Source organism: Lepisma saccharinum, chromosome 7, assembly GCF_977018435.1.
Source record: "Lepisma saccharinum chromosome 7, izLepSacc3.1, whole genome shotgun sequence".
In the NCBI taxonomy this organism is placed as follows: Eukaryota; Metazoa; Arthropoda; class Insecta; order Zygentoma; family Lepismatidae; genus Lepisma; species Lepisma saccharinum.
The window spans coordinates 10,821,248-10,882,228 of NC_139235.1; the positions used below are offsets into that span (position 1 = coordinate 10,821,248).

The 60,981-nt window shown below is 37.4% G+C and overlaps 1 protein-coding gene across 1 annotated transcript; it reads left to right on the forward strand.

Moving 5' to 3' along the window:
- Positions 1-18,400: 18,400 nt before the first annotated feature.
- LOC145990135 (ATP-binding cassette sub-family G member 4-like) lies at positions 18,401-57,060 on the forward strand. The gene is made up of 11 exons (XM_083125798.1): positions 18,401-18,604; positions 28,314-28,431; positions 30,316-30,505; positions 31,474-31,619; positions 35,009-35,247; positions 44,661-44,810; positions 46,862-47,001; positions 47,408-47,576; positions 51,839-51,939; positions 54,575-54,730; positions 56,609-57,060. Exons 1-11 carry the CDS (start codon positions 18,430-18,432, stop codon positions 56,984-56,986), a joined length of 1,962 nt encoding a protein of 653 aa, XP_082981924.1. The 5' UTR covers positions 18,401-18,429; the 3' UTR covers positions 56,987-57,060.
- Positions 57,061-60,981: the final 3,921 nt, after the last annotated feature.

Genomic DNA, 60,981 nt, shown 5'->3' on the forward strand with positions numbered 1-60,981 from the left:
CTGACATTCGCTACGAGACTCGACGGCAAGCGGCCCGGCGTCAGGGCTTGTCTATCCCGGTGAACGGGTCCGCGACAGTCGCACGCTACAGTCCGTTTTTTTCGCTCTCCCTGCCTTTGCTCTGTTTCCCATTCTGTTGACGTTGCAGAATGACACCAGTATAATCCTCCCTCGGAAGTTGTGTTGTGTAGTGTCCGTGTGTTGAAGATTGTGTCTTAATAAAGCACCACAAACGTTTACATTACAACAAAGGATTTATCTTGTCGAGTGTTACTTCGGAAAGAGGAATTCTGGATAAGTGTGACGACGTTTTGCAACGAAATTTCCTGGTGTCCTCGTTCCACATAAACCTCGTAAAAAAAAGTTTAGAGTAACAGGGTCAGTTCTGAATAAAAGGGGAAAGAAAAACTCACGTGTACTTACTGAGGAAAAACTCGACGAGATAGAACAAAGGTTAGAACAGTCTTCTCGGAAATCTATCCGCCGCCTCTCACAAGAAACGGGTGTTTCAAAAACCCTCTAGGTTCTCCGATTTGTCGGCCTGCGATTTTTATTTATGGGGAAATCTAAAAAATAAAGTATACAAAGACAATCCGCACACCATCCGTGAGTTAAAAGAGAGTATTGTACGAGAAATCGGGAGAATTACAGCAGACGAACTTGCACGTGTAAATGCCAATTTTCTTCGGAGATGTCAGGAATGTGTTGCAGCAGAGGGACATCATTTTCAACACCTTCTGTAGTCAAGGTTAGAACACAATAGGAAAACTGTAATTTTAAAAGCCGTCTCTAGCGACTGTCGCGGACCCCGGAAAATACAAGCGCTGACGCCGGGCCGCCTGCCGCCGAGTCTCGTAGCGAATGTCAGGGAATGCTCTATATAAGGAAGTATACATATTTACATATTCATAGAGTGTCGTTAAGTACTATATGATACTAAGTAATATAAAAAACCACTCCTTTTAATTTTTTGAAAAAAAAAAGTTTTAAAGACATAAACTGACTATCTGTGTGCCAAATTATATAATAGGTTTAAATTGTATTACAATGTACGTGAAAGTGACTAAATTTATCTGACTTCCATGTCAAAACCGTAACCATAAGATAAGTAGCTGATGTTGGAAACTTCATATTAATCTATTTCATAATTTACACGCTGTGAAAGTTGGTGTTGTACATTGGGATCCATGAGAATTGCCGTGCAAATTGCCCATCGCCATGTTCGTGCACATTATTTTGACCCAAAAAGAGCTTCATGAATTAAAAGAAAACTCAAAAAACAAGCTGTTACAACTTCTGCACCAGCATACATAAAAATCCATCACTTAAAAACACATAGGATGTAAGATAAAAATTAATGTAAATAGTCATGGACAAATTGCACGGTAATATTCTTGGATCCCACTGTACGGGGAAACCTTATATTCATGATGAGTTAAATGTAAAAAATTATTTTGATATTTGTTACATTTTCTAGTATATTTTTTAATGTAGAATTGCACAAATTTGCTGTTTGTCAACATACAATCCTTGCACATACGTATATGGTAATGTTCGGAAAGTTACTTTTTAAAGTAAGCGAGTTACAATTATTTGGTTCAAGAAGTAACTGAGTTACAGTTAAAAGTAACTATAATTTACTTTTACAGTTAGTTTCTGCTGGGAATTTTCTTACAAAAAAATTACGTATAATTAAAAAGCATTAACTGTAATAAAATAAATACATGCAGACTTATGTGTTCTGTTTATGTCTCTGGCACAAAATATGTCGTAATATATTAATATTATTACAACAAAATAAAGATGGAACAAAACACAGAAGTTCTCAAGTGAAATTAGAAATGGCGAATTGCTATAAAGCGTGTATGTTCTAAATTTAGCAAACAACTAAGCCTATCCCCTTGACTTCCTTTCACCTTAGCATCCAGAGAAGACACGTATTTCGGAACAGGGTTGCTAACTTTAGTTCCTCTCTCACGTTACAAATTTTCAAGTTAACAATTTTAAGTATAGTAAGTAACTGTAAAAGTAACTGTTGATAGCGTTACATCTGTTACTTTTAAAAGTAACTAGTTACAGTTAGAATACCTCACAAAAGGTTAACTGTTACTTCCAAACACTGATATATATATCAAACTCTCTAGCCTTCTTAAACCCGAAGGTTCATGGCTGCAGCAACACAAGCCTTCCATCTGTCCCTATCCTGAGCAAGATCTATATACTCTTTTCCATCCCTACCGATTTCCTTTAGGTCCATCTCAACGTTATCCCTCCATCTTCGTCTTGGCCTTCCTACAGGTCTCTTACCATCAGGTTTCCCAACAAGAATCCTGTAAACTCCTCTTTCCTCCCCCATTCGTGCCACATGGCCTGCCCACCTAAGTCTTCTTGATTTAATTATTCTAATAATATCTGGACATTAATACAAATTATGTAGTTCTAAATTATGTAACTTTCTCCACTCACCTGTCTCCTCACCCCTTTTAGGTCCAAAGATTTTCCTAAGGATCTTATTTTTAAATACCCTCAATTTATGTTCCTCTTTCAATGTAAGGGACCAAGTTTCACATCCATATAATACTACAGGCAAAATTACGGTTTTGTATATTTTAACTTTTAGTTTCTTAGATATTAAACGAGAAGACAAAAGTTTATGAAGAGAGAAGTAACATGCATTTCCTGAATTAAGCCTACTTTATATTTCCTCTTTAATATAATTTTCATTTGTTAATATTACTCCTAAGTATTTGAATTTGGAAACTGGTTCAAACGAGTTGTTATCAATAATTAGATTTTGATTATTACCTAACACTTGGTTTCGGCCTGTAAGCATATATTTAGTTTTATCTTTGTTAACTTCCAAACCTCCTATCTCTTTAGCAGTATATATATATATGCATATTTTTCAGTGCTTGGAAACCTATAGGAGTTGTGGGTGCAGTCACTTATGTAACTTATGCACCTCTTGCACTGCGAAAGCATTTGTCCTCAACTTCCCGCGCATTGGCGTCGTTGTCAAACTCTCTTTTCATCCGACAGCTACTTTACTTAAATTGTTAACCGGTAAAATAAAATGTAATGTGGGAGAAGAGCTAAATTTGGCAACCCTGTTTCTAAGTGTGTGTCTTCTCGGGATGCTAAGGGGAAAGGATTTTCGTGGTATCGTCTAAGCCGTGGAAGTTAGGCTTCGTTGCAACACGCGACACTGAATATTCATTCGCCGAAACAGACTAACAATTGCATCCTTTCGAAAGAATGCATCTTCGCAGGTTGTGTTTTCTTTTTTAGAATCTTCATGCTGCATGTCGTCAGGGGAACTTATTCTCAGGATTCAGAAGCAACAATACGCAAAAACAAATTTAACAACTTCAAATCCAATGCCAACTGCGCAATTATTGATATTTTTCTCTTAAGTGGCCTATTTTTCTTACTCACCGGCCAGTTAGTTCGACAGTTACATAAGACATGGATGCTTTCCCTTAAGGTAAATAATGTAGTGTAATTATAGTGTAAGGAAACGCCATGTGTCGTGATGCTGTAGAAGTTACTTTTTTGTAATATTTCCGTACGAGAAACTTGTATTTTTTGTAGTTATATATAGGCAAACACTTAACAATACGTTGGAGCTGTAATTACGCCAGCAGGCATAATTGCTTCGTTCTAAAAAGTTACTGGAGAAATTACGGAGTAAAAACATCATTTCCAACTACCATCAGACTAGCATAAAAAATGACCATGACATTTTTAAGTATTACCATTACATCATTATATATGTACATGCAAGATAAAATATTAAAATTAACATAAATAAAAAATAAAGTAAAAACTGCATATCCCGGAACCTCTATAAGAAGGAAACCTGTAAGTATGGAAAAAAAAAAGTCCCAGAACGGACTGATTTTATACCTGAAAATTACCTGCTTTAGGCGGAACCCTCCTTAACGCGGAAACGGAACACCATTTAAAGACCAACAAGATGTTTTTATTCTCAGTAACACGGAAATTTCTTCCTTTATTTTTTTCGCTCGCAAGAAAACAATGTAATACTGTAAGTGGAACACGCCTCTGTTGCCACTCGCTTATCGGTAACATTGTCGATATCACTAGAATACTCATAGCTGTTACGATTCCGTTTCTTTCTTTCATCTCTTACCCTCTTTCTCCACCTTTCTTTGTCTATTTCTCCTCTGTTCTTTCGTCACCTTTCTATTTTTCTTGTTATCTCTCTTTGTTTCTTTTTTCTTCACTTTTATCTCAATCTTTCTTCACCTCTCTTATTCCATCTTTCAGTCTTTCTCTTTCCCTCTATGCACATCGCGCTACGACGCCAGGGGTCCCGGGTTCGAAAAGATACATAAGTACAACTGTACGTTCTTACAATACTGCAAAAAGTGTACCAACATGTTGTGTAGTTACATAATTGTAATCTCTGCTATGCTTATTGCGACTGTCTCGCATTTTTATTCATGTACGTACATGCATTAGTACTCTACATTATAAGTAATGCGAAATGTAAATCTATCTTTCCATTATTTCCTGCAGCGCTCTATGCTGTATTTAAAGTCAACCCTGTATAAGAAGGAAAACTGTTAAGACGGAACATTTTGCTCGGAACCATCATGTTCCGGAATAGACAGGTTTTACTGTATTATTAATAGTAATGATCTGAATCGCGCTGTATAAAGTTAAGTAAGCACACATAGGCGTGCGCACGGGGCGCAAAGAGGCAGTTGCCCACTAAATACTTTCACTTAGAAATTTATTGTAGAGGTATCTTATCGCCACTATTAAACAATATTATATTCTTAAAGAAACTGAAATATTCTGAAGTCGATGAAAGTTCCAAGTAACTGCGGAGGCGGGGGTGTTGCAATATCCCATATGAAATTGGACTATCAGCCTAAGTTCTCTTGCAAATTTCTTGTTATTAATACTCCAAAATACTTTATTCGTTACTTACATTGCTTCTATTTGCGGGAGCAGAAAAAATTGCTTAAAATATCCGGGGACAATGGTATATAACGATAATGATATGAGTAAAGTAATAATGGAAAGAATACAGGCAGGCAATCGTGCATATTTTCCAAATAAACAGCTGTTCAGAAATAGACTGATCACAAGAAATACAAAGCTTAAAATTTATAAGACACCGGTACGACCAGTTGTCACTTATGGATCAGAGAATTGTTCCTTGAAATTGTCAGATGAAAATGCCCTCAGAATATTTCAGAGACGGATATTAAGAAAGACTTGTGAGGAAAGATGACAACTGGAGAATAAGATATAATGCAGAGCTAGATGATTTAATAAAAGGCCAGGATATAGTGAGATTTGTCAAAGCTCAGGTGGATGGGGCATGTGGAGAGAATGATGGAAGACCGGATGCCAAGAAGAATGTTGAGAGAAAAGATTCACCATGCAAAAAGATAGGACAGACCACGACTTCGATGGATAGACGACGTCGCTGCAAACTTGCGGACGATGAAAATTAAAGGATGGAGGAGAAGAATTGATGACAGATTGGAACGGAGGCTGATTGTGGAGGAGGCCAAGGCCCACCAAGGGCTGTAGAGCGAGAAAGAAGAACTTTGTTCGTTAGTTTCATTGCTTTGTATATGCGGCATCAGAAGAAATTGCTCAGGCATTGGAAATTGTTTCGAACGTAAGAAATCTTTTTTACAGGTTAATTCGCCTCTGAATCTCAGAAACTAATTTAAACAGTTTTAAATTTGACGTTTTAAATAATAACTAATATTGCGATCAGCATCTGATACTAGTTTAAATTGTCTGATGTTTCCCTCACGTTGAGCAAAATCGTGCCTCTCAGGTGTGTTTCATCTGGTTACTTAGCGTTGCTTTTCTGCTACTTTTGGCTAATCGCGAAGATGAGGATGAGTGATGATGTGATGAAATTTATTAAGTAACACTTGCAAATAACACCTATGCTCAGGTCTGGATTCGAACCCGCACTGTGAAAACGACTTAGTCAAAATCGAATAAAATTTAGTCACTTTTGACTAAATCCAGTACTGAAACTAGCACCGACTCAATTTGCGTCAAAAGTGAATACTAGCATTTAGTCAATTGATTTGACTGTATTTCTTAGTCAAAACTTGAAGAACATTTAGTCATTTTTCGAGAAGAACTACTACTCAAGTTCAAGGATAATTTACTCATGTTTTGAATAACATTTAGTCAAAATTGAAGAAGCACTACTTCTCAAGTTCAAAGATAATTTACTCAAGTGAGAAATCAAGTTATTCATTTTTTGACTAAAATTTCGTCAAAACTGAATAATTACTGCTTCTCAAGGCTGAAGTGGATTTATTCATTTTTTGACTAAAATTTAGTCAAAATGGAATAATTACTGTTTCTCAAGACTGAGGTAAATTTATTCATTTTTTGACCAAAATTTAGTCAAAATGGAATAATTACTGCTTCTCAAGGTTGAAGTGGATTTATTCATTTTTTGACTAAAATTTAGTTAAAAATTGAATAATTACTGCTTCTCAAGGCTGAAGTGGATTTATTCATTTTTTGACTAAAATTTAGTCAAAATTGAATAATTACTGCTTCTCAAGGCTGAGGTCAGTTTATTCATTTTTTATTTAAATTTGGTCAAAATTGAATAAGTATTGCTTCTCTAGCTTGAGGTAGAACTTAGTCAAAATTAAAGAGAAACTACTTTCCAAGATAAAAATAAATTTGTCATTTATCAAGTTACCTGTATTTGTGACCATTTGCTTGAAAAAAGACAAGTTTATTTCAAGATTGAGACTAAACAATGGAACATGAAAAAAGTATGGATCCCTGAGCATGACACTAAAATTCTGAAGTAATAATATTTGTTCACGCTGAAAAAAAGGGTTCCTGGACAACTTTGCAGTAATTGAAAAAAATTATCTTACCTCAGATAGATAGACATACTACATCTAGAAGAAGCATGTGCAGAGAATATATAGTAGTTTCCTCAATTTAACACAGAATTAACAAAAACTCAATATGCTGACCAAGGCAGTAATTTATTTTATTATAAAACATAAACTAAACGTAACGTTTCAACCTTCTAGCAAGGTTTCCTTCAGACTCTGCACCAAGTACAAATGTTGTTAGAATTAACAAGCATTACACCATCAATTGGAAATATATGCATTTGTAAAAAAAAAAAAGTCAAGTGTCTCAATTTTCTTATACGAACTACATTCTATGACAGTAAAAATTCTGCATAAATATTCTGGAAATTTAATTCAGAAAAGAAGATAGGTTGGCTTCAAATTGGCTAACTGGTCAGTGATATGTGCCAAAAGAGCTATGAGGTCTCAAGTTTATTTGGACCCTGTATAAGACAGGGATGCATGGTACATGCCTCATACGTCAATCCGACATTCATTCTCATCCAGCTCAACCCAAGAGGCATTTGTTAGGTAGGTTAGGTAGAACAAATACATGTTCTTGAAGCACATACCTTAGAAAAATGACCAAAATCATTCTCAATAAGGGCAAATAAATTATCCACCACACACACAAAGAAGAGAATCACTGCTTATGACTTAAAAATAACAAACTAGGTGTATTTTGGAATTATTCTTGGAATTAAAAATTATATTAAAATCATTACGTAAATAACTGAAGCATTGGAAGAAAAAACTGTGAATCAAAACAAATGGACAATTCATTTTGAAATGTATTTATTGGAACTCTCACATAACAAACTGCTCAATAAGTAACAATAGCAGACCACAAATTCTCAATTCAAACATGAGACTGACCAAAAAATATATGTTATTGTTAATATGCTCTATACCCAACCACAATATGTTTCATTTTATAGTTGCAAAATGGTTCAAACATTAAAAACAACACTGTGACATGAAGGAAGTTGAAAATGACCTTATGGATAAAAAGTATGTTTTCTTACTAATACGTAGGCTACATTTAAATAACTCAAGAAGTTGCTTGTGTTAAAATGTCTATGTAGGCTAAAGTATAAAGATAAATAAAAATAAAATCAAATCATTAAAATGGAAAAACCACACTAAAATAGCATTGTAAAAGTAGGCCAAGAAAATCAATATTTTTTTATACTATGAAAGAAAATGAAAAAAATATTGGCCTGCAACTAGTTCAAACAAGCAAATATTTTGAATATATTATTTTATGAAAATGTTAACATTTTTTTGTGACTTTCACTGGTCCTGCTGTAGTGCTGACCTGGACTTATAAGCCTACTCCCTGCTGTGAACATCATTATGATACTTCCTTATACTCAATTTGATTTGTACCCTTTAGCAGGTCAGGTTATATTAGGTGTTTACTGTATTTAGATTTTTTAAATTCTTATCAGATTTTCTTTCCGTACACCCCAGCGGTAGACTCAGAGGCCTACACTTTTCTTAGCTCTAAACTCCAAGCCATTATATTATTGAATCACTGAGTTCATTGTTGTTTACATAGATGCTGTTATACTATAACAATTAAAGAATTACTATCATTAATAAAAAAACAAGAACCAATCATTTAATGAATGTACACATATTTTATCATTCACTAAACTTCAAAAAATCATATTAGCCTAATGTCTATATAGTAACTATAATAATTACAAAAATTACCAACCACTTGTACACTGTCACTGCCATGTGCAAGAGGGTGGGGGCATTCACAGGTCCACCCATTGAATTTTTCCTCCAATGCGAGTTACTTTATGACATTATGAACAAAAATAATACATAAACATTGGGAACACCCTAGGGAACAGTATGATTTATTTTCAACTTTTACTAAAAATATTCGCATCATAAAAATAGAAAAACAAGAAATGGTGGGTCTAGGCACGCACCCACAGGGAGAGCGATTGTGGCATTCACCCCTCCCAATTGCCAGTTCTTGTATATTATTATTCCTAATATTTTTTGAAGACCAAAATGTTCTGTGCTTCATCACAAAGTTTAAACCTACTGTATGCTCATGACAGACTAATCGAAACTGGATCCACAGTTTAAATTTGGATCCAAACCATTGTGGAATGTGCCTTAAAAGGTGACCCCTTGAGAAAATAAGTTTTTGTTTTCAATGGTTATTCACATTACTTCTCATGTCTGATCATTCAGTTTACAATGGCAATGGAAATAATTATAAAAGGGTCCTAGGTTCGATACCTGGTGGAGGAATATTTTGATTTGGATTCTACAATAGTTTCAACTTCAACTCCAGTCCCTATAAGCATATTTGTGCATAAAGTGGACTTAAAGCAAATAGCAATCTCAATAATAATTTTTCCCCGCCCTGGACTCTTATTTTTGCAAAACAATATGCTAATCACTAGACCATGGAAGTCTGCTTGGTTCCTGTCCACAGTAGTCTATATTATTTATGTAAAACAGTGCAAGTGTTGTTAGAACTTATTCTCGGTCAGATGAGGTACTCGACTGAAATTTGCCCCTCAAACTGTAACTTCTCCGCCACTGGGTGGGCCTGGCAGACTTCCCCCCACCCTCAGGTAAGCTAGATGCAAGCTGTGTGGAAGGAATTTTATGACTATGAATAACCATTTATTCATGCTACACACTGGTTTCTATAACAAAATGAATGCCTATCCAAAGTATATTATTACCTTACCATGCTACATTTTTCAGAGGTTAAAAACTGAAGTAAATACATGTAAGGTGGTGATCCACATACACTACCACACCCTAATAAATGTTCCATAGCAAAAGAAAATCTAAGCCACACCTGTAATCACTTGTTCAAACATTCACCTCCACAAAAGATGCAGCAAAGTCTAGCCACTTACGTCATGTCAATATTTCAAACAAAAAAGCAGCTGGCAATCACCTTAAGTTCATTCTTATTATTAATTCAGTTTCATCCCAACACATGTCCTCTTCAGGTGACTGGATAAGGCAATTTTATCCTGAAAAAGAAAAACATACCACATGAAGAAACATTTAGTGAATATTAAAATGGAAAAACATGTCTATACAAATATATTGCTGTAAATGAGACATTTTCTCAACTTTGCTGCTATTTACCACAGAAAGAGCAAAACATGATATACAGTGTACCACATGAAGCTGATTTCTATTGCTTATAAAAATAATACTTTCATTAACATCTAACATGTATAATAATTGACACAAAACAAAAATGTGTTTATCCCTAATTTTGAAGAATACAGTACCCTAAATAAGAAACCCACAATTCTTGAATATAAGACAGTGTACAATTTTTATTTTATAATCCCCGGTTATGCACTGCAGTAGATATTATACTGTATATGGTACTTCAATTCAGCAAAACAAGTTTTTCAAACCCTTTTTACTCACAATATATAAATATAATGATTTTTGACACTGTCAGTTTTAAAAGGTGCAAGACTGTTTGGCAGACTTTTGAAAACATGAAACACATTTGTATTTGAACTATTCTTCACTAGTAAAGTGAAACGTTTCAACATGCTTCCGATGCAATTCAATTTGCAACACAATAATCAACATAACTTGCATTGCTGTCTCATTTTGAAGGACATAAATACTCAGTTTTATTTGACCCTATAAAAGCATAATTCACAACTAAGTGATTCACAAATCAATCATATTGAGTATTATTCAATTCACCTATTGTAACTCCCCCATGGAGCCACATAATTGTTCTGATTCCCGTTATCTCTGGATTTGATTCCCAGCAGGACACAGTGCTGTAAATTGAATTGTAATTTAAACGGCTTGATCAGTCCCAATTAGCCTCTCTCTGCATAAGGTGTGCTTAAAATCATTGTTCATTGAACGTTTGTCAACATAGAAAAAGACAAAAATAATGGCATTTGTAGTTTGATACTGAAAGTAAAACTGTTATTGCACACTTCTGATCCATCTGATAAAGATGAAAAAGAAACATATATTAACAGAAAACGAAGAAATACAAAACTAAATAATCTTAGAGATTCACAAACATGCACGACATGGTATGTTGGAGCTATGAAAGAGCCTGTCAGTGGACTTGCATTGCGCGACATGTAGTGTGCACGTATATTTCCAGTGACATTGTTATGTAGCTTCCAATTGGATTCAGCTATTTCTTTTCACAATGCTGGCACTCACAAACTATCTGGGGGGCTCTAATGGAAATTGAACTTCTGTTTGTACTAAAATCATTTATGAGCCATAACGATTTGGCTATGCATGAACCCAAACTGAACCATTACTTGGATGATAACAAAAAAAAATCCTAATTACATGTATTTCTTATTCAAAACTGATGTAGAATTAAAAAAAATGTCAATATTCCATCCCACTAGTTATATTTCAAAGAGTGTCTTCCCAATGGTGCAGTGGTAGCGTCGTCACCTTGTAATCAAGGGGTCCAGAGTCCTATACCTGGTGGAGGCACATAGTGGTTCGGATCCCACTTTAAATTGTAGGTCCAGTCCCGATTAGCCTTACTGTGCATAAAGTGGACTTAAAACACCAAATCAAATCAAAATGTTCCAAAGAGATTGTGTTAAAATGTAGGAACCAAACTGAAGGTATAAATTGAATGTTTCTACAAGAATGTTTCTTCATCATACAATTAAATAATTTTCGTAAGAATATTTATTGCATCTCTTTCTTCATCAATCCATTCAGGGTCATTCCAAAGTGACTAAGGTAGTGAACTGAGGTACCCGACCAGTATATTATGGCATATGCACAGCATGGATATGAAAAGTACAGACACCTAGATAGCTCATAGTAAGTATTGGACATAGTGCTTGGTGTGAGATGTTTAAGTAAAATATAATGCTCACTCCTTTGTAAATGTAACATATTTGCCACACATAGTGAAACAAAAAACGTCAATGTGAGAAAAACAATGGTGCCTATTTTATAAATCTAATAAATATTTTTTTTGTTGTGCACTGAACAACTGAAGACTGAAATGACAAAATATCAGATTCTACAAATTCAGCAAATTATTGTAGTTAATTTACAAACACACAAATTATGTGACTTTTGTAACATGGAAACACATATTACAAATCTGAATAAGCAAACTTGCACCACACGTCAACTGTTTAAATATCTTCATTCAATGTAAAATGTCCTCTGCTATTGACCATTACACAAGATAAGCCTCCCAACCCCCCCCCCCCCCCCCCCCACCCACCAAAGAAAAATCTGGTCCTTTGGCAGAGGCCACTGAAAGTATAAGCCAGCTCTATTCATAATGGAGACTTCTATTTTGTTCTGGACTATATCAAAGGTCACCAGCCCTGGATAGCTCTTATAATCATATGACACAACATACCAGTCACTGGGATTTAAAATATGCATCATATTCCTGACAACAAGACACTTACTACTAGCAATGCAAACTTCAAATTGTTCTGTGGCAAGTGATATGATCCCACTGATTGGTAGGTATTTGGCCCCCTCTGATACGAGGATACCTTCATGCCATTACACAGTTGGCATGTTGAATGGTGCTAAGAGGTAGGATATTTTCAAAAGATATCATGTAAAGGCATGCAAATGTTACAACTGTGAGTTACATCATTAGTGTTGAGTTTACTATGTATTTATGACAGCAGTTAGCTCACTTTTTTAAACATAGTGCCAGCAAATATATCCAACATAACTATGTTGTGGGGCCTGTCTAGATATTATGCAAAATTAGAAGTTTCTCTTTAGTTTTCAGCAGCTTTGTGTGAAAAACTTAATTTTTTTTATGACATAACATCTAAAATCAATATTCTAATATAATTTTTGTGTATTTTAAGGCAAATATATTTATCAATTGATGTATATAATTAGAGTGGAATACTTATACACTATTGTTAATGAAATTTCGAAGTAACTTTTAATTATTACAATTTTCAAGTATCGGTGGGAATCGGTGAGAGTATCGGCATCGGTTCAAAGTGGTATCGGCTCAGCCTTAGTTAAGATGCATACTTTTTTATACTTACCATAAACCTACTTTGTTCCCAGTTGAGTTCTATTGTGAGTTAAAAGTGTAAATATATATTATTTACATTATACATAACTACCATTACATGAGTGTTTGTAATAATGATTTTACTTCTGAGCTTGTTATAGTACAGGAAAGAAGAAAATTATACCTGATTATATCTGTGAAATTAGCCTGTTTGTGGGAGTGGTTAGCATAATGTGGTGGGAAGCCATGAATCCCAGGTTTGAACACTGGTTAAGACATATATATACCAACTTTCCATAGCATTTTGAACATGATTCTGATTCTAAGTATATCTGTTACAAAGTTTCCATCAGTGCAGTTTTTCCCCTGAGTGTCTTGCTATGCAAGTGGAAGAAGGGAGATATTATATTCTAAACATGAGCAACATTCCTTTTAAATTAAATTTAAAGTCAACTTCATGCATCAAAGCATGAAATAAAATGAAGGGAAAAATGTAGAACATTTTCTTCACAAATAGACAAACTATCCATACAGATCAACACCTTGTTTAGAACTAACAATATGTTGTGAAATAAAGAATGTATGAATTGTACAGTACATGTAAAAAAATTGCCCCTTGTTCAGAAAAATTAAAATTGTGAAACATAATATTTCTTGTACTGTGAACAAAGTGCTCTCTCTTTATTGCAATGGTGTCAAATTTCAAAACTAAATCAATAAAACTGAAGTAAACCCATATTTCAGTATGGAGATTCAAATGCAGTTGTGTCAACCAGCGTTGTTTAAATTTGTACTGTGCGGATGGATGTCACATAACATACATGCATGCATGCAGCTCCTCATACTATAAACATGCATATTCCAGGTTAGATATATCTCCCTCCTTTTGCATAGCAAAACATTCAGTGGAAAAACTATACTGATGGAAGCTCTTTGTAATAGGTATAGCATGAAAAGTTGGTATATACATGTCTAACACAGTGTTCGAACCTGGGATTCTAGCTTCATAGAATGTTATGCTAAACATGCATATTCTCCATACACCCTCATACTTCTCAACCCATAATCCTGTTAAAATGGAGAGCTCCAATAATGTTCCAAGTGGTAATAAAATCAGTATTTTACAGAGAAAATTGTTCAAAATACATAGAAAAATGTGTATGATACATGCCCATCAAAGTGATCAGGTTAAAGTCTCTGTGTTAAATATTTTTTTACAAGTTTGTGCTGGTTTGCTACACGATTACAAGGAATCAAATGCTTTTGGTGACACTTTTCTCACTAAAACACATTTTATGAATAATGTTATGTAGTATCTGTGTGGGAAAATTATGTAGTGCTTAAAGGTAGTGAAATGTTATGAATACACAAACAGTTCACACACAAAACATTCTTAACACTTTTACCACTACACACACACACAAATTATATAGAATGTATACCGGTAGTACCTGTGTGGAAACATTATGTAGTGCTTAAATGTAGTGAAAAATTATTAATACACAAACATTCGTAAAATACTTTGTTCTAGGATATCATTACTTTACAGCTGAACTTATTGAAAACGAAATATATATATGCAATCTGCTTAAACACGGCAATCTTCGTGATAAAAACTAGAGGTAAGTCGGAGAATATTTTCGAACATGATGGTAATGCACCTTGTTGCTACGTTTGAACAAGTTCATTTTTCTTCTGCAACCAACCAGCAAAAAATGTACAAATGTACTTTCTAAAAAAAATGGAGTTTGATTTCTGTCGAGTTTTACAAGGCAGTGATTAAAATACGCTTCACTGGCCGAGAAATGTGGTCGCCATATTCGAGTACACAACAAACCAAGATTTCAAAATCGAAAAGTACTTACGTTCTAAATTCAGAGACGATCCTGAAAAAATTTCCACAGAAGGCAATCTCATCTTCTTCAATGGAATTTCTCTCGAAGTTCCTTGTATACGGTTTGGTTGTAAAATTGTAAGAAAGGCATGACGCGACAAACATTTTCCGTCAACTTTAGCTTGCACCAAGGAAGCCTGCACAACATCACGTTCATGGTGGTTGTATCCTTCCGCGCAATGAAGAGCGCACAGAAACAAAGCTACAGCGAGAGAAAAAATAGTTCTCTCTTTCTATTGACAGTACGCACAAAAAATATCGGCTTCAACTGAAGAATGGATGAAAACATTTTCTCTGGGTGATTTCGAATTCAATCAAATTGCAAACCCTAAAATAAAATATTCTACACAAATGACTAAATCGACGTGATAATGACTGAGTATGCTATATTACTCACTTCAGAAAACGGCATCTTCAATTTTGACTAAAATCCCCGCGAATATATCGATTTAGTCACTATTGACTAAACCATTTTTAACAGTGCGGGACCCTTGGTGCCGCTGTGATATGCACTCCGCCACGGAGGTCGGCCATTTTTAAAAAATTACACTTTATCTACCTTGGTAAGGGTAATCCTTATGTATGCAACCACGAGGTACGGATACCACTGCCAAGTATATTTCCGTCCCTTTTAAATTTTGTAGTTCGTTGAATTGGAGTCAAGTAGTGTATTTGGTGTCTGCACTACGTTCTGGGTCTGTGTATGGTTGGTGTATGGTCACGTGGTGAGTACTAACTAATCAAATGACTGTTTAAAGCAGCAAACAGGCATTTGTTGAATCTTCTGAATTTGAACGCCGCTTTCCGTCTGGTTGGTTGAACGTCATCTTTTTGCACCACCCTTACACCATCCTGACACTGGATACACCTGCACTGCACCGAGTGTCAAAAAGTGCAGCCAACTACAGAAGGTCGTTTCATGTCCATGGTAACAAAGTTAGAACCCGCCTCACCTTAAGAAAAACCATGACGACACGAGCGGTGGTGCTCCACGTGATACCCCTGTCTTGCAGCAATGGCCCTGCAGCGGAGTTTCCATTGGAGGAGACTGTGTTGAAGAACACATTGGTCCAAACGATCATATTCCTCCTGACAAGCTTTCCAAAGACCCTTAATTGTGCGGGGCATTCTGCTTCCCAAGGCTCGTTTCAACAACGGAAACCCACAAAAATCCATGGAAGAGGCATCGGGGGATTTCACAGGGATGTCTGTACAGGGGTTTGCATGAATGCCCGTTTCACGTGCCATCCGATCCATGTATGCCTGCGTGGACTTTGCCATATGACTTGAAGCCTTGTCCTGGTGGATGACAACACGAGATGTGTCACTGCCATAGAGAGAAGGAATATCATGTATGTAAAGTGGCTCTAAAATATTCGTCTGGTAATAGGCTGCATTTATTTTAGCCTTTTTTTCCCACTCTGCGCAGTGGAAGTTTGCCGTTATGGCAGTAACCACCAACAACCATGAACCCGCGTGAAAAACTTTCAGCACATTCACGTACCCACTCAGATCGACCTCTTGCACCACGTGGATGATAGTAGATGGCCCTTTTTTTTACCACATCCCGACAGATACACCCATGCTTCATCCAGGGACACCACATACTTCCAGCGGTCCCCTGCCAGATGGAGTTCGTAGAGCTTCCGACTGTTGGTCTTCCTCTCCTGGACATGTGAGGCACGCAACTTATGAACTTGAGCCTTGTGCTTCCGCACAAGTTGTAAAGCTTGGGCTATGATGCGATTTACAGTTGCAGGGAAACATTGCACTGCCTGTGCAATCACTCTTTGCGTTGCAGGGTTTTCACATCGCACCTAGGATCTCACTTTCCGCACAACTTCGGAGGAACGCTTGGGCTTCCGATATGTCCGAGACCCACTTTGACTGGTTCCAGCAACAGGTACAGTGCAAGCTTTATGGCGATTCAACACTGCATTGATGCCCTTCTTTGACACATGGAATGCTTTCACGTGGCACTGTTTCATTATCTGGCTATAACTATAACCAACGTCGGAAAGGGCACAGATGTACCCCTCCCAAAAGACTGGAATTTTTGGTGCCATATAAACACTCACTCACATCCAACCATCGTTTTTGCAAGTCAACACACAGTACTATCGTCCTAGTGGCTCTGGCTGCTCTGTGCTATGCCTACGTGCTGCTCCTTGGTGATCGAAATCGTTACCATCAACGTGAAACAACCTTCTGTAGACGGGGTATTGATTAGTTACAAAATCTGCCTGGAACTAGTAACAAAATTGTCGCTGTCCGACAGGAAATGTAACTGCCAGTGGCAACCCTGCATCTGTGAAAGGTGGTTGCATATATACACAGGCTAGAAAATGTCTTTCTTCGAGGGCTCGTAGCATCGAAACGTGGCATCAACGAGCAAAACGTCACTGAGAAGAGTTTCTCGTCTTGATGTTCTCTACCAGTGGCGTGCCCAAGGGGGGGGTGGTTGGGGTATAACGCCCTCTTTGGTGCAATACTCCTAAAAAAAAAAGAATACGAAAGGCAGAAAAAGATGGCGATATAAGGGCTGACTGCCAGGAAAAGTGTACATAACCCCTCCCTTTCAAAAATATTGAGCAACCCACTGTTCTCTACGTACTGTAAAACTTTGTCAGTGTTCTATAGAATCCTGTACATGAATGAATGCGCTCTTTGTCCAGGCCGACCTACGTAGCAGAGTGATTAGCATAGCACGCTACGACGCCAGGGGTCCCGGATTCGACTTTCGGCCTGTGCAAGGGTGTTCCTTGCAAGTGTCGCTTAATCTATTTCATCCTCATCTTCGCGATTAGCCAAAAGTGGCAGAAAAATGAACCAAATCAATCAATCTTCGTCTAGTGACGACTTCAGAATAATTGAGTCGAAGTTCGAGATGGGGTAGGAGTGATTTGATAATCCACACACACACACACACATACACACTACCAAGCCTACCAAATATCCTGAACACCACCTAAAATGTTTCCCAAAGACCCAATTTATGTCCAATTTGGCTTTACATTTACTCTGGCAACTGCCACATATAATTTTAATTTATGTTTTTAAATGTCATTTTATTTTTGTTATTTAGCGTTGCTTTCTTCCACTTTGGCTAATCGTGACGACGACACTCACAAAGAAAATAACAGGTATGTCCAGGTCGGGATTCGAACCAGGGACCCCCTAAATACGAACTTTACACTCCCTGGGCGGTTTTAATTTCTCGGGGGGAAGCAGTCTCCTTTCGTCCACCACACACAAAAACGCATTTAAGCTAAAAAGGGGGTTTATTAGTGTAGTTCTCCTTGTTTGATGGGGGCGTGGGCCTCCTTTATCCCCTCCGCCACAGTCACTGCCTTCTTGCCCAAGTATGATTCAGTGTCTCCAGTTGCGGACCTACGTCAAAGCCTCATTCTGCAGGAACAAGTCAACGAACTCTTTAGCAAAGAGTAACAGCACACAACAGCTGATGCACATGTTCTCCGCATCTGCTGGGTGCGTCCACACGTCACTCCCCCCCGCGGCGAAGGTCAGGTCACGTGACGTTCGATGCACGGCGCTCGGAGCACGTCGATCTTTCCTCAGTGCGTTCCCAAGTCCCGCGAAAGCCGGAAGAGTCCGTCGCCATGGGAACCGACGAGATGAAGGAGGCGTGCGTGGCCTCCACCGCGGGTACCTCCGAGACGAGCAGCGAGTGCGGCGGCAGCGAGATGAAGACGCTGACGAGCCTTCAGAGACGTTCGGCGGTGGACCTTGAGTTCAGGGATGTCTCGTACACCGTGAGATGTGGCTGGAAGATGGGTGAGTTCATATACAGGGTGTCCAAAAGTCAGGAACCATAGTGAATGGATTGATCGATTGAGTTGCATTATTTTACTTCGCTTCTCATGCCACTTTTGGCTAATTTGCGAAGATGAGGATGAGTGATGATATGATGAAATTGATGAATGGACACTCACAAACATCCATGCCCAGGCCAGGATTCGAACCCGGGACCCCTGGCGCCGTAGCGCGATGTGCTAACCACTCTGCCACGGGGGCCGGCCCATAGTGTATTTCACTTCGCTTTTGTGTTACTTTGGGCTAATCGCGAAGATGAAGTTGTGACAAGATGAAGTTAACGATGGGGCCAAAAAAATGGACAGAACAAAACACAAGCCCTGCCGAGTATTATCCTGTCTGTGGATTCAGGCGCCAGAGCCTACTTAGCCTCCAGAAATGCAACCCATAGTGTACTATGTGGAAGAGATCTTGACATTTGAGTGTCGTCGACGAAATTCACCCCTTGCGCCCCGGATGATGGGTGAGAAGATATGTGCATTGTTGTTGGGCTACTTAGGTGGCCTTGGAGACCTCCGTGGCCGAGTGGTTAGCATAGCGCGCTACGACGCAAGGTGTCCTGGGTTCGAATCTCGGCTTAGGTGTTCTTTGTGAGCGTTCCTTCATCAATTCCATCATATCATCACTCATCCTAATCTTCGCGATTAGCCAAAAGTAGCAGAGAAGAGACGCTAAGTAACAAAAAAATCAAATCAAATCAGCTTCTGGGTCCTAGCGGGTTGAGTGGCAAATTCACGATCTCCACACCGTAGATTCAGAGATTGAATCCTGACACAGATCTGAGTGTTCCCAGCGTAGTACTTCAGAAATCCCCACCCCCACGAGGAGGGAGGGAAACGAAGTTCCAGAAACTACAGTTGAATATTGGTATTTGACACAAAACGGAATGTGCAGTAAGTAACCTAATAGCACGAATATGGAATATATGTAGAAAAATGTTTAGAAATATGGAAATTATATGTAAAAATAAAATACGTGCTAAAAACCAGGGTTGTTCAAGGTCCAGGAAACCATAAATTCTAATGGGTTCTATTGGGTTTCGCTGCAGGACCGGAACCTTTTTTCTCGCACAATTTAAATTCGGTCCAAGTTGCGTATTGTTTCATTGATACAAGGTTCCTGGACCGAATTTAAATTGATCCGGCAAAAAGGTTCCTGAACCGTATTTAAATTTATCCAGAAAAAAATTGTTCGTGGACCGTATTTAAATTTAGCCGGGGAAAAAAGGTTCCTGGACCGGATTTAAATTGAGTCCGAAAAAAGGTTTCTGGACAGTATTTAACTTCATGCGGGGAAAAAAGTTCCTGGACCGGATTTAAATTGAGCCCGAAAAAAGGTTCCTGGACAGTATTTAACTTCATCCAGGGGAAAAAAGCTTCCTGGACCGGATTTAAATTGAGCCGGAAAAAAGGTTCCTGGACCGGATTTAAATTGATCTCGTAAAAAAAGGTTCCTGGACCGAATTGAAATACTTTACAGATAAAAAGGTTCTTTACGGTCCACATACCATTTACGCTTACTGATTTTCTCTCCTGGACCGGAATTAAATTTATTTTAAAATTCTTGGACCTTTAACAACCCTGCTAAAATACACAACACATGCAAAATATGGCAAATAAAAATGGCATTTTTTTGAGCGTGCATATCACAATTCAGAAATAGAGTACAAGTGATATTGATTTTAGCATCATATAAAAATTCGCATTTACATTATAAATTCGTTCCCTGGATATAAATAATTGTAATTTTAATAATATATTTTACACACTACAACATTTGTATTATACTTGTGACACACTCGCTACTCCTCGCACATTTTATCTTTTCTATCCTAATTGAATTTGAGTACTCTTTGCTAGATTTATATAGGTGGGAATTTCGCTATTGACGACTGAAGTTGGCAACGCTGCATACTTTTAACTATTTGCATGTTAAAGTCGGGTAGGTTACCACTAGGCCTCGGATTTTAGATTTTTAACCTATTTTTATCCTTTGCAGGTAAATAGGAAATAACAAATTATATCAGTGTTCCATTAAAAAACGCAACAACTGATGAAGGTTTATAGTGACTAAAATATCCTATTTTGCTTGTTAGAATCTATTTTAGGTTTATGTGCCTAAAGTAAACTTTCTTTTTAGGTTTTATACGATTTTTATATCTCGCAGAGGTATTTACTCGGTTTGGTGACGAAACAATTCAATGACAGTCTTCTTTGAAACATGTTCTCTGATGATCCCTCGCCCCTTCAAAGTTTATAATGTTTTTCAAAGCTAAATAAAACAAATGTCTGACGTCACTATTACCTACAGACAGTGGCGGCGATTAGAGGGGACAGTTCTCCTCTACTTTTTGCCCACACTATGGATTCTTAATGCTAGGCCTTGTCATCTAAGAGAAAGCAAACTGTCCTTACCCCTCCACCTTTCCAAGTTTTGGCACCCAATCACCTACTGTCTGCACAGTCGAAATAGCAAACTTCTGACCCCTGTGGTCTTACTCACTTTCGCGACAGTTCGTTCTTTTGTGGCATTCAAGCCTTGCGAATTAACGTTTCAGCATTCAATTTTGCAATTTTGCGTATACTGAGTCCAAGATCTGGGTTATCTCACTATATCACGTGGTCCTATGCCATGAATAGAAATAAATATACCAACTCCTAAGAAATTAGGTTGCAAACTCATAGGAAATCAGGTTGCCAACTCATAGGAAATCGGGTTGCCAACTCATAGGAAATCGGGTTGCCAACTCATAAGAAATCGGGTTGCCAACTCATAAGAAATCGGGTTGCCAACTCAAAGGAAATCGGGTTGCCAACTCAAAAGAAATCAGGTTGCCAACTCAAAGGAAATCAGGTTGCCAACTCAAAATAAATCAGGTTGCCAACTCAAAGGAAATCAGGTTGCCAACTCAAAGGAAATCAGGTTGCCAATTCATAAGAAATCAGGTTGTCAACTATAGAATCAGCATCATCATCTCACTGTTATGAATAATATTATTTACAATTGCTGATCGATTTCTCTCCTGTATTTTATTCTCTAGACTTCAGGCTTCGCAGATAGCCTTGCTAGCCTAGAATATACCCTACGCTCCTGCTGACTATGTGTCTGTTCAAAGATAATATTCAGCATATAAAATGATCACAGCCAAAAGGTAGAGTTTGACTGTGGAGAACACGAAAAAAGATTCAGGGTGGTTACTAGGATCATGAAAAAATTAAAGGGTACAAACAGATTTTTTTTTAACGATTGTATCTAATCGACATTTTTCAGGAATTTTGTACCATTTTAAGTTTTTCTGGAAACTTCAGGATTTTTCGAGCCTAATTTAATATTTTTAGAACCTATTTCAGGATTTTTGGAACCTATTTTAAGATTTTTAGATTCTATTTTAGGAACATAAAAGCACACTTTTTAGAACCTAAAAATGGTCTAGTTATCACCACTGTATCCTTCCGCCAACAAAGATTTGATTTGATTACGTTCACACAATCTAAACAGCTTTGAATGTCTTTAATATCACGAACGTATAACAAAAATGACGTAACAGGTTTCAAACACAGCGTTTTGTTATGTAATGTTCCCCATGTTTTTTTGGGTTAAAACTATAGAAGGTTTGCTGCCTTGATTGATAGTGGAAGGTCGTTGGGATTATCAAACCATTTGCTTTAGTAATGTCAATGTTTACTATATAAACAAGTGACTCATTCATGTATCTTCCGCCTCTTAAGTTCTAAAGGGGACAAAGGACGCTAGCATGTGCGCACGCAGAGGGGGGTGAGGTTGGGGGGCATCGGATTTTTTTTATATATTTTTTTATTTTATGTCGCTTTTCTGCCACATTTGGCAAATCTCGAAGATGAAGATGAGTGATGGATGAATAGGGCTCGGATAATTATGCATTTTGCATATGCAAATGCATAATTAAGGATTTTTAACTAAAACTGCATATTTCATATGCAGGTGCATATTTGTATGAAAATAACTTGATGTTGTGCATAATTTTCTACCCACAACCAACACCGAGCATATACTGTATTTATTTTTCTTCTCTTCGCTTCTCTTCTCTCTATCTTTTCTCTGTCTTTCTTCTTTCAACAACTTCAAACAAGCATCAAAATTATAGACGACATTAAAGAGGCCCTCACTCAGGTTGAAGATCCTGTGTATGTACAGAAATTGGATGCAGTATTGAAAAAGAACAGTCGGTATGCAACAATGGTGAAAGTTTGCAATATTCTGCATACAAATGGACAACGTGTGGATGATCTGGAACTTAATGTGTCCGACTTTGTTGCCCTAAAATACAGTTCACTTGTATCTTGCGAAGTGGAACGTGTGTTTTCTGAATGTAAGACTATTCTAGGTGAAAACAGAAGGAGTTTAAATTTCGAAAATTTGAGACATCATGTTGTTATCAAATGCAATCATGATCTTGATCTGTAATTTATTGTGTTTCATTTAACGCAGAACCATATTACTTGAAAAAAAAATCTGTGTAGCGAATGAGCATTCAGAATAATGCATATTCATTGCCTGGCATGTAATATTTTATAGTGTGTAATATACGGCATTTATAAATTAAATGCGTTTTTAAAGTGCATGTTTAAGTGCATATTTTACACTTTTTAGTGCATATTTGCATGCATATTTTTCGTTCTTTAGTGCATAACTATCCGAGCCCTAATGATGAATTTGTTGAAAGGACTCTTACAGAGAACACCCATGGGCAGACTGGGAATCGAACACGCGACCACTTCGTAGCGAGATGTGCTAACCATCCGCCACAGAGATTGGCAGAGATAGAGAGTGGGGGTTGCTTTAAGTCCACTTTATGCGCAGTAAGGCTAATCGGGACTGGACCTACAGTTTAAAGCGGGATCCGAACCGCATGTGCTTCCACCGGGTATCGAACCCGGGACACATTGATTACAATAAAATAAAAATAAGTGACGCATACGCACTGAATTAACTTGATTGAAAATGACACCTTTTCTCCAAAAGAGCTCTGGCAAATTAATTTTAAAGCTAGTTTACATTTTCTACGTAGAATATGCAAACTAATCTATTTTACGCATAAATTACGTGCATGCAGTCTACATCATATCACTGATATGGACGCTGTAACAAATTCTCAACCGTTCAAGACAAATGAATCTCCCATCGATATGGATTCCATTTCGCAACACGGGACATTTTCTCTGTTGACAAACAATTCACTGAGCTAGTCCCTGTGGGTCTCTTCCCGTTAGTTGCACCGCAAGGAGCCAGTCGAATAACGGTTCTATATCCGCACAATTATATCTCGGAAAATGTGAGGCGGAGAATGCATGTCAGCGGGAACAAGATTGTTACATCAAATCGAGGTTCGTGCGGGCTACATATTGCATGCTTCTGTCGTTCACGCAGAACAACACGGAACTATAGACGTCGCCAGTGGCTTGCTTTTTTGCGGATAACATATCTTGATAATGTCAATGAATATTATTAATACCTTGCTTGTGGTTTCAGAACGTCGATTCTCAACCTATGGGGCGCGACCCACTGCTGGGTCCCGAGGGAGAATTTTGTGGATCGCGAAGTCGGGCTCGAAAATTTATTTACTAGGTTTTAAAAACCTGTTACATTTAAATTACAGTAAATTTCTCCTAACGGACACTTCTGAATAGCGAACACCTCTAAATTACGGACATTTTTAAATTCCCCGGCAGAAATACATGGGGTTTAATGGCAATATTACTTCTCAATAACGGACATTCTTAATAACGGACGCGGACACTGAAAACTACCTCCCAACGCAAATAAAACTTCTTAATAACGGACAGCGTGAAAGGAAACGGTCGCAATTCCTGGAATTCGACACAACAATGGCCATTATTTCGAACTAGCACGCATTGTTTCATGTTACACCGAACGTATTTCTTCTTAAAAGTGCAAACAGTAGACAGTATTCTTTGTGGTTATCTTGAGAAGTATGCGTCACTTCTGCTACAATGTCACAGAAACGCAAACGACTGACTTTAAAGGTAAAAGTTGAAGCCATCAACGTCTACGAGAAAGAAAAACTTAGTGTTCGAGACATATTTTGGACAATCTGGTTCTGGCCAGAAATAGTTAGAGCCTATTGAAAATGAAAGGGCATTTTGAATGCAGTAATTTAACAAAGGATTACACTACGTGTACTGTATTTTCTTTTTTGAAATTTGTAATGTATTTAGGCATACTTTAGTATATTTAAATTCACCATATGGAGTACAGTATTTTGTTTCTTGAATGTAGAAAAAAGCATTATGTTCGTAAAGTACGCACTGTAATATGCTCATCCTATTGTGTAACATCCTACACTTTTTTTCTGAATAGCGGGCCCTTCTCAATAATGGACATTTATTTTTTCCCCCAGGCCTGTCCGTTATTGACAAGTTTTACTGGTATATTGTTTTATCAATTTAAATTCAACCCGTGTTGTATACCTAGTCTAAACTCTACATTTCTGTTATTCGCGCTTTACCATTACTTTTTACCGGCATCTCTCTCATGTTTAACTCAACGGAATCGGATATCTGTCGTTTTCGTTTCGGTCGCAGAAGATGCGAGTATCCTGAACTTTCGGATGAGGCATTCAAGTTTGCTTATGAGTCCCATGAAATGTAATCTCCATGAAGGTGGGTCCCGGGCAGAGAACCACAGTTTGGTGGTTCAACTAGGAACACTGGGAAAGTCTAACTTGTAACGTTTCCGGAGAGAATTGGGCGATATATTTTCCCCGCGATCTTAAACTCTGCATATTAAGCGAAAATAATTGTCATTGAAATCTGCAACAATGTATATAGGTCGAGGATTGTTTTCCAACCTATTTGGGCCAAATTTCCTTCAACTACATGATCTTTCTCTTTGCCAGCAAGTTTCAGATTTGAGATTTCTTTTGAGAATCATGAATGGACAAGTCTTCACCAGTGAAATCTTGCAAATTATTCATATCCGGATCCCACATACCAACAGCATGCCACAATTTCTTTTCTGCAAAAGATCTCAGGCTATACTTAGAACAAAGGTAACTTCATTATAGGCCTCTACATTTAATTAAATAGTCACCCAGGCTTCCATCTTCTCAAACAAACTTTCAACATTCTGAAATAATTACTACTTTTTGAGTGTTCCTGATGAGGAAAAATCGTTTTCAGAATACATATTAATATTTCAATATAACAGGTGCGACAGGGGAGATTAGGGTTATCAACTTTCTGCCATGAATTTACGGGAGATTTCAAACTATCTGCCATGAATTTACGGGAGATTTCAAACTTTCTGCCATGAATTTACGGGAGATTTCAAACTTTCTGCCATGAATTTACGGGAGATTTCCAACTTTCGGCATTGAATTTTATGGGAGATTTCCAACTTTTGGCATTGAATTTATGAGAGATTTAGTCCCAACAAATTTTGACATTTGTAGCGCCGCGGCATTACCCCAGAAAATGTTTATGCAATAGACAATTAAACAAAAGGATTAATTTACATTTTATACAATATACAGATCAAAACAGAGAATAAAAATTTACAAATTTCCCTGTTTCTTAGTTCTAACCCATACGGATTTATTCACTGCTGCTGCAGAACTAAGCAACAATGAACTACTGCAAGATATTACGTCACTTCCGCCCGACCGAGATTAAACGTGCAAGATCTTGCTAAAAGAAGTTTGAAGTTTTGTATGGTTCGCTGAACTCGGAATAAATTCAAATTTCTCGATCTTGGTTGGTAATGATATGCACGGGAGAAATAGAATGTGAATATGGGAGCCGGGAGGATCCAAAAATTAGCTCAAATACGGAAGATCTCGGGAAAAACGGGAGGGTTAATCACCCTAGAGGAGACGCATGATTTTGTAATGGCCAAATCAGCAAAGAGGAGGTTGGGTTAGCTACGCTACTTGTCAATAGGCAGCTTAGACGATGCAATATTAGTAGCCATGACACCGTGAACATTAGGGGCCTGTCAAGTATCTGAGCGACGCTCGCCGAGCAAGATTTTCGCTCGTTGAGCAGCAGATCATTTACTTAACGCTGTTTGCTCATTGATCAAAATATCAGTGTCTTGAATAATCTGTGATCAATGTGGCTGCGTCGAGTGGACAAGATTTGGGTGTTTGAAAAGCTGTTAACTATGGAAATAGAATAGTTGATGGGAACAAAACTGTCGAAATTTTCATTTTCACACCCTTGCACAACTTTCCAAAACTTCGTGTATATTTATTATTTGGAATAAACAACACTTTTATTTTAATACAATTACAAAAACTGGAATATTACATCACCTTCTGTTACTCGAACTTCCTCTCTAATTACGCTAAATTGCAAACCGTTCAGTTTATCATAAATATTTCCTCATTGGTCGCCACTCGCTGCTCGCTACCCTGCCATCCTCATACAGTTTTCCTCTTCTTCCCTTTGCCTCACGAGATCGAAACACAGAAACGCTATATTCTGTGGCTCAAACATGTGGCGAGCAAGGTTCAAGTTCGCTCAGCGCTCGCAGAGCAACGCTTATTTGGCCGTCGAGTAGCTGAGCGAACACGTTGCTCGCTAAGAGTTCAGATACTTGACGAACCCCAGGTGTTTGTCGTTGAAAATTATTTCAAAAGTAGTGAATCTTAATTACTACTCATTATATAAGGATACACACATGGATCTTGTGTGGGGCACACTCAGCTTGCAACGAACGCCAAAACTAAATGCTAACAGCTCTAAACCAAGTCCTTCTAACCTAACAATTCCTGATTTACAATTCCGCTTAGGTCTAATAATACATATGTGGTTAGGTTAGGAGGGACAGATTTAGAGCTCTTTACATTTAGTTTTGATGTTCGTCGCAAGCTGGGTGTGTTCCGCACCAGACCCATAAACACATTGCCTACACAAAAAGCAACAAAATATCTAGGGACTCAAATTTCCATACCTATTCTAAAACCTGATGCTGTAAAGGTGCACAAATGAACAAGACATAGCCTCAAAGAGGATTATACAGGCCGTGCGTCCAGCCGCCAGAGCATCGTTGACCTGCAAGATTGCAGTTAGTGGGGTACTTTGCGTAGGCACCTCCTGCAACCCAGCGGTTCAATCCAAGCAGACAATTAATTGCGTTCTGTCACTAAATTCGTGAGGGATTGACCGAAAAAATGAACAAAACAAAAGTACTCACGCATTAGCGAAGAACAAAGTTCACTCGATCTGCTTCATAGTGCACAATCTATCTTCCACTTTAGTGCATTTGACGTTTACTATTAGTCTACCAGGAAATACGGCTGAAAAGCGAAGGAGAACATTTGGTAACATAGAGCAGCATATTATAATGCATTTTTTTAGGCAGCGTAGACGATGTTAAACATACGTATATATTTGGTAGCACAACAAATGCCTCGTTGAATTATGCCCAGTTCTACAGGAAATTTATATAATTGTATTTTGTTTATGTTTTGTCCCGTGGAATTCTTGGTACTTTAGTATTATACGGACTACCTCATTTCAGATCGTCTGTTTTCGACAAACCAAACCTAACCTAACCTATTATGTCCATAAGTGTGTTTCTTTTGCTTTCCCAGAAAACAGACGGTCTGAAATGAGGTTGTTCGTATAATACTAAAGTACCGAATTCTTATCTCTCTTGTCTATTTCAGAACGATTGCAAATACTAAAATCCGTGAGTGGACGCTTCAAATCGGGACAGCTTTCAGCCATCTTGGGCTGTTCAGGAGCTGGAAAGACTAGCTTGATGGATATTCTTAGCGGCTACAGGTAAATTCAATTAATTTTCACATTATACATTCACATTAATTTTCTCGTATTATTGATAATTAATTCTGAACCATTTCAATTCAGTGGCGGCGATTCGGTTCCAGGAAATTTATATAATTGTCTTTTGTTTATGTTTTGTTCCGTGGAATTCTTGATTTCAGATCGTGTTTTCGACAAACCAAAACTAGTGGGGGAAGGTGCCAAAACCGGAGGCAAGGACAGTTGTTTACTTTCGATTAGTAGATAATGTTTAGCATAGCGCGGGGCCAAAAGTAGCAAAAAGTAAGGGAAAGGGGCATCTACATTCTGTACGAGCATTCGTGGTATGGTGAACTCTACAGTGAATGGTTGTGATTTTATTTACTTCAAGAAATTTAGACACGAAACTACAGACAATGCCTCCTCTGGGTGTAAGGGGACATATATCCCTTAGGCAATAGACCATTATAATACTTTAGGTTACTTCGAACTTGTTATTGACCAGATTTTATCTATATATATATATATGGCGGCGTCGCTTTTCTTCCACTTGTGGTTAACCGCAACGATGAGGATGAGTTCAATTTCAACGCATTTTCATGAGTATTCCGCGCATCGTAATCCTGCACCGGAGACAAATTACCTAGTAACAAATTATTTTTAAGTACCGGTAATGCCAGAACATTTTCTTAAAAAAGAAAGCTTGACATAATGATTGCATCGCACTTTTTCAACAGCAACAAAAATGGCATAAAATCTGCGACGATTATGCGGCGAAATACGGTATTCTGAAGGGAAAAATCCCCCTTCCTCAGCACAAAAAAATAATGGTGTGGTCTGCGCCATTATTTTCCCCCTGTGGACACCTATGGTTGTGATTGAAAACGATGTAGCATCTAAATTGAACACAAAAGAGTATGTATGCAAATTTCTTCACTGCATGTCTCCTGCATTCGGCTGTTGAATATTTACTCATCTTAGTTCGTATGAAGATGCAAATCTACAGAGCAGAGAGACTCAACACTGCAGAGAGCAATGTATTCGGTCCTTGGCATTGACCCTGGGGCGGCAGAAGACAAATACATTTGCAGGAGCTTTGCTTCTTTAATGTACCAAGAGATGAACGACCGACGTCTTGATACCCGATTAGCATATTGATATTCGACACGTGTCAATGATCCGCAAGTGAAGAATTATAAGTACTGAAGAAGCATGCTTGTGGAATGAAAGAAGAATCAAATGTTGGAGGTCAAGGGGAAACCAAAATTACGAATAAATTTTTAAAAATGGATCTCCATATATGTCTATTCCAAGTGACAAGTATACTCTGTCCCAGCTAACTGTGGAGCAGGTGAACGAAAACAAGTATCTGCGCAAGTAGTGACGCTTGACGGCTCCACCAATGAACACGAGAGAGGGAACGGTGTTGCTTGAAGGAGGGGAAAATGACTGCAGTTACCAGCCTTTGAGTAGCGTGTACAGCTTCGCTCTGGCCAATCGATTTCCTTCGCTTCTCTGTCGCTATGCGCGGCCTTGCTCCACAGTTAGCTGAGACAGGGTATAAGAAAATACTGAAAAATCATATCTGTCGTTTTAAGAACAGTAATTGTGTGAAAGCATGCCGTTTAACATCGATATGTTTCATGGGTACATAGACGGATCTAGAATTTTTTTCTGGAAAGGACAGATTATGCTGTGAGCATAAAAAAATAATACACATTAAAAAATAGCTTCACAAAATGGTCGCACCCCACTTCTTTTTTTTAAAAAATGCATAAAATCCGAGACGATTACACGGTGAAATACGGTAGTGAGATTAAAAAAAATGACAAATAAAGTCACAGCGTGCTGTTTAAACACAAACAGGAATGTATGGCGTTCTCACTTTCGTGTCCTTCGTTGCAGGAGTCTTGGAGCATCAGGAGACATCTTCATGAACGGCCAGCCGAGAAACACGAAACAGTTCCACAAGCTCTCCTGCTACATAATGCAGGAGGACATGCACCAGCCAAACATGACCGTGGAGGAGCTCCTGGCCATCGCTGCTAATCTCAAGCTGGGAGACGAACTCACCTCCCAGGAGAGGCGAAATGTGGTAAGCAGGGGAGTCATTATTATTATTATTATTATTATTTATTATCTCAATAGGGTTACAATTAAGCCATACAACATTTCATTTAGAACAATATTAATACAAATAATGAATTGATGCCCTATGTGGTAAAAAAATATACAAAAGGAGGATGGAGCACTGGCCCCTCCAAAATTTCAATGTGCCCCACCAAATTTGCTTTGGCTTAGAGAAATATTTAATATTACATAAAATTATATATTTGAAAATCTTTGCTTGTAAATCACATAAGTTTCATATGTATATAGCCTGCCTATATGTATACAGTATATATATATATATATATATATATATATATATATATATATATATATATATATATATATATATAATTATTTCCAATATTAGCAAGAAACGAAACAATATCGCAGCTATTTTATCGATCCAGAAAGGTAGATTATAAATTTATCTACTAATGTCGAGTAAAAATTACTGATTTACAAAAGTTATTTAATATGGTGTTAATCTGAGTCAACATTCAATTGTTTGTAAAGTTGTTTATTACAAAATGTAAGTTGAATCATCTTAGGAATGGTTTTGTAAGTTTGGCATTAAATCGTTGTTATTGTGTATCCTCGTATTAATCTCATTTTATGAAGTACCTACGTGTGTGAATACATTAACCTCCGACGTATGGATTCCTAAATTTTACAGAATTTGTAGATTTTAACTCCCCTCTCCCTCTTTCCCAGTTGGCAAGTACTTTCTGTGTCTACAGAACATAACAAATAAAAGGACATCAACCACTATACTCTTGTCAGAAAATTGCACGCAAAATGTTGTTACAAAATGTACTACACATGTACATGAGGAATGTATCAACAAAAAGGTGAACAGTTTTGGTTCGGCGGTTCATATCTAAAGCTTTTATCTGTTTGAAGCAAAATATATGATTTTAATTAAATTTATTTCGGTTTCTTTCTGGTGTGCAGGTCAACGAAATGCTGAAAAAGCTGGGCCTGATGTCCTGTCGAAGGACGATGACAGACAAGCTTTCCGGTGGAGAAAAGAAGAGGCTGTCCATAGCTTTAGAGTTTGTCAACAACCCACCGATAGTGTTTGTCGACGAACCTACAAGGTAAGCAGTGTAATGGATTGGGAGGAAAGGAGGAGAGTAGTCAGTCTCTCCCCGAAGTGGTAAAATTCATTCCCACCGTCAAGGACGTATTTAGGGGAGGGGGTCCAGGGATCCAGACCCTACGAAATACTTACTAAGTACTAAAATTAAATAATGAAATATTAAAATAACAAATTAAATAATGAAAAGATACTTGTTCAATCGAGAGTTATTTATTTCCGTCGAAATAATTGGAAAGCAAGGATTATATTGGGATCATACGACTTTGAATGATAGTACCAAAGAAGATTTATTACTACTTATAATGATGCATAAAATATTACCAGTTTTCGTAAACTGGATCTAACATACTTTTTGATATTCAATAAATATTCAATTATTTATCTATTTGACATTAATTTCCTTGCCAGGGTAGTTGTTTTTTGTTTTTTATATACACATTTTACCAAGCTTAGCTATACGATAGCTAATAATGAATACGTGCTGTTATATCACTATCTTTATACCGTGCTTTTACCTATTCATGTAATAAAAATATAATATTAATTAAGAAATTTGAATATTTTAATTAATACTATTATTAATTACAATTACTTTAATTTAAAAATTAATAATAATAATAATGATGTGAGACACTTGGTTCGGATCCCCTCCCCCCCGAAATATATTTCTACTATATTTTAACCCCCCGGGGCTACATACAAAAAGGGGAGTATGTTGTTCCCTTTACGTTTAATTCGCTTCCAACTACATCGTTAATTGCGCTGTCGAAAAATGAACTCTCTGGAGGGTAAGAGCTTATATATTGTTTCTATTGTCAGTCAGTGTCATACAATGTTCCTTAAATATTTCATATTACTCCTTTTCTTAAGAAAAGTTATGTAACGGTTATTTTAGTTTGCATGTTTAAACTGACATTATCTTGAACGTTAAGTCCACTTTATGCACAGATAGGCTAATCAGGACTGGACCTACAGTTTAAAGTGGGATGCGAACAACTATGTGCCTCCACCGAGTGTCGAACCCGGGACCTATTGATTACAAGGCGACGACGTCATTAGTAGATCAGATAGATCAATTGACTTATAGCACAAGCTACTAAGGTATAAATGAAGCTAATTTTTTACATTGGAATTACAGTGACTCCAAAATTGAAGTACACCAATTATTAAAAAAAAAAAAGAATAAATAAGCAACAAAAGCATGTTTTATTTAATAATACAAATATTTTAGAAATAGAGTCGTGCAAATTGAATTTAGGTACGGAATTATTGGTATGCAAATTTATTATTAATTTTATATCTACCTCTTGTGCTGATTGCGGTATATATCTAAATCAATGTGCAAATCGATGTATTAGTTATTGAGATAAGGAAAATACGACGACAAATCTCTACCCGTTAATTACAACATTTTGATCTTATAATAATGAGTAAAGAATTGATAAGATGTGGATCTATACATGAGCTAACCACAATAACGTGAAAATAGCATTCAAATAAAGAGAAAGATAATCTGGTAGAAACTTGCTAAATAACGAAAATATAGCAGACTACAACGCCAATTACTGAATGTAATGATCTAGAATGTAAGTAGTAGTGTATGAAGCTAATTTTTTACTCAAAAATTATTGTCATTATTATTTCTGTTATTTTCTTGATAAATCCCGGGAAACCATACGAGAAACTTCATGTAGGTTATTCTGTTTAGTAACAAGTGTTCTCATACATATACTTCTGCACTAGGATATAAAAAGTAATAACAATTTTTGTTCACGCACATAAAAGGCGATTCTGTAACTTCATTTGGTTTGAATTTGTTTTTAAATCCACTTTATGAACAGAAAGGCTAATCGGTACTGGGCCAGTAGTCTAAAGTGGAATCTTTACAACTACGTGCCTCCACCGTGTATCGAACCAGGGACCCCTTGATTACAAGGTGACGACTTTACCATTATGCAATAAGGAAGACCTGTAACTTACTAACAGTATTTTCTTACTGAATGGATGATGATAAATTACGGAATATATCAACGTCACTTTCTCAAAACATATGAGACGAGTTGAGTGCCCCACTGTAAGGGAATCGAGTGGCATCACGCTTCAAAGGGCTCCTAATTTCAAACAATGTGTGTAGGAAATTATTTAGTCCATGGTTTTGAAATGGGCGTCTAAAGAACTGTTGTACAATTTCAATCAGACTCCAACAAAGTAACGGGTTAATATTTTCAAAACTAAAAATAAATCTTACTTGTCGTCACGTAAAAACCTATAGCGTAAGTCCATAAAACTTATTTTGCATCTCTTTTCTGCCACTTTTGGCTGGTCGCGACGATAAAGATGAAAGGCAATAATGAGAGGGACAATCACGAACACATATGGACGACACTACATAAATCCTACAGAAGATTATACTGGCTGTAGGTTCAGGTACCAGATCCTCGTTAGTCTGCAAAAATGCAGTTCAGGGTGTACTGAGTGTAAGAGAGGTTGACAATTGGGTGTCTTCTGAAAATATCAACCCTTACGTTCTTCCATAGGACGGGTCGAATAGTGGAATTTTGAAAACTCATGGTCACCCCCTAGAAGGGTGCTCGGGAGTATCTTGAAAATCTAAATGGGAAGCGGGTTCAAATAATCTCTTCTTGGAGGTCTTTTAATTTCAAGAAAACTTTACAGAAAGTGTTTTTTAACATGGACCAACATATTCGAATGAGTGGCTAAAAACGAACATGTAGTGATTGTAACATGCGAAGAAATATTATAGTTTACTGAATTATATATTTGAATTAAGTTGTTTTACTTCGGTTATCTTCCACTTTTAGCAGCTGATCGCGACGATGAGGATGAGTGATGGAATTGATGAAGGAATACTCACAAAGAACGCCAATGCCCAGTCTGGGATTCGAACCCGGAACCCCTAGCGTCGTCATAACCACTCCGCCACGGAGGTCAGCATTATTATAGTTTACTAAATATAGAAAAGTGTATCAATTCACTCAGGAGATAAATCATTTCCCAATAACTAATTTGTTTAATGAAAATATTGTAATGCTCAAAATGTACGTCATTTAAGTTTTGTTTATTAAATACATCGTAGGCGCGCAAGAGAATAATATATAATGAAAATTCGGGAGAAATAAACCAAACCAAATAAAAATGTCCAAATAACGTCCCGTCCACGTGAACCAAATGTCACTGATGTCTGAAACATCCAAAATTAATATCCACCGAATATTCATAAAACATCCTTCCTGGATATCTCCTGGACGAACATGAGGATATCCAATGGATGCCTATGTGTTGGAGTGATATGAAATGACATCTCTTGCGTTTAAGGAGTATACATATCTTATTAGGTGTTTTAATGTCTTTCTCGTTTCTTTCCAGTGGCCTGGACTCCGTGGCGAGTTCCCAGTGCATCCACATGCTGCAGACGCTAGCAAGTCAAGGCCGGAATATCATCTGCACGATCCATCAGCCAAGCGCATCCCTCTTCTACATGTTCAGCCACGTATACTTCCTGGCAAGAGGGCGCTGCATATACCAGGGCTCCCCCAAGCAGCTCGTCTCCTTTCTAGGATCCATGGGGATTCACTGTCCCACTCACCACAACCCAGCGGATGTCAGTAAGTGAACTTGATCATTGCCTGTGCGTTCAACAATACCATCTTATAACAAGGCCCATGCAGATCCTGTTTACATGTGACGTAATCATTAGTAGGTATTGGATCAAAACACTACATTCACATCACAGTCACACGATCACGGTCGCAAATAATTTAGCGAGTCCAGCTGGGGCCACCGAGATGCGTATACTCCGTAAGTATCTCAAATGGCCCAGCCCCATTCTCATTCATTTAGTCAACATTTTGCAGTAATTATCACAAGAGCAAGATTGTGAATTCGAAAATTGCAATGTTTCAAAGGGGTTAATTATTCTAGAATTTTATGCTATGTTCCAATGGTTTGTCCATATTTTCTCAATATCCTGCCTCCTTATTTTTTGTACCTCCGTAGAATTTTGCAGAAAGACTTAATTTATAATCAGTAATAATTTGTGCTAATTTTATATTAACATGGCAAAGATATTCTACATTCGTGATTAAAATCTCTGATTTCTTTTGTATTTGTACATGTCAACTGAAAATAACTATTTTATTTTGCCTTGCACTGTATGTGTTCCTATTTATTTTTATTAAAAAAAACATAAGCAGTTACGGCAAGAGGGCAGTTGCCCCCAGTAAGCCTTGTCTAGCAAGAGAAAGTAAACTGTCCTTGCCCCCAAGTTTTGGATCTCAGTCGCCGCCACTGAGCATAAGCATTTACATATTTTCACAAATAATTTACATTAAATTAAATCAAAATAATATTCTTCCGGACAGTAGAATTAATATTAATATGTATCAAAATGTTTTGAAGGAAATAATAATAATAATTAAATATAATTGGGATACTTAAAGTTGAAACCTTCATATTCGTAATCTAGATATACGGCTCGCAATATTATAACTTAGTTGAAATAGATTAGATATGGCAACACTGCTGTAATGATTGTTATTTGGCATTATTAATAACAACATCTGGCTTCGTTACACGTTACACTGGTCACTTCGCCACTTAGAAGAATTTCATTGCGATGGGTGCCAATTATCTAACGTAAGAAGAAGAACAACATAGAACAACTATGCATTTCAATGGCTATACTGACTGAATGAAATTGAAGAGATATTGAAAACCAGCTGTGCTGGATATTCACTCATCTGGTGGATCGAGTAAAAAAGTCTCCCCAAGTATTTAAAAATAATAAACAATTTGGAATGAAAGTGGTTCTTGTTAGATTATAATAGTAATTAGTGTATTGTAATAATCATAACCCCAGTGGCGAAGATATAGTACAAGCAATGCAAGCACTGCTTGCACAATTAAAATATTATTTAATGTACTTAACGTTGAGTGCATTATTTATTTTCTATCGCACTCGATTTCGCGAAATTTTACGGCCGCAAATTCTCTCCGCAGCCCGTTGGCAAGCAGCAACCTCTCTGCTTGCAGCCACTGTGCGGGAAACCAACGCTTCTCAAGTATCATATGGCGAAGGGTAGATGCTGGTGAAGGTACGGTGCCCAAACCACTAATAAAAGCTCTGCTTTTCGGAGCTTTTCGGCTTCTCGAAAACACCCGAGCCAAGCAGAAAGCAGACACTACTATTAGAAAACATATAAGTGTTAACATGATCTCGAAGATGTATATTTGCTTTATTATAAACACAGAATTATTGAAATAAATTAATATAACTGTTCCAAATTCCATGTAGATAAACTTTAAAGCATTACTTTGAGTTTCAAGATTTGTAAAACTTGTCAATAATGTCGACGTTCAGGGATTAAGACAAACATGGTGTTCCGGCACTGGGGAGCGCTGGAATCTACAGAACAGCTGGCTGTTGTCCGCTTCACACTTCTCTTGTCTCAAATTACAACGCACGCCAGTGTTGACAACTACCAAATAATTTACACTATATTTATCGTAAGTTTTCATACAAACAATGAACTGATGTTTTTTTTTGATAAAACGTATGTAAAAAAAAAAGCAATGAGACTCTCTTCTGAGACCTGCAAATAGCAAAAACGTTAAGTCATAAATGCTATCCAACTCGAAATATTATTTTTATTAATATAATACATTATTAAAAAGAAGAAACAGCGCATGTTCTTCCTATTGTAATGGCCTATTATTCGAAAGCTTAATTAATTTTAAGCTTCAAGTCAGTTCTATTACTCCCCCGTGAACATTAATTTTTACAACGAGGTTGACATCACTTTTCTGTTAGCTTCTGAGCTTTTCGGAATATTTTCCATTTATGTGGGAAGAACGAGTGGTTGAAGTGAGTGTTCTCTTTTGTGAAACAAACATGAATATTTCAAATTTCGTACGGGAAGCTGTAAGTAATAGCAAGTATTTTATTATCAATAACGTGACAAGAATTTTGAACTTAGCAGTATGGCCGTTGAGAGAGGAGTTCATGGATATATTATTATTATTTAAAATGTCCTTTCTTTCCTAGAAAAACTGGGGCAATGGACTGTATAATTTATATACCCCCCCCCCCCCATTTTTCGGAGTACTGCATTGCTTTCCTTCCTCTTAAGACCACGCTTCGCTACTGATAACCACGATAATAATAATAATAATAATAATAATAATGGTGATCATTTCTACTATTCAAATTTTATCAAAGCACTGTCCAATTCTACAAAAAATTCTGATCACACTCATGTCCTCAGATATAAAAGACATAGTGTGATCTGACATGCTTGCTCCGTCAGAGCGAACACGTTTCGTGCCTAGCAGACGTTGGAGCTGAAGGTCAACTGGTGGTCTGACCTACAGCTCAGAGGGAACCCGTGGGAAAGGAAGACATTTTTACGCGTGTTAACGACCTCCTGATAACAACACACCGTTAGAATCAGGAGAGAAGACGAGAGAAACAGAACTAACCGGTTGCAGGTTTTTTTTGTGTGTTTGTTTTTGTTTTGTTTTTACAGAACGGTTATTTTATCAGGAGACAAAAAAAGGTTGCTGGCCCTTTTTAAACATGGAGTAACGGAATTTCTGTTATTATTTCTATTTATAAGTTTCTCCTTATTTCTCTGGGTCGCACAGTGATTTATCCACCACTTTCAACACCTCCCACCCCAAAATGTTCCACAAAGGCACAATTTATTGTCATTTTGGATCTAAATTTCCCTTTGACACCTCTTTAAACCCGATGAAAAATTCTGCATGAAACCCTGTTGTCCCGCCTTCCACCTCTCCCCTCCAACTCCACATATGTCGCAGATTCAGACTATAACGGTACAGTGGAACCGCCTTCAGGACCTGCGCATCGTACTCCCGCGCGGAGGGGAGGGGTAGAGTGGAGCAAGCTTCCTTATAGTCGCTCTATAGGGGGATTCCGCGGGTGGAATGATATCAGTATTTCTCAACCGCCGGGCTGCGGCCCAGTACCGAACCCTGGCGTCAATTACACTGCGCCGCGGGAGGTTCTGAAGTTTGCGTCTTGCAGCCTGATCTGACAACCACCTGGAAAGATGGCACTAATTTCGGGGTTTCCCAGCGATAGAGGAAATTCTTTCTCGCCAGAGAAATTATAGACGCTGAGAGGGGACTGTCACCCGTGGAGCCTCCAAATTTGAATTAATATCGTGGGACCATTCTCGAATTAGGGCCGAGAGGGTGAAGCGACTTGCAGCCCAAGCTGGCAATCAACTGGGACTGCGATAACAGAAAATGCTTTCGCGATAGCGCTGGTGAGTGATCAGCAGGGACGTAGCTTGGTTGATTAGTTGGGGGGGGGGGGGGGCCCTAACGTAAGATTTTCTTCTATCAAACTATTTATACACCATATAGGCTTATACTGTATACATACATTATATATATATATATATATATATATATATATAATCTTGGAAAGGAAAAAGGGCCTCCCCGATGGCGCATGATATAATTGTCGCCTTGTAATCAAGGGGTTCCGGGTTCGATACCTGGTGGATGCTCATAGTGGTTCGGATCAGTGGCGTAGCGTTATGTTACGCCCGTACGCCCGGCGTTCCCAGTTTTAAAATTTCAAAAATGAGTAAATGCTGTGAATATAAAGTAAAACTTGACTAATTTCATATATGTTTGACCTTCATGGCATTATAATAGCTATTTTTCGCAATCCGCTTTCAACGCTCCACTCTCAACACTCTTTCTAGCATCTTTTTTCAATGTCTTTCCTGGCCGGACGCCGAGCAGGTTCGGCGTAAAAGACTCTATATTCCTTGCTGCCTTTCTGGAGGGAAAGCTCCGATGTTTACAGCACGCGCGTAAATTGTCTTTCATACGCCAGCGTACGGAGCAGCAGAGGTCGGTCTACCTTGATTGGTTCATGTGACCCTTCCTGCCGTCTGAAGCAGACGACAGCGATAGAATTTCTACCTGGTTCTTCGCGCTCATGCAACTCGTGCTATGTGATGCTACAATACGCAATATTGACTGACGTAACTTTACCAATCTCAAATACACCGCTTCTTAATGGCCACTGCATTGTATAATTTATCGCACGAACAGCGATGTGCTTTAGAAACTAAAAGATCAACACAGTTTTTGTCAAATAATTTGGTGAAGTCCTCGTGGTAGAAATTCAGCCTGTGGCTGCTCTACCACTTAACCCGCAAAACTATTATTTTTTTATTATTATTTTTTCGTTATTATCTAACTGCTTAATATTGTGTCAATGGAAATGTTTAGCATTCATTTGAAAACTCTTAACATCGAATGGTCTCTGGACAAAATTATTTTAAAATGTTTATCAGCATTCTCAAGATGTAATAAACAGTGGTCTGAATTACCAATCGGCACTGTTACGTCAGTAGAGTGTACGATATTTGGATCATCCACCCACCTCCGTGTCAGAGTGCTTTGGACAGTGCGCCAAGACGACAGAGGTCCCTAATTCGAATCCCGGCGTGAGCACGGGTGTTCTTTGTCAGTATCCCTTCATCAATATTATCACATATTCATATTCGCGATTAACCAAAAGTGGTAGAAAAGCGAAGTAAAATAAACCAAATTAATCAGTAGTTGGATCATCTACAACAATGACGTCTACTGTTGTGCAGAGGCGTTTGTGATTCAGGTAGGTTTCTTAATGACTTGCGTCATGCAGAAAGATATAAAAAGGTATAAAACACCAGAGTTCAAAACATTTGTGGCATAGTGAGGCATCTAATTTTCTAGCTAAAACATGCATCGATGATGTTTTATTGAAAACCAAGCTGACTTCAGGCAAATAAACAATACCTGTGGCGACTAATACCATAAGTAAATTATTAAGCAAGAAAGGGCCGACCCTTCCTTCGGACTTGGCGTTCCCACCCGAAATGTCCATGCTACGCCACTGGTTTGGATCCCACTTTACACTTCAGGATCAGTCCCGGTTAGCCTTATTGTGCATAAAGTGGACTTAAAACACCAACTCAATCAATCAATAAATTGGAAAGGAACATAATTTTGTTCTGTAGCCCCCAACAGTCTACGGATATAGACTTGCAAAATCCACAGCCATTATTCTGGAAACTAAATGCAGAATGAACTCATTAACTTAATGGCTGATACACCAAGAATAATGTTATTCTTTAGATTTGTAAATTTGCTCGAAGAAAATTGAGAAGTAGATAAAACCCTATTAGATAAAGTGCTGGAACCAGGTTTACAGTGCAAATATGAAATGTGTGCGTAATGAGTTCAAGGTAGGCATCTCATGTATACAGTTTGTACCGGAATCGAATCCGGTATCTCTTAGTTCAAGGCGACCGCGTTAGGCACAATTCTATAGGGCGGGCCCGAGTCGTCTATGACATCTGATTGTTCACTTGGAGAATGATGACGATAAGAAATTTTATGCACACGTCTAATTTCTTAAAATTAATCTTATTTGTGTGTGAAAAACTGAATATATGATAGCACTGGATAAAAAAAGTTCCACACGCTCAAATGATTACGCTCTCGTCTTTGGTTCGACAGGTTCAACAAGGGGTCCCGGGTTCGATTCCCGATGGAGGCACATAGTGGTTCGGATACCACTTTAAGCTATAGGTCAAGTCCCGATTAGCCTTACTGTGCATAAAGTGTATTTAAAACACCAGTTCAATCAATCAATCGAAAGGTTCAAGATTCGATCGCTGGTGGTCAGGCCGGTAGCCAGAATTTGATTTCGGAAGGGGGAAGATGTTGGTAGGCGGCGTAAATGCGCTGAAGATGAATTTCTCGGTATATTGCAACTTACCATATACAAGATGTTTAATTCTATTAATGAAGTAAATTTAATTACTACTACACATTATTAAAATCAGATATTTGTAGGATTTCTGGAAAGGACTGCAAATCCTGAGCCCCTTCCCTGGGTACGTGGCTGCTTGTATTAGTTCCAATATTTCTGTGCTGTCCCAACATCGTGAGGACAATTTGGGAAGTACTTGAAAGCGATATGGAAGCAAATTCTGCTCTTGAAACTAGATGGGACTCGATGTGATGACCACACGCAACCGAATGAAAGAACTCTTCGAAAGTCTTGTCCTTCAATATTAATTTTACTGACTAATTGTAAGATTTTCTGTGCCTCCTCGATGACGCAGCGGTATCGTCGCCGCCTTGTAATCAAGGGGTCCCGGGTTCGATAAACGGTGGAGGCACATATTGGTTCGGATCCCTGATTAGCCTCACTGTGCATAAAGTGGACTTAAAACACGAACTCGATAATTGTAAGGTTTTAGAGGACCTAAACATGGCTTTTTATGCATCATACAATTTTGCTTCCTTTCACCCTACTTTTAAAGTTTTTCTTACTAATAATTCCACTGAGCATAACACGCGACGAAACCAGAGGTCCAAGATTCGGACCTTGGACAGGTATGGTTGTATCACGTCTGTCCCATCGCCATTCCTTCGGCTTATTATTCATCCTCATCGTCGCATTTAACCGAAGAGGTAGGAAAGCGGCGTAATATAAAAATATATAAATGATTGATTTGGTTTATTTTACTTCTCTTTTCTGACCCTTTATGGCTAATCGTGAAGATGAAGATGACAATGAGTGATGTGAAATTGATGAGAGGACCATCATAAAGAACACACACGCCCAGTCCGGGATTCGAACCCAGGACCGCTGGCATCGTAGTGAACATTGTTAACTACTGCACAACAAATAGAAACAGAACATACTGTATAAGTAATTTTCTTCTCCATAACTCATGATTATAATATATAACTATTATTCGCTGTTTGACTAGGGATTAATTATATTTGGATGTCTAGTCCACCTTGCCACATAAGCAGCAACAGGTTCCGCATTTGCAGGTGGAGGCTAAATGAAGAAAAATCAAAGAAAGTCAGAAAGATATACATTTTGAAACACAATACTTATAGAGCATGCAGACGGCTGTAAAAAAATGCTACATGCCTAGTTTTCTTCCTGAATTGAAACGTGGTTTATTCTTCATTATACATGAGATCAACCACCCTGGGAGTCGAACCCAGGATCTTGTGTGGTAATCAGACTCTCTTTTAGAACGTCAATATGTTGGACATTTGGTCGATCAGTCGATCCTGATCCATTGTTTCCAGAGGAAGACAATCTGGCAGCTTCACATTCAACATTTCACTCGCGATGTACGAAAAAGAGATCACAAACATTTCGTGATTCTATCTTCTCGCGTTTACAGAAGTTAACCACCGCTTGGACCACAAACCCTACTTCAAACCAAGCTCCAAACTATCTGACAGCCCACCAACTCAACAGATGAACCGACCGCTTCGATGTTTCTCCGAATTTTCAGAATGTGGCCTTTCCCTCCTTGCAGGGCAGGTCATTAGCAGGAGGGTTGAGTGCATGTGAGAAGGACCGCTATGTCATTCATACCCGCGTCGAAAAATGGACAAGCAAGAGAATTCTGTTCTTGGAATTTGAAACGCATGGGGATATATTTTCTGAACCATAAAATAATTAACCCAGAAAGTCCTAGCCACCCTCGGCTAAATCTTCCTGTTTGTGTTGTCCTTTCAGCGCCCATGGTGCCAGTGTAGGGCCAGATGGAGAGAAAGTGCGGGTTGTGGGGGGATTCTGGATCTGGCGTGCAGTAGGGAGGAAAAGTGCATTTTCAATTGGTCTCCGACTTCCCTGACACTCAAACTGAATGATAGTTCCAAATTATTGGATTGATTGATCAATTGAATTGTTGTACTAATCGGGGCTGGACTCTCAGTTTAAAGTATGATCCGAACCACTGAGCCATGAACCTCCACCGGGTATCGAACCCACGACCCCTTGATTACAAGGCGACGACGTTACCACTACCCCATATTAGTATTATTTTTGCCCATTTCAGAGCAGAATCCTGCGTAATTTCCGACCCGTTGTGTGCGATGTTTGTGTGCAAAAGTTATGTAACATGTTGAGTTATACCAAACGAAAACTGGAGGGGCCTGGAACCCTGCCCCTCCCCCACCTAAAGGTTTCGGTGGCCGTGGTGATGTGATATATATATATATATATATATATATGACAATGTTTTCTCATACCTGGAAAATGATACATTTGTTACAATCATGCAGTCATAACTTTTCCTGATTAAATATAGGTTGAAGAAACCTTCACCACTGCATTTAAATTCAAGCCTGATTTGATTCTAGTCTGACTGCCACGCGCGAGACACGGGGTGGGTGATCTAAGGTAGGAATTTTTCCAACTTTGTCCCCGCATAAATCGACTCCATGGCCCACCAGCCTCAAAAAGATGGCCGGAGCATAGTGCTGATCACATCACCTTCAAGATGTCCGATATTGAAAATATGTGGGGCCCTACCCCCACATACCCTAAATGTGCATTCCTGGCACGGTGTTATATGCACAGGGAACTTTACCTGTATATATTATATTCGTTTCTGTACCACTGAGTAACTACGTTTATTTTTTACATACACATATGTCATATGTCACAGCCTCTACTATGTCGATGGCTGAGGGTCCCCTAAAATCATACTTGTCTCTGGGTCCCCCGCACTGCGGGGTTTTGCGGCTTGTAGATCCGGTACTGGTTTGTCAATAAGTCTAGACATAATTGAACTAATACTCTCAACGATTATGCCCTAATTTATTTATTCATATTAAATTTCAAAGGTACCTATTAATTAATGTTTGAAGTTTTATAAAATGATAACGCTATTTTACAAGTCAAATTATTGGCATCGACTTTTAAAAAAAGAATTTACCAATCCACAAAATATGCATGCAACATCCATCCTAGGTTTTATCGTATTATCATGTGCATGTCTCCTGGGTGGACATATTAGTTATCCAATTGATATCTATGGGCTATTCCTGGATTCCTGGACATCGTCCAGAACTTCAGATGTTTCTTGGACATTTGTGTGCTTGCATTGTAATACATGCTCAATATTCCACATCAACTTAATAATGTTAACTTTCTTTCCTAACACAGTTATTGAATGCATCCATGGGTCAAATGAAGCCAACATACAGATGCTATCGTCTTCAGTCCAAAATGGAAAAGTCTGTGTGACCTTCAATGTCAGTGACAATAAGCTGCCAAGCGGAAAATATATATCTACTAAGGACAGCAATGTACTTTGTAAGTACTCACGGCATCTGACCTGGAACATTTTTATGCACATTTTAGCTAAATATCAACAATAAGAAACAGTCTCAACATGAGTTTGATTTACATATTCGTTTAGGACTGTTTTATTGGAAAAGTGGGAGGGGGGCTGATGGGTTGTTTTTCGATATCATCAATAAAGATTACAACTTGTTTCTCCATTAACTTCATGCATAATAATTTTTACTTGGACCTAGCATAGATTAGAGTTGAAAATAAGGCAATCTCGTGTTACTTTCATAACAATAATTTAAAACTAACAGTTTTGACAAATTACTACATTTTCATTTAGTTAAGTCCTTATTTAGTTACCAGAAGTTAATTTGCACTTTTGCTTCAGGTACTGTTATGACAGACTTGAATCACATGGGCTGGCTACATTTTATTTGCAAGGAGAGTGAATGGAACTCCATAAAAATCTTCTTGTGAATAAGATATATATCAGTCAATGTGCCCATTCTCACTGATTTGGCAAAGATTGATTGATAGAAGTCAAGCTTCTCCATCTTCTTCTGTTCTTTCACCACACCCTTCTTTTCATTGTATTTCAGTCTGCCCTCAATGTCTCACAATTTCCAATACTTGACTAGTACAGCGATACCTAGTATTCCCATTGGCCTTTTGCCCATTCCATGCAGGAAGTATTTTTGGCATAATCCTCTTCATGTCCAGTCCATGTCATCTGTGCCTGATGTATTCTGTCCTACAGCTTCACCATCTTCACTCTGCTGAATGTATTCATTCCTTAATCTGTCTCTTCAGATCCCCACTGCCTGCATCTACTTCTGTCTCATTGCCCAACCCTGCTCCACACATAATTAAAGGTATGTAGTATAGTGCCTTCTTTTGGGCATTGTGATGCTTGAACACATGCCCGTGAAGTGGCCAGAACCATGAACCAGAGGTCCCGGGTTCAAATCCTGGCATGGGTGTTCTTTGTGAGTTCCCCTTCATCAATTTCATCATATCATCACTCATCCTCATCTTCGTGATTGGCCAAAAGTGAAAGAAAGGCGAAGGACAATAAATCAAATCAATCAATCAGCCATGATGTCTGCAAGCAAAATCGGACATGCACAACTCCTCAACTCAAGTGCATAGATTTGTTTTAATATACTTTACAATTACAAGTAAACGTAATCACAGTCACAGAAGATGCTAGAAATGTTTTCCTTCTACTGCTACAAATTTTTCACAACTTTTGAGAAAGTTCACTTAACAATCGCCTTCTAACACTTCTGCATGAGTATGTTTTCACACAAGATTCATACATAAAACTTATTTGTTCTAATATGCACTCATGTTGTGACATTATAACAAACACTAATAACCAGCTCTTGAAGTGGACATTTTTAGCTGGGGGGATGTTTGGGGCTAGGGGATGCTCCTATGGTTTAACATGGTGGTTATGAGCCAGCAGGGAAGATGCTTGTGAAAATTTTGCTAGCTGGGGGATACCATCCCCCAGCATCGCCCCTCACTTCGAGCACCACTAATAATATTTATCAACACTCACTGGCTCACCTTAGCAAACTACACCCATATGAAAGCAAATACTGACATTCGTGCATACAGAGAGGTGCGTGGTCTGACTTATGGGTCTGCTCTCAATAACATGTTAATCAGAGTTAGTTCTACTGAAGCATTCCACAGTGATCTTATCAAAGAGAAAGTTCACAAAATCCTGGCTTACAAATCTAGCTCAGTTGAGAGGACACATACATCCGATCTCACCAGCAAACTGCGTGGTTCCACCCACCACATGGGCACATGCTAGAGTGGCACAATGCCAAAATGAAGGCCAATGTGCAGGCCAGAAATCGAATCAGGTGGCAAGATCGAACTGGTCTTTATCTTATTCATATCAAGTTATCAATGGAGTTCCATTGCATATTCACATGCCTTTAAAAAAATGTGAGGCCCATATGCAGTGTGTCATGTAATAAAAATGAACGAACCTCCTTTAGTAGATGCCAGAACTTCTGGTTCTTTTGCTTTTCATGATCAATGTTCTTCTTCATCAGGTACATTTGACGAAATGAATGACAGCAACAGGAGCTCCATATCTTACAACTCCATGGATGATCTGGATTTTCCAACTCCATTCTGGAAGCAGTTTCTCATTCTTCTTCATAGATTTTACCTGCAGATGTTCAGGAACAAGGTAAGGAAGCATTAGTATACAAAATTTGTTGTGAATTCCATTTTTCTTAAATTTTTACACACACACACACACAAAACGGAAACATGCAAGTTCATACCAGCCATTGTTATATACAATACACTATGTTGAAAAAATGGAAAAATATAACATTGCATGTGTAGAAATGTTTTATAATATTAATGTAAATTTAATAAAGTATAATAGAATCCCATTCACATCGTAATATTTGGCAAAATCTATGTAATAACGTTAACAGCCCATGAAAAAAGTATAAACATCAGTGTTGACTTTGTAAACACTCTTTAATTTAGCTGACTACTTGTCTTATTATTTAGTTATCATAACGAAGTTCTAACAGGAAAATTTGCTTGAATTTTAGATTAATAGTTCCATTCAAATCTTTCAGGTAGGCGTGTATATACAAGTCATTAGCTACACATTCTGCGGTGTACTGTGTGGTCTGACTGCATTTGGCATTGGGAATGATGCTTCCCAGGCAATAACCAATGTGAAGCTTCTTCTGGTTAACTTGATATTCGTCACCTTCAGCCATCTAATGCTCACTTCAGTATTATGTAGGTATCAAGTTGCAGTTACTTAGAATCTAAATGGTAGAGGTATGTGAAACTGATTCACTGATTTTCAGAAAGTGTTGTTTAAAATGACAATTGTAATACGTATTTGACAAGGGTTTGCTGTAAGAGCGATTCTATTCTTTTTTATTGCAAACAGGCATAAATGGAAGCTAACTAACTAACTAACTAACTCCCTAGCCTTCTTAAACACGAAGGTTCATGGCTGCAGCAACACAGCAAGTTCTATATACTCTTTTCCATCCCTACCAATTTCCCTTAGGTCCATCTCAACGTTGTCCCTCCATCTTCGTCTTGGCCTTCCTACAGGTCTCTTACCATCAGGTTTCCCAACAAGAATCCTGTAAACTCCTCTTTCCTCTCCCATTCGTGCCACATGGCCTGCTCACCTAAGTCTTCTTGATTTAATTATTCTAATAATATCTGGACATGAATACAAATTATGTAGTTCTAAATTATGTAACCTTCTCCACTCACCTGTCTCCTCATCCCTTTTAGGTCCAAATATTTTCCTAAGGATCTTATTTTCAAATACTCTCAATTTATGTTCCTCTTTCAATGTAAGGGACCAAGTTCCACATCCATATAATACTACAGGCAAAATTACTGTTTTGTATATTTTAACTTTTAGTTTCTTAGATATTAAACGAGAAGACAAAAGTTTATGAAGAGAGAAGTAACATGCATTTCCTGAATTAAGCCTACTTTTTATTTCCTCTTTAATATAATTTTCATTTGTTAATATTACTCCTAAGTATTTGAATTTGGAAACTGGTTCAAACGAGTTCTTATCAATAATTAGATTTTGATTATTACCTAACACTTGGTTTCGGCCTGTAAGCATATATTTAGTTTTCTCTTTGTTAACTTCCAAACCTATCTCTTTAGCAGTTTTGAAAAATATTTTAGCATTATTCTTAATTGTATTCACATCATCCCCCAGTAAGTCTACATCATCTGCATATGCTAACAACTGAGTCACACCATTTAATTTTAGTCCTTCTTTAGTTTCTTTTACCTTCCTAACAGCATATTCTAAGGCAAAATTAAAGAGCAATGGAGATAATGCATCTCCTTGTTTTAACCCATCATGAATTGTAAATTTGTCAGACATATTAATACCCACGGCCCCGGCGCCCACCCAGCGTCGAATAACATGGGTACCTGGGGGAAACCCTGGGGGGTAAAGGCGGTCAGGGGCGTGATGCTGATCACATCACCCCCACTCAAGGCCGGATCAAGAAAGTGTGGGGCGTTACCCCCACACCCCCTATACGCCTTCATGGCGTGGTGCTATGCACAGGGGAGCACTTTACTTTTTTTTACTTTCTGTTTCACTGGTGCATATTTTTATCATACTAACAAGCTTCTTAGGTATTCCAAACTCTACTAATATATTATATAATTTATCTCTTTTGACAGAATCATATGCTTTTTTGAAATCAATGAATAGCTGATGGACATTTTGATTATATTCCCACTTTTTTTCAAGTGTCAGTCTGATGTGAAATATTTGATCTGTAGTTGATCTGTTACGTTTAAATCCACATTGATAATCACCTATAATTTCATTAGCATATGGGGTTAGTCTTGTTAAAAGAATGTTAGATAATATTTTGTATGTTGTTGAGAGTAGAGAAATTCCACGGTAATTATTGCAGTTCATTTTATCACCTTTTTTAAACACAGGAACAATTATGGATTCTTTCCACTGTTGAGGGATTTCTTCTTTATTCCATATTAAACAAATTAATTTATGAATTTGACATATTAATGAATTTCCACCATATTTAATTAATTCAGCTGGTATTAAATCAATGCCAGGTGCTTTGTTATTCTTTAGCCTTTTAATAGCATCTTTAACTTCAGTCAAGTTAGGTTCTGGAACTAAAGGTTCTGCTGTGTGGACTTCATTTACTTCTGCTTTATCTCCTACATGGACATTTAAAAGGTCATTAAAGTAGTTCTTTCATCTATTTAGAATATCGCTTGGGTCAGCTAGAAAATCACCGTCTTTATCTTTTATCAAGTTTACTTTAGGTTGCCACCCCTTTCTAAACTCATTTACACCTTTATATAAATCTCTGATATTTTTATTTTTGCTGTTTGTTTCAATTTTGTTAATTTTGCTTTTCAAGTAATCTCTTTTTTTACTTCTAAGCGTGCGGTTAACTTCTCGCTTTATTCTATTATAATTGTTTAGATTTGTATCATCAGAATTATTTAACCACCTAAGTCTAGCCTGATTTCTTATTTCTATTAGATTATGACATTGATTATCAAAGCATAAATGGAAGGCATTAGACAAATTAGTTTACATGTAAATCCAGTAATCTGGTCATGAAATCAATGTGCTTACACACTGCCATGCCATAAGCTTTTTCATTACTGCATCAAACCTTAGTTAATATGCCAGATAAGATTAATTAGTCAGTAATGAAATAAAGGCACTACTAGCCATGGATGTACCAAAGGAAAATTGTCAGAAGGTGTTTTCGGCAGGATCGTAATTTTGTCATAAACAGTGTGTAGTATGACATGAACTCTGGAAGAAATGAATATGTGGAATCTCTTGCCCAGTGTGGTGCAAAGGATTTGTTAGAGCTGAAATTTAACTAGAATATGGATGTAATCAACATACTTGATTTTGAGAATTTTGCTCGGCATCCTGCTTTAGGCTGCCACAATTATTATCAACAATGGTGGGTGAGAATTTGGAAAAAAAAAAAGCTCTGAAGCGAGGTAGAATTGGACCAGTCAAACATGGGCCATGAAAGTGCATCACAGAAAATGGAGATTGAAGACCATGTCACTGAGATCCCCAAGCAAGATGACAGTTTTCATCCATATGTATCTTGATTTAGTCCGTGTTCATTCTATCATTATAATACGTTACATCACAGAAGTAAGTTATTCTGAGCTTATCCACCCACCACATTTGTTATATAATATACATTCAGTATATGACTACAATTGCATTGAAAAACATGCAATTCTTTATGAATTGTGCCACATGGTTCTGAAATAATTTTCTGAAACTTACTTTGCTTCTTACTGTTCATGAGCGTATAGTATTGAATCACAAACCCCTCCTTCCGTGTACATTCTTGACTATAGTGCTACATGTGGTGTATAATACTATGTAGTTAATATACTATATGTTTTACTAATAAATTTTATACTTTTTAAAATTAATTAATATTCTTACCTTTTCTTATGAAACAACTAAGGGCATATTATTAAAAAAATATATATTTTGTTCCAGATTACTGAAAATGAAATTAATGTTGTTTGGTGTTTCATGAGCTCCTGCATAGGCAAATGGATGGTGTTCTTGCAATTGATGCAAGTAGTCAGTCCCAAGTTCAGTCCCTAGTGGGAGTTATAAAATGTTTGTGTTGACATCATGATGAGGGAAATTAGAAGCTACTCAAAAGAAATAGTAATGGACTATAGTCCAGAAAGGCAGAAAACAGGGGAAATAGGATGTGTTACGCATTGACCACACATCAGCCAACATAAAACTACTTGTCATGCCTTGGGCCCTCAAAGGGATGTTAAAATCTGAAATGCAACCACCACAGTTACCAGTTACACTGTGTCAAGGCTAATATTTCAATATACAGTGTGATTAAAAAATATGGACTAAATTTTCTGATCTATACATTGCATGAGAATGATCTACATAACATTTGAAAGAGAAGTTCCTAAAGTTTCAAATACCACCACTAGAGCAAACAAGGGGTGCTTCAGTTCTGGACCCTGAGATTTCCTGATCTAACACCCTGTGACTTTTCTTGTGATGATTCATAAAAGAAGCAGTTTATGTACCACCTCTCCCAACAAATTTGGCTGACCTAAAAACCATATCACAACTGTGGTGAACTCAGTGATAAAAGACATTCTTCTTTGGGCATGGAACTAATTCAGTTACCGTGTAAATGTTACCCATGTGACCAGAGGGGGCACATTGAACATTTATAAACTTTATTGTGAGTATAATCAAATGTAATTTGAAACTTTAGGATCTCCTCTTTCAAATGTTATGTAGATCATTTACATATGAAGTATAGTTCAGGAAATATAACCATACAAAATTTGAGTCCCATCATTTTGAATCTTGCTGTATACGTTAGATAGGAGCAAAACATTGATTTATTTACATTAATTCTCATCAAGTTAATTCTAAGGACTAGTAATTTTACTCACAAATTTGTTAACAATCACCTATTTTGCTCTTTCAGTTCCCATGGAAATGAAAATGTTGAAAAGAGAATACAACAACCGATGGTATTCTTTGAAAGCCTTTTACATGGCTTACACAGTATACAAAATTCCCATTAATGTAAGTATCTAAGAACGAGCTGTAATATTTTGCAAATTGGTAGTTGTGACAGTGTTACTATGTGGAGAAAGCTCTACAATAAGAACTGGAGAATCGGCAAATTAAGAAAATATTATGCATAAAACTTTATTAACTTTGTATTTCATAGGAAAATTATATAGCCTATCAGTAGATGATTCTAGGTAGGTATTTCATGTTAGCATAAATCAGACTAAGTTGCAGCCTCTCAGTATTGTTTTAGCCTTCCTGATCTATGAACAACTTGACTCCATAGTTGCCAGTGTGGGTCTGTATATATACACTTACATACTTCACACCTTTTACCAGGTCATGTACAAAAGAGTTGCAAATAAGTATGTTTTACAGGTTATAAATATATCAATATTTACCATTTTCTGAAACATAATATGAGGTGAAATTATATCCAATTTGTAAAAATATTTGAATATGGTCCTGTTAAGTGTTGGGATTTCGAATTTTTTAGAAAATGAAAGGTACAATTCTCAGAAAAGAAAAGAAAAATATATACAGGTAATTAAATTATAGTGGAAGTTTTGCTAAATAAAAATTATGTAAATGCATATTGATCTTCGTATCTTTACTATCTGAACATGCCTTATATTTTTATGGGCATACAAGATTATTGCCACACTGGGAATGAAACCTGAGTTTCATGTGTGGCAATCAGATTCCCCATCAACTGGATCTCTCCAATATCTAGATATCTTATGCAATAAATAAGTGGTTCGAACTGTGCAGATTTAACAATTTATCAGTAAATTATGGTTCACAATGAATGTGCTTCCTTACTCTAAAACAGAAACAAAATTTAAGGATTTTTAAAAATAAAATCTTCAGAAACATAGGCAGACCTAAAATACAGGGTGTCCATCATGAGACTCCAACATTTTAAACAAATATAGTGGAAAGAAAAATTTGTATACCAACATTGTATACCATTAAAATGATAATATAACTCACAAAGTTTTCAGTGTAACACACAAAATTCAGTTCAGTGCACTTGCACATGAGCACCTTTGCTGACACGAAGAATGTCTAACCTGTTGTCAATTTCACACCATGTGAAGACCACACCAAGCATTAACCTTTGGACTGTCACGCACGTGTTCTGTGAATGCATTGGGGTTCTCCGAATCCCAAATTCGAACATTGTGGCGAATAACTTTCCCTGAAATGTGAAAGGTGGCCTCGTCTGAAAACACTATCGAAATAACCATTCTAGAAACAATTTATTGTTTTAGTGCCACTGTGGTTCTAGCGTGAACTAAACATTACCACATAAACTTTTTGAGTCTCTGCTTCTGCTCCTATTGGATTCACAACAGTATGACCTGAAATGAAAAAGGTATAAACTTTCAAAATGTTGGGAGTCTTCCGATGGACATGCTGTAGATTAAGAAACAAATGATTGGAGGTTATGTAATACAGAAGTGTACAATTTAAATTTAACCGCTGTTAGTAGATTTGATTTGATTTGATTTATTTTACTTTGCTTCTTGTGCCACTTTTGTGAAGATGGGGATGAGTAATGATATGATGAAATTGATGAATAGATATCCCAAACGTCCATGCCCAAGCCAGGATTCGAAGCCGGGACCCTGGCATCGCAGTGCAATGTGCTAACCACTCCACCAAGAGGGCCGGCCGGCCCCTGTAGAATAATAAAATCAGGAAGACTTTGGTGGAAAGGCCATGTAGCATGATGTGAGAGGAGAGAAAGGTAACCTGAAGGTAAAAGACCTGTGAGAATGCCAAGACGAAGACTGAATGTCAATATTAAGATGGAGCCGAAGGAAATTGGTAGGATGGTCAAAGGTGTATTGATCTTGCCAACGATAGAGACAGATGGAAGAATTATATTCCTGCTGGTTTTAGATCTGCTAGAGAGTTCAAAATGCAGTAGATCTCCACTGACAATATGCATTTTTTTTAAAAAGTAGACCAGCCTCTACCTGAATACATTCAGGTGCATGCTTTTTGTCCTTGTACCTGGAATTTACACAAGGATGTCTTATCTGTTGAATTTCGGTTCCCAGTTTTTCTTCTCTTTAATTCTTTATTATTTTCATATCAACATTACATGAACATCATTATTCAGAGTTCCAGAACCAATGGTATAATTAGACTTCTGGCATTTTTCACTGAGGATGAAATATACTGGAAGGGTACATAGAATTAATTTACATGTTTTTGCTGGTTATTAGAGGAAATGAGTGAGCGTAAGATAATTAGTTTTGTTAATGTTTAGTAGTACTTAAGACAAAGTAACATATATTATATTAAACATAATATATATTATATTTAATTTTACTTCATAACACATATATTAATTAATATTAAAATTTAGTATATTAAATGTATATATCTTCAACATACTTAGAGTAAATGGAGATTATGTCTCTACGTTAGTGACTGTAGATACAAGATTGTCATGCAGGAAGCCGGCATGAGATAGTCAGGTACTGGTAAAGCTTCAGTATTGAGTAACCTGGAAAGCTTCAGAAGATATAACTTCTGGGAATATCAGGAAATAAGGTATATTGAAGAGTTAATAGAATATATATAAACAATAAACATATTACCAAATATGAGATTTATGATCTTGCACTTCCAGATTTTCTTGGACATGATTTTTGTATCATGCACTTACTTCTTGAGCAACCAGCCATTGGAAGTGGGCAGATACTGCAGCTTCAGCTTGATCTGCATCCTTGTGGCCTTTTCCTCAGAGGGCCTCGGGTGGATCATAGGGTCTCTACTAAACAGTATTGTAAGTAAGAATACCATACATCCGGTTTGCAAAAGCTAAAATCTGCCTTCTAATCATGTTGTATATATTCAAATGTGCATGGACATACACAAAATTCTATTTTAGAGAATTTCAATGCATTCAGAAATATATATTTTTCTAAAAAGAAAGGTGAATGTGCATAAAATTGAATCATCCAAATGTCTTTAAAATATTTTGTATGTGGACAGTGCGAATTTATAAAAAATAGAGTCACTCTTGTGCATTGCATTTTATTTTGTATATTTGTTATTTTATGTTAATTTTCTAGCTAATTGTGATGAGAAGAACGAGTGAAATTGATGAAGGGGCAGTCACAAAGAACACCTGTGCCCATTACAGGAATTGAACCTGGGGATTTCGGTGGAGGCACTGAAAGTCGACGACATAACATGCTCGACTACAACTACGGAGTTGACTCTCGAGCATTGCAACGTACCTTGAAGGCAATGAGGAGAATGTGAAAATAACACACATTCACAATCTCAGTTATTTTTGGAGGTGATGGGATCAGCACTATCAGTGTGGGATCTACACATCTCGGGTCCCCCTGCAAAATATTACCAAAGGCCTAAATGTGCATTCACGGCATGGTGCTACATGGAGAGGGAACTTTACCTTTACCTGCATATATTGTATTCGTTTCTGTACTCCTCAGTACCTACGTTTATTTTTTATACACATACACAAACCTTGTACTAAGTCAATGGAAGAAATTGAACTCAGGTCTTCTACATGACTGTAGGATACACTACTGACTGGACCACCTGGACAGTCACGTTTGTACAGTGCTTTTCATAGTAAAGTCGCCTGTGGAGCGGTGGCTACCATAACAGGCAGTGAGGGTTCGTTAGCCAGTAAACTGAATGCAACATCTGCGTAACTGGAACCGCTATCTATGCAATGAAATAAGCTCGTACAATTACATTGACAGTTACAATTAAAATTAGCACATACATTGTTACAAGAGGTGTTGGAAATGTTGTCCTCCTGCTTCCACACATACATTGCAACTTCTTATGAAATTTTCACTAACACATATCAGTTCTCTTCTGAAATTGCTTCAATTTCTCTCCTGATGTTTTCTATCAATTATTCCAATGTATGGCTTCAGGTTTAAAAGCTTGGCAGCTCGGCACACAGATGTCATGGAAATGGCTGTTTCTTGTGCAAGGAGCTGGAGGGATTTTTGAGGAGTATGGTCCAATCGTGCTCCAATGTTGTCTAGTTTCTCCTTAGTGAGCACATGCCATTTCACCCTTCGCTGCTTATCAAGAACACACCCTGTTTCCCTAAATTTGATCACAAGTTTTCGAACACTGTCTCTGTGTGGAACACAGAAACATTTGGAAATTCTGCTGCAAAAAGTCTTCTAACTTCCTTCCCTACAACAATTTGTAACGGTGTAATAGTTGTACATAACACTTTGTTGTTTAAAATTGAACATATAGCATGGCATTATTAGGACTGCAGAAAAGCACCAGTAATATATAAACTAAAATAAAACAGTCTAAGACATTTGTTAACACCTTAACACTTCACAAACACGTACAAACTGGACACCAGCTATCTGGATACTGAAGCAGACGCATCCAGTGCCAAGGTCACATAAAGCTGTGGGTCTAAAAGCAGGCAGATGCGTTCTCATTACCATGCATGCTAGCCATCGCTCCATGGGCAACTTGACTGTGGAAAGCACTTTACATACGAATATAAAACACCGACATCAAATGGTAATTTACGGAGATCCAAGCATCCAGTCCAACCTATCAATTATTCCTATGACAAATGGCAAAAAAGAAAGATTAAAGAATTATTTTTAGAAACCTTATACTACATTAATGCATTTATTTTTTCCAGAATGCTGCTCTAGTGGCCTCTGTAATTCATTTACCTCTTCTGATCCTGGCTCTGTATGGGATTGACTTCAACCATTTGGTGAACGCTACCTGGAAAGTCGTGATGCAGTTGAGCTTCGTTCGTTTAGGGTTGGTTGGCCTCACAAACTCAATCTATGAAGACCGAGAGCCGATGGACTGCCCAGAAGAACATTGCATTTTCAAGTATCCTTCATTCATTCTCAAGTTCATGGGGCTGAGGGGTCAAGATTACTGGATGCAGGTTATAGGCCTTTGCCTCAACATAGTCTTCTATAGAATTATTAGCTATGCAGCATTGAGATGGAGAGTAGGGCACTCCACCCATCTCTACAAGAATTTATTCCGTGGAGCTTCATAGTGTAAATAAAAGTGTGTCTGTGTATTCAGTGTGATATTGTTATGTTTTTATTTTATAATAAACTGATAATTTATTAGTTACATGAGAGTATTACTATTATTGATTCTAACCATTTGCATATACAGCATGTTCTGTTCAAACCTCCGACACTTCAATTGATCATTGCTAAAAGGTTATGAAACATAATGGAATGCGAGTGGTACTAGACGAAAGAGAAACTCAAAGAATTTTATTTCATGACTTGACCATTCTCTCACTATGCCGCGCCACAATCGCATAAAGCACAATGGCTACTTCACAGCAGCGTGCCCAATCTGTATTCTGGTATGGAGAGAATATGTAGGTCAAGCGTCTGATTGGAAAACCATTTAGGCATGGTGTGCGAAGTTTGCTTGGAACTGCTTGGACACTTGGCAAAGTGATTTACGCGGGCTTCTCTGAAATCCCACTCGAATTTCTTTCACCTTCTCCTCTGGAACACGTTGACAAGTATTTCGGGATTGTTTATTAACACTTCCAGTCGCCAAAACTTCACACACCATGCCTTAATGGTTTTCCCATCAGGTGATTCACCTCCATATTCTCTCCGGCAATTTCTTTGCACTGTCATGATTGATTTGGTCTCTGCATACCAAAATACAGCTTGTGCACGCTGCTGTGGAGTCGCCATTGTGCTTTATGCGATTGTGGCGCTGCATAGTGAGAGAACGGTGAACTTCGAGGTCATACAATAAAATTATTTGAGTTTCTTCTTTCTCTAGTACCACTCGCATTCTATTATGTTTCATAACCTTTCAGCAATGATCAATTGAAATGTGGGAGGTTTGAACGGAACATGCTGAACATATTTTACTCAGTAGATAACGTCGCTGCAAAGGGTCGAAGGTTCAATACAAAGTGGAGGCACATAGTGACTCCGATTCTACTTTAAACTGAGTGTCCAGTCACAATGAGCCTATCTGTGGATAAAGTTGACTCAAACTCAAAACTCTGTAATCACGATCATGGGTAGTCAAAAGTGGAAGAAAAGTGATAAAATAAGAAAAACATTTTTTTAAGTAAGTAAAGGTTAATAACATATCTAGTTCTAGACAAACTTAAAGAAATCGGGATTTATCTTCCTTACAATCTTGTCAAGGTGTGTGGCCATATGCCTTGACCTATTGAAATGTTATAATCCTTTACTTATTTAAAAATTGTTCATTCATATTTTTCTTATTTTGTCACTTTTCTTCCATATTTGACTACTCACAACGATGATAATTACTAGATGAAACTGATGATGGGATGCTCATGGAGAGACATATTTAAGCCCAAAACAGGACTCGAACCCAGAATTTTCAGTGATGATATTGTGAGTTGACTTCCCATTGCACTCAGCCACCACAGCTGTCAATAACGATGTGCTACATAACATGTTGTCATGTCGGGAGTCTGAAACTGATTTAGCAATGAATAATGAAGAATAGCCTTTTTCTTATATTACTCTCTCTAAACTCCATGGCACACATCCGTTCGAGGGCCAATGACTGCAAGTGGTTTGCATTGGGTGGTGTACGATTGGTGAAGTTGGTGGTGTTACAAAGATTTCTGACACTTAATATCAATTAACAAATTAGTTCTTTCTTTCATGGATACAAAGAATGTACTCTTAAGTTAAATAGTTCATTTTTACATTTTATCTCCACTATACAATATCATTTATTATTACACACATAATGAAACTTTATACAGTACAAGTACTAGAAATATATATATACATAACATGATTAAACATTACACTATATTTTCTGTTACTGTCTTTTCCAAACGTATATGTTTGCTACAGTCTTTCATGTGTTTCTTAAGGTCCATTGAATTGTAAAATCTGTTGGCACAATTTGAACATTTGCAAGGTTTTATTTTATGCTTCTCTCTTAAGTGTCTGGAAAGTTGATGAAAAACAACAAACGACTTATTGCATATTTCACACACATGAGATTTCTGCCCACCATCAATCTTCACATGCAACAGAAAGTTATTTCTGTAACCAAATGCTTGACCATATATTTCACAAACATGTGTTTTTTCTTTAGTGTGAAATCCTTTAACATGTTCTTTCAATTTTGTTTTCTTTCAAAATCTTTTATTACACAAGGTGCATACATGATTTTTCTTTCTTTTCACATACGTTGTCTGATGCACTTCATGACAGATTCTTACGTGTCCTGTAAGTTGAAGCAAACGTTCAAACGATTTATTGCATATTTCACTTATATGTGGTTTCTGGGCAGAATGTATCGTCACGTGTCTGGCGAGATTAGATTTGTAAGGAAATGCTTTACCACATGATCCACATACGAAAGATTTTTCATGAGTTTTAGTATGTTTTCCAGTTCTTTATTAAGGGCATATTCTTTATTACAAAAAAGTGCAATGATGGGATTTTAACCCAAAGTGTTTCCTCTGGTGAGTTCTGAAAACAGAATTTACAGAAAAGCGTTCATCGCAGACTGGACACTTATAAAGTTTTACACCAAGGTGGCTGTATACATGATATCTAAGGCAATACGAAAGGATTTATTACAAATTGCGCAAATATATGGCTTGATTCCATAGTGTGCGTTCATGTGTCTTGTGTGGGATTCCTTATGGATAAAGCTACTGTTGCAAATTGAACATGAAAATTTCTATCTTGCATGCTTTTTTAATATTCTGGCTTGATGAATATCTGGTATCAATACACCATTTGATTTGGAGCATACACGTGATGTGTTTGCATTTGGTATCGAGAAATGACTGGTTCCTTGAATAGAAAGTAGTGAATGATTTGATGAATCCTTTTTACACAGATTCTTTCGAGTATGTGCTACACCAGAATGCAAGTCAGATAAGTTGACATCTGTGTGGCAGTTTTTATGTTTTACATGTTCATTTTTATGAGCAAAGTGTTTATTACAAAGTAGACAAACATACGGATTTATACTGGACTGTTGCAAGACGTCCTTTTGGATAAAAAGAGGGTCTTTTGAAGGGTCACTATGCTTCTTCTCTGCACACAGATCTAACACAGATTTTTCGGAATTCTCACCTTCAAAGACCCTGTAATATTATGAAAATTAGAATTAAAAGTAATTGTGAAACATGTAACTTTCAATTTATTACGCCATTACAATATATATTGAAAATTTTATAATTTTAAATTTTTGAAAATTTTATAATTTTAAATTTTTGAAAATTTTCTACATGGTATATGCATGTGTGTGTGTGTGTGCGTGAAAAAGAAGGGAGGCACAAATATTGATTGTTGAGTGCAGGTTCTTCAGTATGCCAGAATGTGGAGGTTAAAATACAACTCATCAACATAATAGGCATAAGCAACTCACATCATAATACAGACACTAGACAACTTTTCTTTCTCATGAAGGACGGTACAGATTTGCAGCATACATGATGAAAACGAGACAATAGAGCAACATTAGATAACATAGAGCAATAAGATCTGGCACATCTGGTGTACATCTTTAGTCGGTATATGACATGGATCATTAAAAGAACACACATTGGGTCAGACTAGTGTAAGCGGATGAAGAATATGCTGACCTCCGTGACAGAGTGGTTAGCACAGTGTGCTATGACACTAGAAGTCCTGGCTTTGAATGTCAGCCTGGACTTGGGTGTTTCTGCTAAAAGTAGAAGAAAAGTGAAACAAAATCAACCAAATCAATCAATCAAGTAGATGAAGAATGATGACAAGTGAGAAACTCTGGATGAGAAGCTGTTCACACAAATGCATGAATAGCTGGTCTCCATGGCAAAGTGGTTAACACATTGAACTACGATGCAAGGAGTCCCAGCGAGGGCATGGGTGTTTGGGAGTGTACATTCATCAATTTCAGCACATCATTACTAGACCCTGGATTTTTATGTAATCATCATCATCCTTTGCCATTTCCTGCCTCTGGCTGGGTCGGCATAGAAGTCAAGCCTCTCCATTTTATGCTGATCTTCCACTA

What these genes read in the sequence shown, in the direction of transcription:
- LOC145990135 (XM_083125798.1), top strand. Translation starts at nt 18,430, where the DNA reads ATGGGAACCGACGAGATGAAGGAGGCGTGCGTGGCCTCCACCGCGGGT. An exon ending in CCCAGGAGAGGCGAAATGTG is followed by an intron (nt 30,506 to 31,473) that starts GTAAGCAGGGGA and finishes TCTGGTGTGCAG; the next exon opens with GTCAACGAAATGCTGAAAAA. An exon ending in TATACAAAATTCCCATTAAT is followed by an intron (nt 51,940 to 54,574) that starts GTAAGTATCTAA and finishes TTGCACTTCCAG; the next exon opens with ATTTTCTTGGACATGATTTT.